General features: G+C 47.1%; 1 protein-coding gene and 1 long non-coding RNA gene across 2 annotated transcripts; one reads left to right on the top strand and one right to left on the bottom strand.

Moving 5' to 3' along the window:
* Positions 1-39,178: 39,178 nt before the first annotated feature.
* LOC119442912 (uncharacterized) lies at positions 39,179-39,898 on the top strand. Its single transcript, XM_037707979.1, has one exon. It carries the CDS (start codon positions 39,179-39,181, stop codon positions 39,896-39,898), a length of 720 nt encoding a protein of 239 aa, XP_037563907.1.
* Positions 39,899-43,768: 3,870 nt separating this feature from the next.
* On the bottom strand, positions 43,769-46,162 carry LOC125942281 (uncharacterized). The gene is made up of 3 exons (XR_007464958.1): positions 46,030-46,162; positions 44,775-44,919; positions 43,769-44,686 (listed from the first exon to the last, which is right to left on the bottom strand). It is a non-coding gene; the product is annotated as an uncharacterized LOC125942281 (long non-coding RNA).
* Positions 46,163-72,089: the final 25,927 nt, after the last annotated feature.

The raw sequence follows: 72,089 nt of genomic DNA, 5'->3' as shown, positions 1-72,089 counted from the left end.
ACAGCAAAGAACAAGCTTTATCCAATGTCAACTGTAGAAGGGCAGAGACACGCTGAAAAAAAGCCAATGTAAAGGCGAACGCTCAGCGTTCAGCTGCACTGTCGTGGCTTGCAACTACTGCCCACAGAAAAAAAAGTGCCAATGTAACGATGAACACTCAGCGTTCAGCTGCACTGTCGTGGTGGCTTGCAACTATACTGCACTGTGCGGATTGTTGTGATTTAGCAGTTTGCGTTACCACCTCAAATTTCTGTAAAATACAAAGGAGACAAGCTTCCTGCTTGAAGCCAACCTGCACTTCGGGTGCATATTGAACTTGTCACATTAAAAGGTTATTGGTTTGTTATATGCTTGAGGAATTACCTGCTCATACAGTGGCTAGGGATTCAGCAGCTACCTAATAAAGAAAATCTTGCTTTTTGTATGCTAATTTTAAGAGATTAAGTACGGTACACAATACATAAGTGTGACCGATTAGAGGGAACAATATAGGCGCACAGGCAATAGTGTGAGAAGTGAGCTTCACAATGCTGCATAATAAAATTGACAAAAAGATAAACATGTCGAGACCTCATGCTTCTCAACGATTATCTTAAAAAGGCAATCTGACTAGATTAATATGCAGTCTGTACAGAGTATATCATGCAGTTACTCAAGTCAGAGTTATATTTAACTCAGAGGAGGCTAGTTAAAGGTAAGTTCATTAAACTGAGGGCCCTCCAGATGACCAAAAGTGAAATGCAAGTGATTTGCCACTAGAAATCATGAAAATGGCACACACAGTAAAATGATTGCATATTACAGAAACATATCCTACAACACACAAGGCAATGACAGTTTGGTACGCACCTTTGTAAAAGCACGCAGATCAGGTGCTTTATAGTGGTGCTCTCCAGCTTGCAGCAGTGCTGCAGGTTCCTGTGGGATGCCTCCAGAATCCGCATAGCCTTCAACTGCAATGAATAATTTATTGCAATGTGAATCTGGAAACCTGTCATATCAGTGTAATACTGAATTGCAAAGCGCCTCACACTAGCAGCTACATTAATGTGCGTCTCGTACGAATCTCTCCATTATATCTCAGGAGGTTACACGGTTATGTTGTAACAAGTGCGATTCAATGTTGGAATGCAGCAAACATAAGACTACCAGGAAAATCACCGAAACTCAAATATTTAATAAAGAAAAAAGAGCATTGGATTATGAAAAAAAATATTGAGCACATGAAAAGTCTTTTGAACCCTAGGCCGTGTTTGTATAGCGATGGTATTCCTTCTCGCTCTTCGTCAGAGGTTTGACCGACGCGCCGCCCGTGTTATGAACTGGAATAGCCGGCCGTTCACGATGGGTGGTAAGAATGACGTAGGATACAGCGCAAAGTATCGCCATGAAATCGCAGCCCTTACTTTATTACTGCAAGGCACAGTCATTACCTATGACTGGAAGAGCTGGCATACTGTTCTTTAGATGAATATGTATAGTAAAAGCCAGCGTCTGATTGAGAGGTCTCGATTAAAAAGAAACCTCGTCATTGCAATATCGGCGTATATCTGCCTAGCAATATAGAACACGACAGGTTCTATAGTTCAATATAGAATACAGACAGGTTCTCGCGACGCGGGCCTTCAAAGTGAACTGTATACAAAAAAAAGCCTTCATACAAGCTAATATGTGCGCAAGCGTCAAACATAGCTGTCGTGTGCCAACGCGTGAAGCCCATGACACATCGACGTGTACACACCTGCAGTGCACTCGCGGAAATGCTTATATAAAGAATAATTTTCTGCCGGGAAACTACCCAACAAACAGTACCTTTCAGTGTTTCCATAATTGTGTTCCCATTCAGTCAGAGCAATCAGACGGGGTAGCATACTTCACAGGAAAATGCAAGTACGCGATAACATCAACAGAAGCTTTCGTAAAATTGCTTACTAAATGTGCACAGAAACATGGACAACTTACGCTCAGAATGCGCTCTGCTCTAGTTACACAAAGCTCATTACATGAACCATAAGCTACAACAACGCGCACAAGCGCCAAACTTGCTTACCTTTCAAGACGTCGTCAGCAAACACTCCTTCGTGCCACAGGTACCGTGGCTAGGGTGGCTAGAATTGGGAGGTGTGAAAAGCGGCCGCGGAAACCGGTCCCCAAAGCGCGCCGGTGCCGCAAGGGGCGCTGTAGGCGGGGGCGCGGGTGCACTGTACGCGGGGTCTATGGAAAACAGGGATGCAGGCGAAATCAGCACTGGGAACATACAGAACTTTCAAGCACGAAATTGCCAAAGAAAATATCTACAATAATTCTAGGGGAAGCTCTTTGTTGTTTGAAGCCAGGACGGGAGTATTGCGGACTAAGATGTGCCGAGTCAGGTACTAAGGTATCGACACGTTGTGCGGTGCATGTGGAGAGGAAGAGGAAACGGCTGGACACCTCATACTTTTCTGTAAAGGGCTTAACCCTACAGTGCAAAACAACTGGGCTGATTTTTTCAAAACATTGGGGTTTAGGGACAGTGGAGGGAAAATAGACTTTAAGCCGGTAGAAATACCCAAACGGAGGTTATCTGATTGGTGGCAAAAATCAAGGCAGGGGTGAAATTTCACCCTCCACAAAGTACAAAATATGTTAATAGTCAAGGCTAGGCGGCATGCGCCACCGCCAGATTTAAAGTTTTCAGCCTCATTCATCCATCCATCCATCCATCCGTAAAAGAGTGGAGCAGACGGCGTACTGCGTAACGCTGCTCGCGCCCGACGAATCTCGCTCGTGCTACTTTGTGCGCACGAGTTCTGAGTAGTAAGTGTTTATTTTTTTTTTCTGAGCTTCTGCACTAAGATATGGCACACTGTAATCGTGCAGCTTGTTCTTCTCGGATGCCCGTGAAAGCATGCGCGTCGAGAGGGGACGGAGTGAGACGTGGCGCGCACCAACGAGAAAGTGGATTTGATGACGCGGTTCGACACGGCACAAGAGCACCTGATTTAGAAGCGAAAACGTATCAGAGAGCTACACATTCATTCAGATCGTGTTAGGCTCCTCGTTTCAGGTGCAGAAATGTCAGGACACGGACATTTCTTTACATTCCGCAATGTAAACATTTAGCCAAGGGTTGAATGCACCACCTTTTTTTTTCTTTGCGGAAACATGTTCCGCTGAAAAAAAAAATAAGCTTATCAATAGTGCAAATGAAAGCATACATTAGCTTATGCATTATAGTTACAGCTATAGAGAAATCAACCAGACTTTAATGTCAGGAAAAAGCTTTATTCCAGAGTCTCTATTCAAACTTCTCCAGATAGCAACTTACCATTAATTTTAATTCCAATGTACTTTAGTGTCTTGCCGTTTTCCTCTTTACAATTATGAATCGCTGCAACTAATTCAAACCATATTTTTAATGTTTATTTCCATTGTTACATGCTTGCCTGCTCCTTTACAGAAACATGTATTTAGACCCGTTACATGCCACTGGTCTCAAAATTGTGCTTACATTTTCTCTGCACACAGGAAAATTGAATTAAAAGAAATCCAGAGTCCTTCCACTATTGTGAAGATGGAAGCCAGCGAAACTGTGACTATGGTGGGTCTGCTGTAGTGAATTCATTCTTTCTTTCTTGCTCTCTTTCTTTCTTTATTGTCCCTGGCTCACACCCGCATATCCAATGCGGGTATGAGCCACACGTAATTTTATTATCGTTAATCATGACGTAACTGACGAGCATGTGATGCTATTGATGTTATGACCTATCAGTCATAATACTCATCCGTTTTGACACCTGTGAGAGCAGCATTCTGCGCAAGTTGGTAATCCATTACTCAAGTATTACTTGAGAAATGGATGTAATGTAATGGAGTAAATGGAATACAAATATTACTTGTATCCATTACTCAATAGTTGAGTCTGTGTTAAGGCACAACTGGGGGGGAACCGCCGCGCACATGGAGCCGAAATGCTAATGATGCTAGTTTTCTTTTCTTTTTTACACGCGGACACGATCCTGGGGGTACTAGCCCTTAATAGCTTCGCTGTAAAACACATGCATGCAGGAACACGTTTATTTGAACTTTGCAGAACTTTCCAAGAGAAGTTAACTTTATTCTCTTTGAGTTGCCTGTCAGGTCTCGGTATTGCGCGAGCCCACTTTTAAAACACGTCTTTGCACGCCGGTGCTGGGAACAATGATACTTTTTCGGCGGACGACCGGTACCCAGAATTGCACTCAGGAACGAAGCACCAGCGTTAAGTTTTCTTCTGCGTTTTAGTGTGCATCTTTACTACAGCTCACAAATGCATGACCCATGTAAAATAAAAATCACGTAACCGATAAAAAAAAAACGACGCAACAGCAACTCCGTGACGCCGCCGCGTTATCCTACAGGGAATCTGCGACGGCGGTGGCGGCACGGCCCCGGATGGATGGATGGATGGATGAGGCTGAACCCTTTAAATCGGGCGGTGGCATACGCCACCTAGCCATGGCTATTAACATAATTTGTACTTTGTGGTGGGTGAAATTTCACCCCTGCCTTAATTTTATCCACCAATCAGATAACCTCTGTTTGGTTATTTCTACCCGCGCCCCCTGCAGCAGCGCCCCTAGCGGCAGCGGCGCACTGAGGGACCCTGTCAGGCAAGGGAAACGCGCCGCGCTTTTCACACCTCCCAATTCTAGCCACCCTACCGTGGCACCAACTCTCTTTCGGGCGCAAACACTGTAGAGCTGCCGATGAACTACAGCACCACGAACGCACAACCTACAACAAATTCTTCCATACACTGTGATGAAGCCCCAGTACCAGGCTTTTCACGAGAGCGCAGGCAGGCGGGAACAAAAGCAGCTCGGACGGGCGCTGTAAGACACTGTTGACACTAGCGTATCGCTCGAAACACACGGCGAACACACGGTGTTTCACGAGTCCAGAGGTTGTGCGATGGTTAATGCACACGATAAGAAGCACATTTTGCCAGGCACTTCTAATATAAAATTCAACTACCGCCTCACTGCAACAAGCACTCGCGCACAGCCAACGTGGTCCATAAACTACAGCAACTTGGATTGGATTGGATTTATTGAAAAAACACTGCAGCAGCGCCAAACTGCGGTTAACGAAAAGGATCCTGCCTCCCCGATTCGCATCGCTTCAGGAGCATAGCCTTCGAGATTCCCATTTGTCACTCACGGGAAGTCGTAGCTGAAGCATGAGCCAATCCACGCGCCGGCCGTGCGGCTCCGTCTGCTTGAAATGACGGACGGTCTACGGGCTAATGTGACACTTACCGAGCACATATCCGTGATCACCGCCCACATACACGTTAATTATGGCGCCAAGTGTAATGTTTTCGAGAATATGTGCCCTCATCTTGAATTGGTGAGACCATATTTCCTCTTAGCGTCAGGAATAAAGGTAACAAAACGTGGCGATGGCTGGCGTGCTACAGCAGCTGAAGCTTCGGCTGAAGTGCAACAGGCGTACTGCTTGCACGCACGTGTAAACAAACAGATACGGCCATGCCAGGTACACAACTGACTACTCAGTAAACTGACAATCGTAAATTATTCACTTGTGTGCCTTAGCAAGCATTTACGGAATCCTTGCTGCCGTACGAAGCCCGCCAATATATTGACACGTATACATGTTTATCTTTCACCGGTGGCCGCTTTCCACCGGCTAATAAGCGTTAAACGTTATCGCTCGGCGCAGGAGGCGTCTGCATCGGAAGCTTCTAGAACGTTATCGAGGCTTCTTTCCGTTGCCTGTTTCACCGACGCTTATGTTATCTGATTGTATAACCGACGCGAATTGTCTAGAACTTTCTGGAAGACCCGCGGGCATCAGGGATTAATCTGGAACCTTCGATAACTCAGGTATAAAAGCCGACGCGTTTCGCCGCTGATGAGATTTCGACGACCGCGGCGACTGGGTTCGTCGCTTTCGTTGTGCTTCGAGGGTAGCTTGCTTTTGTGGGCACAGGTTCGCCCAATAAAGAATTAGTTTCGTCATACACAGTTTTACGACTGTTGACTTCAGCGTCACTACTACGTGACAATATCAACACAACAATCCCCCGAAGTTTTGAAAAGAAAGGCTCTTTTAACAGTGACCGCAGGTACTGCATTTGCGAGAGTTTTTTGTATAGTTTGCATAAAATCGTAAAGGAAAGGTTTCTTAAGAAGCCGAATTCCGAAAAAAGGTAAGCGTCGTGAAAACAAATAAAGGGCCTTACGACATGTCAGAAAGTCTAGGCATTGTATAGTTCCTGCTAGTGCTACTGTAATATGGGAGTAGTGGTACCGTCTCTGCCTCACACGCAGAAGTCCCGGGTTCGAGTACCAGTCAGTGTAGAACAGCCTTTTTTTTTGAAGTAGGAAAGCGTTATATACAATTTCACTGGGACAGGCTAAGATATTTTACCTTAGCTTCTGCTAATTATATATGCACGCATAATAACAAAAATTATTCTGTCTCCTCGCTTTCTCTTAAACTGCAGGAAGCAATTGTCAGTATGACACTTAGTTTATTCGTACTAATTATTGTACTACCGATATTGCATGTTATGCTTCTTTATTGCGGTGTTAAATGAGCAACTGAATGAAACAAATACAGTTGTTATAATTTACACAAAAGTAAAGACAGAGCCTACCAACTTTCCTTAAACTTCCTTTAAACTTTCTTCAAACGAACTTGCTTCAAGTGAAAACAAGAACGGAGCCTATCAACTTTCTTTAATGTTGCTTTAAACAAGCTTTCTTCAAACGAAAATAAAAACAGAGCCTACCAACTTTTTTTAAACTTTGTTTGAACAAACTTCGTACAAACAATAGTTAAAACACAGCCTACCAACTTTTTTAAAACTTTCTTTAAAGAAACTTTCTTTCAACCGAAGTAAAAACAGAGCCTACCAACTTTCTTTGAAAAACTTCCTACAAACGAAAGTTAAAACAGAGCCTAACAATTTTCTTTAAACATTCTTTAAACAAACTTTGTTCAAACCGAAGTAAAGACAGATCCTACCAATTTTCTTGTAACATGTGTTAATAGAAAGTAAAAGTACCTAGAGTGTTACTAAAGTTGATAGAAAGTAGGTAAGAGTTCTAAAGAATGTAAGGAAGTATTTTTGTATGGGGTACCTCTTCCACCACGTCAACGGTGAACTGCCGGCCGCGATCATTTATCACCACACGGGGGGCCCCATGGCGGAGGATAATCGAATGCAGAAGAAACCACGAAACATCGGCTGCTGTAGCTGCGACAAGTGCCATTGTTTCAACATAACGTGTTAAATAATCCACGCACACGATGATCCAGCGGCAGCCGGTGGAAGACTTGGGGAATGGACCGAGTAAGTCTATACCCACTTTCTCAAAAGGTGAAGTCGGCGGTCTAACTGGTTGCAGCGTTCCTGCAGGAGCTGTAGTCGGTTGTTTGTGGCGTTGGCATAGATCACAGCTGGCGACATACTGCTTGGTTGTCTTCCACAATTGAGGCCAATAGAAACGTTGTCGGAGGCGATGGAGCGTTCTAGCGAATCCAAGGTGCCCGGATGTAAGGTCATCATGCATGGCCCGAAGTACAACAAGGCGCAGGCATTCTGGGACGACGAGGAGCAGTGGAGCACCATTGTTAGAATAATTCTTGTGGTAGAGCAGACCGTCCTGAACCACAAATGGTGTAGGCCGTTCGGATCGGTGAGTCGCATCAATAATCGGTTTTAGTGAAGGGTCGCGCTGTTGTTCGTTCTGGAAGACAGCAAAGTCAGGAAAGTCGGATGAGATGGCAGTTAGGTAATCGTCGAAATCGTCATCATCAGTGCCGTTGCTCTGAGAGGGTAGACAAGATAAGCAGTCGGCATCTGTGTGGCACCGACCACTCTTGTAAGCAACGGAAAAGTTGTATTCTTGGAGCCGCAAGGCCCACCGAGCCAACCGGCCAGCTGGGTCACGCAGTCCAACGAGCCAGCAGAGAGAATGACGGTCGGTGACAATCTTGAAATGGCGGTCGTATAAATATGGTCTGAACTTGTGGATGGCGAAAACAACAGCAAGACATTCCAGGTCCGTGACCGTATAATTTCTCTCTGCTTTCGTCACAGTACGACTTGCGTAGGCAACGACGTGTTGGCGAGCGTCGTGAAACTGGACGAGCACAGCACCAACGCCCACACCACTTGCATCAGTATGCAGTTCGGTGACCGCCTCCGGACCGAAATGGCGGAGAAGTGGCCCAGAGATGAGCAAAAACTTCAGCTGCTCGAAGGCAACCTCGCACTAAGTAGACCATACGTAGGGAGTGTCCTTGCGAAGCAAGTTATTCAGGGGACAAGCAAGCTGGGCGAAGGTTTTAATAAACCTGCGAAAATAGGAATAAAGGCCCAGGAAACTTCTGAGGTCTTTCACTGTCTTCGGCTGCATAAAGTTGCGAACAGCAGAAATCTTTTGGGGGTCTGGCCGTATACCATCCTTGTCGACGAGATATCCCAGCACAAGGGCTTGACGCTCACCAAAATGGCACTTCTTAGAGTTTAAAATAAGGCCAGCCTGTTGGATGCAGTCCAAAACAACGCCGAGCCGCTGGTTGTGCTCGTGGAATGCTCGGCCGAAAATAATCACATCGTCTAGATAACACATGCAGATCTCCCATTTGAGACCGCAGAGGATGGAGTCCATAAACCGCTAGAAGGTTCCTGGCGCATTACATAAGCCAAACGGCATGACGTTGAACTCAAAGAGTCCGTCAGGCGTACAAAAGCGGTCTTTTCTCTGTCATACAGGTGCATCGGCATCTGCGAGTATCCGGACCGGAGGTCAACCGACGAAAAGTACGAGGCGGAGTGAAGGCAGTCTACAGCATCGATTCGCGGTAAGGGATACACGTCTTTCTTTGTGACTGCATTCAGGCGGCGGTAATCGACACAAAATCTCCAGGAGTTTTCTTTCTTTTTCACTAGTATAACAGGAGCTGCCCAAGGACTGCAAGACTCCTGAATAACGCCTTTCTGCAGCATGTCTTCGACCTGTTCGGCGATCACTTTTCTTTCCGTTGGAAATACGTGATAGGGTTTCTGGCGTATCGGAGTCGCTTGCGCAGTGTTTATGCGTGCGGGATTCCGGCAGCATCCGAGAACGCTCGCCTTGAGCCAAATCAAAGACCGACGTGTGGCAGGCAAGCACTTGTAAGAGTACATCTTGCTCGGAAGACGGCAACGACTTGTTGATCATACGTCGCAAGTCATCCGAATAGTTCTGCAATTAACGACGGATGTCTGAAGACGCTGCAACTGTTCGTACATCAATTGTGACTTGCTCCTCAAATGTTCCCCATTTAAGTCCGGCAGGCAGGGCAACAGGCTCAATAGAAGCGTTGACTGTCCACAAGAAAGCACGCCCGTCGATGGCTTGAACAATAGATCGGGGAACCAACACATTCTTCTCAAGCGCGTTGTTGTGGTATTGCTCGACAAGACCGCTGCATGATCCCATCCGCACACGTGAAGAACACACGGTGACAAACATGGCTATGCGACCAGGCAGGAACACGTCTTGAGACAGCGAAAACACGTCGGCTTGATCAGTCTGCAAATCATCAAGTATGGCGCTTGGTAACGTGCTCCATAATAAAATCTCTCCAGTCCCGCCGTCAAGGGTAGCACTGCATCCAGATAGGAAATCTATGCCTAAAATAACATCATGAGTTTCGTGGAGCAACACAGTGAACTCGGCTCTAAAACTCTGCCCACCAATTGCAACCAAAACCGAACAAACACCAACAGGGCGCAACATTTCACCTCGAACTACACGAAAAGTTTCTTTGCGATCCCACGTGAACATAACTTTATGTCCTAAGCAATTTTTGAAGCGGAGGCTCATAACAGAAATAGCGGTACCAGTATCGACAAGAGCAGTAGTTTGTACACCGTCTATACATACACACACCTTGTTCTTCAGCATCACAACAGACGGAGGAATTGGCGAGTCTGACCGTCCCACGACCGTACCTCCATCGGCCGCACCAGCTAGTTTCTCAGCTGCTGCGGGGAAGGCGACCGACGACGGCGCGAGGATGGCGAACGGCGCAGTCGGGTCGGTGGCGGTGTAAGGCTACGCTCGGAGACAGGGGACTCATCGCGCGATTGGTATGACCGCTCTTGTCGGAGAGAATGGACTCTGAATTGCGCAGACGCGTCTTCGTGCTCATGTCTTCTCTGCCCCTTTCATTGTAAAAAATGTCACAGTTTCGCCCTAAGGGCGAAGCAATGAATGCGATAGCAACACAGCAATGTCATACGAAGTAAGGTGAGCGGCTTTGGTAGCAATATGAATTGTAGTAAACATGAGCTGATTAAGTAAGCAGGTGTGTTGCGGCGTAAGTAGACCGACATGAAGAGAGACTCGATGACCACGAGAAGGCGCGTGTGAAACGGTGGTGTTGATGAGAAGCGCTTCCCGTGGGCAGCGCGTGTGAAGGGACACACCTGTAGCGCTGCACTGCCGACCCGGGCAGCATTGCATGCGTAGCGTGCGTTGGAAAATGTGGCCCGACTATTACTAACTGATTGAACAAGCGTGGTGTGAGCGCGCACAAACAAGCATGAATAGATCACATTGAATGACTGCAGACAACGACTGTCAAAACGCTGGCAGCAAGCGCATATACGCCGCAGCGGGCGAAGGTACGTGCGGTCTATCGCTTCACGGAAACTGAGCGGCGAATGCACGGCGCATAAAGGTCAGAGCCGTGTGGAGATAAGCGACGGTGCGAGCGAGCGACGAGCGCGGTTGTTGGCAGAGGAGAAGTGCGCCCCCCCCCCCGCTACCTCCGGCACTGGCTTCCCGCCTCCTTGCTTGCGCGTGGGAGATTGAGTGCGTTCGCTCTCCGTGATAGCGCGCGTCCCCGCACGCTTCCGCTCGGGCATACGGCGCGCGGCGAAGATTTTATCTATAGGGAACCTCACGGCGACGGCGACGGCGATGGCAACGGCGACGCTGACGGCGGAAATCCGGTTGAAGTGTCCATATAATTGCTATCGCAATAATAAATCCATTCTACATCCGTCACAAGTGGTGGAGGTGCTGGGTTACGCCGAAAAACGTGGCACTGGCTGCGGGCGGTGGCGACAATAGCGCGCAATATGTCCTCGGGAACCGCAGGCGTAGCAGACAGGGAGGTCGCGGTTGGAACTGAATGGAGCAGGTACGTGTGGAGCCGGGTATGATTCCGCAAGAGCATGTCGTGGCATCGAGTATTCTACAGGAACACGTCGAGATGTTGGGTAGTACTCCGCAGTATCACGACGGATTGGTGACGACTGGCGGCGACTGAGATTCGCCGGGAGGGACCGAAAGCTCGTGTTGTTTAAGTGTGGTTCTTCCGATGGCGGTCGGCGCTCAACGCGACGTTCTCGCGACCAGGATGGCGGTGTATCGGGAAAGCAGTCGTCAAACGCGCACTGATAACCAGCGGCTACTCCCTGAAGTCGTGCTAGCTCATCTTGAACCACTCGACGCACGATCGAGGCGATGTCCTCGCAGGCAGCGACGTCCATACTTGCAACTGTGGTAACGTTGTCCAAGCGCCCTAACTTCGGTAAGATCCTGCGGGTCTTCAGAGCTTCGAACGCGCGACATTGCTGCCGGAATTCGGAAGGAGTGTTCAGGTTTGCTTTAGTGATTAGAAAATTGTACACGTCTTCGGCGATGCCTTTTAACAGGTGTCCCACTTTGTCTTCATCGGACATATTGGCGTTGACAATTCCGCATAACTTTAATATTTCTTCATTGTACGTTGTACACGTTTCGCCAGGCAATTGCGCTCTGCGCGAGAGCGTTTGTTCCGCTTTCTTCTTTCTGGAATTCGAGTCGCCAAAGCAGGTTTTCAGTTCCTGGACAAAAGTTTCCCAAGTAGTCAGCACATGTTCATGATTGTCAAAGCAAAGAAGAGCGGTACCGGCGAGAAAAAAATGCAACGTTCACAAGCTGCGCGGATGTGCTCCACCCGTTATGGCGGCTTACTCTTTCATAGTGCCTCAGCCAGTCATCCACGTCTTCATCTGTTTTACCGAAGAATATACGTGGTTCCCGCGTCCAGTAGCTCGGTTGCTTTGGTCTCAGGCTGACTTGATCGATGCCCTCTTCGGCGGTGTTCATTGACCGGCCTGCTTGGGCGTCGGCGATGCTTGTTCGCTCTGGTGGTAGTCCGGCCAGGCGTCTGCTTCTGCGAAGATCTGGTAGGACTGGGTGGTCCAGGGCGTCCAGTACTCCGCAACTCCACCACTTGTGACGGATGTAGAATGGATTTATTTACAATGAAAGGGGCAGAGAAGACATGGGACGGTCCGAAACAGCCGATGCCCGAAAAACCTCGCGCCACTTCTTCTATTGTCTTCCGGTGCGGCGTTACAATATTTTTCATTTATTTAACTCAAAAGAGTAATAAATGTATTACAAAAAATGTTCTCACGATCACGAAATCAGGCAATAGCTGCTGTCGGTCCAGCTGACGGTGCATGGGGACACTGGGTCCAACGATAGTAAGCGATTTTTCACTGCTGTGACACGAGATTGAAATTCCCTGCAGCCTGCAGTGTAATAATATTTCGCTCACATGTTCACAGAAGCATCGTTAACAGATAGGGAATGTTATCTTACTATGTTCGTAAAGTGTTTAAGGACCCCTTTAAGGCAACTCCTGCTGCATGGAACAGGGCCCTGTTAGCTACGAAACGTCAACAATGCTGGCTTGATGAAGGGCGTCGTCAGTGAGGTTGCACGCATCGCACATCGACGGTGAGGTGAGACCGACGGTAAACCGTTGGTGTTCAGAAAACACGCGAAGCGTCTCCACACGCTGACTTACGGGAAATTCATACGGATATATTATTATGCCTCGTCAGGCATGCCTCTGTGGCGTAATGATTAGAGTAATGGGCTTGGGAGCAGGCGGTACCAAAATCCAATCCCGCCTGTGGACATTTTTATTTGTGTTTATTTATTTCAACAAATATTTAAATACACACACACACACACACATATATATATATATATATATATATATAAGTGCAAACTATTTTTCACAGCTTCGCGTTAATCTTTTCTTTATTGCCCAACAGTTTCTGTTGGTCCACCGACCTTCATCATGGGTTGCCTGGAACCCCTGACGATATTCGGTCCACCAACCGAAATTGTTGGGCAATAAAGCAAACATTACCGCGAAGTTGTGAAAATTAGTTTCTCTCATTTATTGCGCGGCCTATTGAACAACCATATTGTAAATATTTATCCAGAATATCATGGCGACCAGTGGTCCCAGCGACACATCCCAGTAACACATATCAGCCGACATTTTTAGGCTTCATCAACTACGGGATCCGCCAACGAAGGAGCTATAAACACACCCGATACGGAAAAGTTGTCGTACCTCACTAAGAAAGAGTGTCTTTAAAAATGCGGCCGGAACTTCCTTAGGAGGAATTACGGTAGTGCTAAGCATGCAAGGAGATGTGCTTTATTTTTCAATTTTATAAGCAACTTTTGTACAGCAAGAGATACAATACACAAAATAATATTGCAGACCTGAGTATCTCACATCTACACTACAAACTGCTCATGTACATAAGACTTCTAACAATTTCTGAATAGCAAAAATCGTTTTCTTTTTTACTTTGCATGACATAATCTTACCAAGGCAAATCGTTTGTCGCAAACAGTTATCTGTGATTTCTTAAGCAAAACAAAAACATTCAGCGAGGCTGGCTGAACGGCTGAAGACCCAAGCACAGACGAGGTGGTGTTGTTCGTGCTGGCCGGAGCTGCAGTCTACAAAAAAACGGAAATAAGTTTTATGCTTACACACAACGCAATTGCAGAAAAAAATTCAGCTCTCTTTCCGCAAAACAGTCCTTTCAGTTCATGTACGTCAACTGTTATTATATTTTGTTGTGGGACTTACGTTGAAAATATGGCACAAAAGTTTAACAATCCAAATTGTTATTTTAACCGCTAGTATATTGAAGTAACAGGTTTGGTAATGCTTTCTTAACAGCTGTTGGAAAACACTGATCAGTTTCTTACAGATAAATTAACTCGATCCCTAAATTTCTTATTCACTTGACAATAAGGCACTGGCGGATATTTCAACGGAGCGCGTGGCTCGCTAAACTTCAAGGAAATTTCAAGGTGCCGGCGTAAGCACCTTCGTACGCATTGCGCGCCAGCGCGAATTTTTGGCACGAAGGTAAATTCGCTCATTCTGAAAAAAATTTCCTCGTCTGCTTTGTTCTTAGTTAACCGCGAACATCGCACATTGAAGATGAATATTCGATAAAGAACAGGCAAACAGGCGTTCTTTCTTTTTCTTTTTTTGGCGACAAACAACATTTCGCTGCGTAACGTGCAATGCACCCGGCGCTGTAGCAAAGAACGCGAAGATAACAGCGCTTTCAGTGCTTTCTAGCGCAGCGCCTCCTTCAGTTGGTTTCCGCACTTTGTGAAGCTCTGGGCGACTTGCAGTGTCTTACTAAGAACAGAGGCTCTATTCTGCACATTCTGCCCTTTTCTTCTAGGCCTGACGTAGGCGCGACGCTTAAAAAATGGCGCTGATGCTTCGTAATGCTTTCGTAATGTGACGCAAATTTGACGTTTCGCCTAAGAAACTGTAATGTGGGCATTGAACCTAGCGTTCTTGATAAAGCAAAACAGTTTTCCTCCCCAGTAAAAATAAAGCAGCTAGCTCAAAGCGTACGATTATTCCACCAAAATTGTTTCTCGCTTCCGTCGTCTGCATGCGCACAAGCTGTCGTCTGCTTCATTAGCTAGGATGCGTGTCCTCGGGGAATGGAATGAGTGATCGTATATTAGTGACCACGCGCTTGCTTTCTACCTTGAGACAACATAGGCGACCTGCCAGTAATGATCAGCGCACGATCTAGGCCACGTTATTGCTATCTCGTGAACCGTAAGTGTCTCGGCCCGACTCGTCCGGCTGAGAAGCGGCCGAATATCATCGATAGCATTGCGCGTGCCCCAGGTATCCGCTTGCGCGACGCAAGCGCCGGCACTTCCATTTCTTGTGCCCTTCGCTGCTTACTCGGACCACGAGAGGAAACTTCAAGGCGCCGTCTTTCGTACATTTCTTTTTATCAATTTAAAAGTCACCGTTTCATAGCCTTTTATGACGCAAAACGTCATTAATAATGATTACGATACAAACGCAGTAGAGAAAAGTGCTAAATGTCGCCGAAAGTTTGCTAGTTTCAGTCAATATTATTTCAAATAAACGTGTTTTTAATAGAAATGATGGTTCAAAACATAAATGCCAACACCACCCGATAGCGTTACAAATGCTATGTCATGCACGCGTTGTGAACAAAAGATTTTCATGGACCCAAATGACGGGGGAAATGCGGCGATACGCATGCCTTTCGACCGACATTGCATATGGCCACTCATTACCATAATTCGCGCGGCTCGTGGCACCACAAATTATGGCGGAAAATCTCTGCAATGGCGGCCCAGCACAACGTCAAATTGGCGTTAACGAAACGGCCTTTCCTGTGACGGTCTTCACGGGGTATTCCTTCAGCCAATCAACAAGCTGACATTCCGGCTATCTTGGAATGCCACCACATATTAGCGAAATTGCAGATGCATTTCACGGGCTTCAGCACGCTACCCTACATTTTCTTTTTAAAGCGCTAAAGTCGCAGTATAGGTGCCAAGGATCACAAAAAAGTATTAGTTGATAAAATTTGCAGCTGCACGTGATGTTTCGTCATTCTGATGAAAACGCAAAATTGCATTTTGCAACACTTTCGTTTCCCGGCACAAATTTTAAAAACACGTGACCTCTGGACAGCCAATGAGACAGTCAAGATGGCGGATAATGGCGGCCGTGCAGCCGCCATGCGTGTCGAGAATAGCACCTCAGGAAAGCACACTGTTCTCTAGCTTAACTCCCTCCTCCGAGCAGCAAGCATTCAAGCATCTTCAGCAAAGATAAGTTATCAGTTTGTTATTCCATAAAGCGAACAGCAGTCGCCGAGATATAACGAAACGCAATTTCCGTCAGTGGGTCAGCTAGCACTCGCTCGTAGGTGGTAGCTTCAATATATTTACACACCGCAGAGAAATTTACCGCGTAGGTAATATCCTTGCTTTCGTCTTGTAGTCGTTTAGATAAGGTTAGCGGCTATTCGCAACATAACCGCATACAAAGCGGGCTTACCTTTCATTCTCTTGGATGCGGAAAAAAGGGCCCTTGCTGTTCCTTCCCGTATTGGCCCGCCCCAGAGCCTTGCAGAACGTTGCCTTTCTTCTGTTTTTCATACATCGCTGGAGCACTGGCCGATGATGATGATCCATGGGTTTTAATGGCGCAAGCCCATCTTTGGCCAAAGAGCGCCAAGTCTATGGATACATTCAATGATTTATAATATTGTTACGTAAAACGGCACAAGGCGGGACTATTTACACTGTATTTACAGTATGAGAGAGACACAGTAGCCAAGATGGTGGACAGCCACTAGCACCAGAGAGAACCGTCTTCTTCGTCGTCTGCCCCAGGATGAATGTCTCTCGCGTAGCATTTAGCGTAGCATTACCCCGGCGGTGCAAGCGCCGTCTCGGCGCACTTCACACATTGTCGTTAGGAGGAAGGCGGTTGGCTTTCAGTCTGCTAACGTGAACTATGTCACTGGGAGCGATCGCCGGCGGTAAAGTCGGAGAGACGGGAACAATCTCGTAGGTGACGTCCGTGACCTGGCGGACGATTCGGTAAGGACCCGTGTATCGAGATAGCAACTTTTCGGATAAGCCAACACGGCGGAATGGACACCACAGGAGAACTAAGGCACCGGGTGAGAAGCGAACGTCGCGATGCCGGCTGTCATAGAAGCGCTTCTGGGTCGCTTGCGAGGCCAACAGCCTAGAGCGGGCGATCTGACGAGCGTGATCGGCACGAGCGATGGCATCACGTGCATATTCGCTAGGCGGCGCGGCAGCAGCCGGTAGTAGGGTGTCCATCAGTAACGTTGGTTCACGGCCAAAGAGCATATAAAAGGGTGAATAACCGGCGGTATCGTGACGCTAGGAATTGTACGCGAAAGTCACGTAAGGTAACGCCAGGTCCCAGTCACGGTGGTCAGATGAAACATACATTGAGAGCATGTCCGTGAGGGTGCGATTTAGTCTCTCGGTGAGGCCATTTGTTTGGGGATGGTAGGCAGTGGTCAACTTGTGCTGCGTTGAGGAGGAGCGCAAGAGATCGTCGATTACTCGTGATAAAAATGCGCGGCCTCGATCTGTGAGCAATTGGCTAGGGGCGCCATGGTGCAGAATAACATCGTGGAGCAAGAAATCGGCAACGTCAGTAGCAGTGCTGGTGGGGAGCGCTCGAGTGATTGCATACCTGGTCGCATGATCGATAGCAACGGCGACCCACTTGTTGCCGGATCGTGACTCAGGAAAAGGACCGAGAAGGTCCAAACCAACCCGGAAGAATGGTTCGGTCGGGATGGAGAGCGGCTGAAGCAGTCCAGCCGAGGGTGCGGCAGGACGTTTCCGACGTTGGCATTTGTCGCAGGAGGTCACGTAACGTCGAACAGACCGGGCGAGACCGCGCCAAAAGAAGCGGCGCCGGACACGGTCGTACGTGCGGGACACACCAAGGTGACCAGCAGTTGGTTCGTCGTGAAGGTCACGCAGTACCGTTGAACGCAGCTGTTTAGGCACAACGAGAAGCAGCTCAGGGCCATCTGATTGGACGTTACGACGGTAAAGTGTGCCATTCACGAGGGCGAACATGCGCAGTGAGGCGTCGTTAGGTGCGGATTCCAGCCGATCAATGAGCGATCGCAAAGCATCATCACGGCGTTGTTCGTCACCAATCTGGAGAAACTGAGACATAGACATAACGCAGGGGTTAGGTTCGATGTCCGGTCCCTCTGGTTGGTCAACAGGGTAGCGGGACAAGCAGTCCGCGTCCAAATGGAGGCGGCCAGACTTGTAGGTAACTGAGTAAGAGTACTCCTGAAGGCGCAGCGCCCAACGACCAAGTCGTCCAGTAGGGTCCTTCAGTGAAGAAAGCCAACAGAGAGCGTGATGATCGGTGACAACACGGAAAGGGCGGCCATACAAGTAAGGACGGAATTTCGAAACCGCCCAGACAAGGGCAAGACATTCCCGTTCCGTAATAGAGTAATTGCGTTCACATTTCGATAGGAGACGACTTGCGTACGCAATAACACGGTCAACGCCTTGTTGGTTTTGGACTAAAACTGCACCGATGCCGTGACCACTAGCATCTGTGCGCACTTCCGTGGGAGCAGCTGGGTCAAAATGGGCAAGAATAGGTGATGTCGTTAGGGCGGCGATGAGCTCAGAGAAGGCGTCAGCTTGTAGAGGACCCCAACAAAACGGGACGTCTTGCTTGAGAAGATCAGTGAGTGGACGTGCGAGCGCCGCAAAGTTTTTCACAAAACGGCGAAAGTAGGAACAAAGCCCCACGAAGCTACGGACGTCATGGACAGACCGTGGAACGGGGAAGTTCGTGACAGCGCTTATCTTTGCTGGGTCTGGTCGGACACCGGAAGCGTCAACGAGGTGGCCGAGGACAGTAATTTGACGAAGGGCGAAGTGGCACTTCGAGGAATTTAGCTGGAGGCCAGCTCGTCGGAAGATTGCTAGACTGGTCGAAAGCCGCTCAAGGTGTGTTGCGAAAGTGGGGGAGAAAATTATCACGTCGTCCAGGTAACATAAACACGTCGACCATTTAAATCCTTGAAGCAGTGTGTCCATCATTCTCTCAAACGTGGCTGGTGCGTTGCAGAGACCGAAAGGCATGACCTTGAATTGGTAAAGGCCGTCAGGGGTCACGAAGGCGGTCTTCTCGCGATCCAGGTTCTCTACAGTGATTTGCCAGTAGCCAGATCGAAGGTCCAGGGATGAAAAGAAGGTGGCACCATGGAGGCAGTCGAGGGCGTCGTCAATACGAGGAAGAGGGTACACGTCCTTCTTGGTGATTTTGTTGAGGTGCCGATAATCAATGCAGAAACGCCAGGAACCGTCTTTCTTCTTTACTAATACGACGGGAGAGGCCCAAGGACTAGAAGATGGTTCGATGATGTCCTTCGCAAGCATTTTAGCCACTTCTTTTTGAATCACTTCGCGCTCTGATGCGGACACACGGTAAGGTCGACGGCGAATCGGCAAAGAGTCGCCAGTGTTGATACGGTGGGCGACAATCTTAGTCTGGCTCAGGGGTCGATCACGAATGTCGAAAATGTCGCTGTATGAGGCCAAAACCCGGCAAAGAGCGTCGGCCTGGTCAGGCGAAAGGTCTGATCCAATCATGTTGCGAAAAATGCTGTCGTCGGAACTTGGTGACGGGGAAACTGCAGCTTCCGCAGGTGAAGTTATGGCGACAACCTCGACGTCATAGTCTGTTATCGCGGTGAGGTGGGCAAGCGACATCTTGTGGGGCAACACTTGGGGGGTCAGACCAAAGTTTAGTAGCGGGAGAAACACACAGTTATCAAATAATGTGGCGATGGTATGTGGCACAGTAACATTGCGCGTCAGGCGGACGTCTGTCATCGGAGAGACGATATAGTCGCCGTCAGGAACGGGAGGGGTCGATGACAAACACACGTACGTGACGGCTCGCGGTGGTAGGCGAACAAAATCGGTGGGGCTTAAGCGGCTGACGGGCGTATCGCAGGCATCTGATACAAGAGGAAGATCGAGGCAGAGCTTTTCAGAAGAACAATCAATTAAGGCCGAGTGTGCCGAAAGGAAGTCAAGGCCAAGGATAAGGTCATGGGGGCAGTGAGCAAGGACGGCAAAAAGGACAACAGTGTGACGACCGGCAATGCTGACACGGGCGGTGCACATTCCGATCACTTGAACAAGACCACCATCGGCAACACGTATTGTCTCTGTCGTAGACGGCGTCATAATCTTCTGCAGGCGGCGGCGTAAAGAGGCGCTCATAATAGACAAGTGTGCGCCAGTGTCGATGAGGGCGGTCACAGGAACATGTCGACTTTGACTTCAAGAAGGCTATGTTGAGTGGGGAGCGTCAGTAGAGGATTTGCAGGGGACGATGGCATTGCAGCTTCACCTCCATAAGCTGCACTATCTAGTTTTCCTGCGGCGATCGTCCAGAGAAGGACGGCGAGGAAAAGCGGCGAGGCTGCGGTGAGCGGGATTGGCGGCGTTGCGGCGACGGGGAGCGGGAGAAGCGGCGAACAGGAGCAGTGGCGTCAGATGGAAGAGGCTCGTGGGAGGACGACGAGTAGTAAGTAGGGGAACCAGCGGCTGGACGTCTGAAAGGAGTAGGGTACATGGAGGTCTGGCGAGATACGTAGGTCCAACGGCGACGGCAATAACGAGCAATGTGCCTGGCCTGATGGCAGGAGAAGCAGATGGGCTGATCGTCGGGCGTTCTCCATTCCGCAGGATTGCGGAAGGAGCCGGGAGAGGTGTAGGAGCGTCGAGTGCGTCCAGAGGAATAAGGCCGAGCGTCAGGACGAGTCAGTGGGCACGCTGATGGAAGGCCAAGATTAGCAAACTCCTGCCTGACGACAGCTTGGATGAGGGACACCGATGGCTGCGATGGGTCACTGGCGTGGGTTGTAAACACGGGGGGTTGAATCGGTGCAGGACAGGCGGCTTCAATCTCGCGACGAACAATGCGAGTAACGTGGTCACAGGTGGGCGGCTGGCGAACGGCATCACACGATGAAGTTGCAGCCGTATTGGGCAGCCGGGTGAATTTCTGGGTAATACGGCGGCTCTTCGCGTGTTCAAACCGCCAGCACTCTTTGATGATTGTGTCGACGGTATCAACGTTGGTATAGACGAGCAGGTTAAAAGCATCGTCGGCGATACCTTTGAGCACATGAGAAACCCTCTCGGACTCAGACATGTGCTCGTCAACCTGGCGGCAAAGAGCAATAACGTCCTGAATGTACGAGACGTATGACTCGGAGGATGTTTGTGCACGAGTTGCAAGTTCATTCCGCGCAGCAAGCTGCCGACCAGTGCTGTCACCGAAAAGGTCACGGATCTTCTCTTTGAAAGAGTCCCAGCTGGTAATTTCCGCCTCGTGCGTCTCGAACCACACCCGCGGTGGGCCATCGAGGTAAAAAAGCACGTTGGCGAGCATAAGGGTCGGGTCCCACCTGTAGCCGGCGCTGATCCGTTCGTAAAGGTTGAGCCATTTGTCGACGTCAACCCCATCCTGGCCGGAAAATACGCCAGGATCACGAGCAGGAGGCAGAACGATGTAGGTCGGAGCGACGGGAGGGGCAGGGGGTGAAGACGATGTGCCTGCACCGACTGACATGGTCGCAAGCGTGATGAGGCGGCCGTTGCGAAGCTCCGTGATCGAAGCAGGGAACTACCCCGCACCTCCACCAAAAAGATGTTACGTAAAACGGCACAAGGCGGGACTATTTACACTGTATTTACAGTATGAGAGAGACACAGTAGCCAAGATGGTGGACAGCCACCAGCACCAGAGAGAACCGTCTTCTTCGTCGTCTGCCCCAGGATGAATGTCTCTCGCGTAGCAATATAAATACAAAAATCGGACAATTAAGAATGGTAAGGATGTTGATGTGTGCTATAAAAAGGGTAAACATCTCATGATGACCAAGGCGTAAAAGGCCTAGTTAAACAATGGTCGATACAACAACTGGCCAATACAGCAACAAAAATGTTGCAGCGCACAGTAGAAGGCAAAGGTGTGCAGAGGTGCAGAGAACGGCAAGAGCAGACGAACGGAATGGCAGCCGAAGCAATAAGAGCGAAAGCGCCACGCGTTGGCGCAACAAGTGAAGCAACTAAATAAAGATATATTATACCGAAAAGAAAATACCAAGAACACATTTTATTTTTACACATAATTGCATCGCTTTACGTTATGGCTATGTAGGTGGAAAAGATGTAGCAACATATGAAACAGCTGCGGAATTTTCCTTTGGCTACCAGTGTCTAGTGACGCTTGATTGTCCATATCGAAACTATCCCCACTGTCCACCCCCTGCCCGGAACCGCTGTCGTACCACGCGACCGCGCAACCTGTAACGATGGCGGCAGCTGCCATGCCGAGAAAATGGCGCGAGCGGAGAAGCCGGAGGTCAGTGCGCGTGCGTAATGGGGACTAGACGAGCGGGAATGGTCCTTGCCTGGGCTACGCAAATAAAGTGACTGCTGATTTCCAAGTATTGTAAGTTTTATTGAAATAAAGAGCAACAACTGCACCATCAACAGCAGAAACAGTTTTAGCTATGTTAACGAATATTGCATACTGCCGCTTAAAGTTTGGTGAGGTCATGCAAAAATCTCATGAAAACACTTCACCCATCAAGATGTCAATGCCCTAAAGAATGTTCAAAATGCTTCCCTTCCACAGCAACGCAAAGCGTAAACCGCTCTCGCGTCGACTCGATAACTCTGCGCAGTACTTGTGGATGGATGCTATAATAGGCAGATATTATCCTATGCTTCATATCAGTGACATCACTGGGCTCTGTTGCATAAACTCGATCTTTAACGTAGCCGCAAAGGAAAAAGTCGAGCGGAGAATGGTCAGGGGATCTCGGCGGCCAAAACTTCGCTCCTGCATGCCCGATCCACTGTCGTGGAAAACGTGTGTCCAATCATCTCTTTGCCATGGTGGAGAAATGCCGTGGTGCTCCGTCGGGCTGGAACCACACTTGGCGCATGGTCATTCAGCGATAGATTTCAGACAAAGTCGTCGACAACACCCACTCTTTATTCCGTGTACATCTTTCCGTTCAAGTTGTCCTGAAAAAAAATTACTCTATCTCCCGCTAAAGGGAACCATGTGTGGATGCGAAGTGGGGAGAGGGTTAGCTTGAGCGAGAGATGGTTTCGCGGCAGCGGCCCGAGCGCTCATCGCGGCGCTGCTCAGGAGAGTGAGGCGCGCGCGCTCCGTCCTTTTCATACCGCGGAACTACCGTGGCGCCCCCAGCGGAGTATTCAGCTGTCGCACCACCTGTCGTGCGCGCGGCTTCGGATTCCTAGAGGAGAAAGGGGAGAGCGTAGGAGAGGAGAGAGAGGGGGAGGGGACGCGCATGCGCTGTGGGGGTGTGGGACGCGGGCGCCGCTCCATAGAGCATTCCTGGAGGAGAGAAAGGGGGAGCGTAGGAGAGGAGAGAGAGGGGGTGGAGATGCGCATGAGCTGTGGGGGTGTGGGACGCCGCGGGACGGAGGGACGGACAAAGCCCCGCCATAAGCTACTTCGCATCTAAAAAGTAACGTGCAATGATCCTGTCCCCGAGTATGCCACACCACACATTCACACTCCAACTAACTTGATGCTTTTGCTACCGCAGCCAGTGTGGATTTTCTTGTGACCAATAATGCGCGTTGTGAATATTCACAGTGCCATTGCGGCCAAACCGAGCTTCATCTGTCCAAATTATTCTGTGTAAGAAGTCCTTTTCACCATCAATTTTGATCAGGCACCAATTGCAGAAGTAAACCCGCCTTTCAAAGTCCGCCTCACTTAGGTCCTTGTGAATGTAAACATGATAAGGATGGAACTTAAGCTTTCTTAGCATATTTGCGACTGTTCCAACGTTGCGACCGCACTGATCGGCAATCTGTGGGATACTGAGCTCCGGCATCGACGTTACGCACGCGACAACGGCGATTTCAAAGTCTTCATCGACGATTGACTTCCTGGTCTGTCTCGGACGATGGATTGACCCTGTGGTTCGAAAGCGCCGAAACATATTTATGAAGGTAGGCCTAGTTGGAAGGGGACGGTGTGGGTGGCGAGCCGCGTACAGCCGCTTGCCAATGAAGCGTTGCCATTCATCTCAGCCATTGCAAGTACCACATCTATTTTATTCCAATAATATTGCTACACGCGTGTTGTATTTGCTTGTTTGAACGAGGCGCGCGGGCACCATCACTCGAGAAAAGAGGAGGAAGAACGAACTGGGCTCGCGCTGTGAATCCGACCTGTCAGCGCTCAACAACAACAGCACTGCAACCGCTGTTGTAAATATATTCTGTAAATAGTTACTCGTCTAATTGACTCGCCCTTCGCGTAACAATATGGACACTACGCGAAATGCCGCCGCCGTCGTCGTCGCCGTGAGCTTCCCTATAAAGTCCATGGGTGTTAAAATTGTCGCCGCGCGCCATACGCTGTTTGTGCGAGTGAAAGCATGCGACGGTGAGCTGGCAATCGCGGCTCGCGCACACAAAGGCAGGAAGCGGGAAGGAAGCGCAGTCTTCCAGTCGCGCAAAGCGCTCCGGAGGGACACGTAGGGAGGTGGAGAGGCCGCCCCTTACTGCGGCCGCGCGCTCCCGCCGCGCCGGAAGTCTCCGGAATGAGGGGGGGGGGGGGGGGGGAGAGGCTATGCGCCACGACCGCCTGCCCGCGCGGCTGTATCTTGCAAGCCATCTGCGGCGAGGCAAAGTCCGGCCTCCCTGTGTTATCGCGGCTAAGATCGCGTTGATGCGAGCGCCTGCACGAAGCTCAATTCGCTCGCTGCCGCTGCTGCGCTGACTCACTTCAGTGTTTTGACAGCCAGTTTTGCGGTCATCGAGGGAGATGCGTACATGCTTGCTCGTGCGCGCGAGACACCATGCTTGTTATTTAGTTAGTATGCCTATGTTTACGTGCTTATACGGTTGATAAAACTACCATCATTGCTTTGTATAGCTGTCCACTAATTTGCTATCGCAATCCATGCTTCGCCTTTCGGGCGAAATGCGACTTTTTTTCTTCGGTAGAATACCTCGTCCCGCCAGAAGCAGCCATATTAGCCCGAAGGGACTCCACGTGGATATGCTTGTTATCCTTCCCTACAGAGGCGCAGCTATTCCAGAAGCACCCTATTAGATGACAGTGAAGCTAACGCGTTCACAAGATGATATCCCGGTGCGATCTCAAGTAATACAAAAACGTGCCGGAAAAGTATCTGCTGTTATCGCGTCTAACAGGAGCATGCGTACTGCGTACTGCACACCGCGCTGTGATATCTTGATTTCGCCAGCCGAGAGGTGAAGGGGGACAGTTAGCATCTTTGCCTATGCCTCCACCCCATTGTCAGACTAAACGCTGCACTCAACAGCCGCGTCATATCAGGGAGGAGCTTTGCGCCGATCCTCACTCTCTTACATGCGTAATCATGCGAACGAAAATTAAAATTTGTTGTCAGATATCTCGGATAACAGACACGCTAGAGTTCTTCCAAGTGTATAAACTGTGTAGAAACACGACTGCCTCTAACTTTTGAATACAAACATACACACTTACTTTAGTTACACACTTACAGTTAAACACACAATTTTAGTTAATTCGGCTGCTCACAGCGATAATTATCATCTCACTTTGTGTTCCTCTGGCCACATCACTTATTTGCACAGGTGGTTTTCGCGTGACTCCCAGTGCCTAATTTTAAGAAAACCATAATGCTTAATTTCGAACACCCGGTATAGTGACATCTTACTTTCTCGTTAGCGAGCTAAACATTCTTCCTTCAATTCTGTTAGATTAGGGTAGCGTTGCCTACCCCTGGCTGTTCAGGCGAATGACATAGAAGCAACTCTCACACCCTCTGGTCGAGGCATATTTGCAGTCCTCGCGATAGCAGAGGCAGCTGTAAATAAAGCCCCTCTATTCTGGAATACATTGACGCTCTCCTCCTCGAGCGCGCTTTGCTTCTCAATTCTCCTCGAATTTAACTCTCCCACGGGCCGGCGCGCTGCTCGCGGCAGCGCGCCGTGAGCATGAACTATGGTAAAGATTAGTGAGCAGGACTGTGGTAAAGTTCCTATAGGTCGCGATGACGAATATTTTCGAAAAAAAGACTCCGAGGTAAACTAGCGGGAGCACTCTAAAAAATGCCTATCGTTAGCGGCTTGATCTCCATGGCCGCGCCGCTTTGGCCATCCATGTTTCGGCGGAGTACGGTGTGCGGAAAATTTAAGCAGTACAGACAATTAATGCGTGGATTTCCGTTTGCGAGGATTAAAAAAAAGTTCCGTAAAATAAGCAAGAATATACATGATTGTTTTTTTGCATTAAAGCACTTGGGTCAATGCCACTACGCGAGATGCATTCTGGTAAAAGAGAGGCCTGGTGGACAGTGCTACCTTTCAGTCGGCATTCTTGTTGTAGTGCTCTTGTCTGTGTGTATGCACGCCTAACTGTGTCTATGTAACATCAACCCCTACCAAGTAGGTGAACTTTCAGTCCTCCTTAACTTCCCAAGCAGTTCTTGCTTTCATTAACTTGAGGTCGAGCGGTCTACTGACGATAAAGCAGTCGGCTCCTGTGTCGAGTAGAGCAGTGACGCTGTAGCCACCGATAAACACATCGAGGTTTGTGGTTCTCCGTCTTGCGTTGCAGTGACGTTGTGGCATCGGATCACGGCTGCGTCGAGTTGTACCGCTACCGCTGCGTCGTGTTTGTCAGCTGTCCTTTAGGCGGCGTATCTGTGGATTCTAGGCCTAGTCTGGTAGTCGGCGTTTCGTTGCTACGTCGTCGGCATGTTTCTTGGGGCATGTTGGTCGGAGGTCGATGATATTCGGCATTTAGACGAGCATCAACTGCACCTCCATCGGTTGCTGCTTTCAGACTTTCGGATACGGGCTTGTAGACCAGCCACGGTTTGGCCAGTGTGCGGTCGGCGCTGCGGTGAGAGGTGCGACCTGGTGACGCCGAACCTGAAGTTCATCGGTGTTTCCCCTGAGTCACCTCCAGACAGTCGGCAATGTCACGGGGTCTTCCGCCTTGCTGTGGACGCGGCCCGTTGACGGCGAAGCCTCGTAGTCCCATCTCGCGGTGTGGGTATCGGCGGTAGACGTGGCCCACTTCTCCGCAGTGATAGCAGAGGGGGCGATGGTCGGGTGCGCACAAAATGACCATAATCCATGGAGCGTTGCGCTGACCGGCGGGCGGGAGGAATAATGGCGGCCGCGGCGGCAGCTGGCCATGGAGTTGCGGTGTTACGGGGACCAGACGTGGGCGCTGATGGGGAAGTGGGCGCTGATGATAACGGCGGGCGACGGTGACGTATGTCATCGCTTCCGGCTGGGAATGCGGCAGTACTAACTGGAATACTAACTGGACTTCAGGGACTAGTAATGACCACGATATTTCTCTCCGGGTGATGTCAGAAATTGAAACCAGTTGAGCCTACGACGAAGTAAAGATCTTACGCACTGCATCAGGTTCAACGACCGTAATGCTTTCTCGCAGCTGGTCGGAACCTAGTGTCATACCGCCTTCGTCGTTCCATCGACGTCAACCTTTCTTCGCCATTGTATTGTAATCATACTGTCGTCATTTCATCGTCATTCAGCCGCCCTTGTCATGCCGTCATCGTCTCTCGCTATCATGCCTCCATAGTCAGATCCTCGTCGTAATGCCGTCGTGAATCGTGCGATCGTCTTCCCACCAGCTTCGTCATCCGACTCTCATAATGCCATCGTCGTCACGCCATCGTCGCCATGCAGGTTTCGTGATAAAGTCATCCTCATGCCATTGTCGTCATACCCTCGTCATAATCCCAATGTCCCCATGCTGTTGTAATTAATGTCATCGTCGTCATACCGTCGTCGGGATGCCGTTGCGGTCGTTCCATATCCATCATTGTAACTCCATAGCCATCAATGACAACATGCGATCGTAGTCACACCATTGACTTCATGCCTTCGTCGTCACGCTACCATTTCACCGTAGTCATTACTGCAGTATCGTCATCTTATTCTCGTCATGCCGTCGTTGTCATACCACCTTCGTCCATTTGTCGACATCATTCGTTGTTCATCATTCTATCGTAATCATGCTGTCATCATTCAATCGTAATTATGCCACCGTAGTCATGCCATCGTCCTCATGGCGTCGTAGTCACACAGACACTATCGTGCATCTGTTGCCTACCATCGTCGTCATTCCTGCTTCTTCATTTCCGTTGTCGTCATACCATGGTCATCAGGGCATCGTCTTCAAACAATCGTCATCATTTTAATTTCATCGTATCGTCGACTTCACGTTTTCGTAGCTATGTCATCGTCATAATTTAGGAATAGGCATCTCCTTGTCATCATGCCTTCGACGTTATACGCTTTGTTCGTTCCATTGATATCATTTCTTCTTCATTTCATCGTTACTGCGTCGATGTCAAACAGTCGTTGCCATGCCTCCGTTCTGATGGGCCACCTTGGCGGGCGAGTGCAATAGCAAAGTGGGATGATATCGGAGTATGTTGTATATAGCCGAAGCGACGAACGTCTTACCCCCGTAGTCTTAAACACGCCTTCTCCCAACGCTTCTCCTCGACTCAGCCAAGTCGAGGCAATAGGCCTTCGTTCACTCCAGGCGCCGTTGCGTTTCGCGAACGCTACTCCACTTTTCCTCGGCCAAGGAACGCCTTCAAATGCGCCCTCGTCTTGAGTGAAGTGCACCGACCGAGAAAAGCGTCTGATATCGGGACTATTCTTAAATGTGCTGAGAAAAACCCTAAATATTTAAGACAGTTATGTGTTTCCGTTAATTTGCCTTCCTTATCAAAGGACAACATGACGCATCGCACAACTTTAGCTCGGTAACGCTGCCACTGTGAGCGTTCGACTGATAGATCAAGCGAGAGCTATGTTTCGGGTCTGGCAACGATCGCACCCAAACAGCTGAGAGTATGGCTACGCATGGCTGAGAAAGAGCAAAATTTGCGGCCGCGTTTGTCTACTGCTCTTTGTTTCTATGTGCTTAAGTGGTGGATCACGTTGCGGTTGTAAATTGTGGTTGTTCTGGGTGATATTGTCCGTGCGTGTACCGTGACTGACCCGGATTGACTTCGAATGCGACAACGGATGGAACGGCCGATGGGCAGCTTGGTTTACGTTCAAGATTGAGTGTTGCTGAAAGCTTTGTAAAAAATTTAATTATTGGGTTTTACGTGCCAAAACCACGATCTGATTAGGAGGCATGCCGTAGTGGAGGACTCCGGACCACCTGCGGTTCACAATAAAGTGTACCTAAATCTAAGTACACGGGTGTTTTCGCATTTCGCCCCATCGAAATGCGGCCGCCGTGGCCGGGATTTTATCCCACGACCTCGTTCTCAGCCGCTCAACACCATACCCACTGAGTAACCACGGCGGGTAGCTTTCTGAAAGCAACAGGACATATAATATGGGTGAGTGAGCCACTTTTGCATCTAAGTTTGTTAGTTAGTGGCAGAGAGAGAGAGAGATAAATGAAATGCGAAAGGCAGGGAGGTTAACCGGAAGGTAAATATCCAGTTTGCTACCCTACACTGGGGAAGGGGTAAGGGGAGACAGAAAGATAAAGAAAAATGCACACACTTGAAGAGGGAGATAAAACACACACACACACACACACACACACACACACAAAAGAACTCAGGAGCGCCACAGTCGTTCAAACAGGTCGCTTGACCGGAGGAACTTCAGTAGCGCCCTCGTCGCCTTCTGCTGTGAAGACCGTATCAGTCGGCATTCTAAAATCGTCTGCTCAGAAAGCGGCCGGTCGTCGAGGCGTGCCAACTCCCTTACGAGCGACTGTCTCTGGGAGCTGTAGCGGGTGGTGCAAGGGAAACTGTGCCCAAAGAGCGCCAAACACAAGGTTGATGGTCGACTCAGGTTAGCAAGCAGTAAAAGAGAAGGATAAGAAACAGTGGTGTATAGGGCCTAAAATAATTGAGCAATGATTACATTTAATGATTATGGGCAAAGCGTATGACATTTACAAGGTCACGCCGCCTCAGCAAGTCCTTGTCAGGGCAAGGAGTGCGGAGCGCCTGACATGTGAGATAAAAAATCTCAGCCATTTCCTCGGGAATGAGACCAGGCTGAGTTCAATGGTAATATGAAATTGTACGTAGGAAGCCTACACTCGCTAAAAACTTAAAAACTCTTTTTAGTGAAAACATTTCGTAGTCGCAGGGAATGAAAGAAGCTGACGTCGTCAGACTTATATATTCCTTCGCCATAAGTCACATTATATACGTGGCGGCATACCTCAATTGGTATTGAGCCGAAAAAGCTAAGATCGACGCACTCATACGAAAGGCGTACAAGCAAGCTCTAGGCCTTCCAGATAGCACCAGCACCGAGCGACTACTTCAACGTTGCCGACGTTCTTCAAGAAAAGCTTCTGCGTCGGTGATGCGTATGTCATGCCCACAGTCACCTCCTCCACTGCCACCCAGGCCATTGACATCAGAAAGGCCTACAAAGGACAAGGGCACCGGGAAGAATACGGACACCGAAGCTTGGCCTGCGTTGCCAAAGCGGAAACCACCAGCAGAATCGCTGCACGCCGATGGAAGTCGACCATCCCGGGCATCTCCTGCCGGTGAATTGACTGAACAGGATCGGCAAGTGGTTATAATGGTGCGATCACTAATGAATACGATTCGCATGCTACTGAAAAAGCTGCAGACACCAACAGCTGAAAGCGCATTGCAAATACTGGATGCACTGAATCCAGTACTTGCAAGCCTCCTATAAGCACCATGGCTCACCCAGTACTTTCTTTTCGCCCTGAAATTAGAAGTGCGACGATTTTTCAATGGAATGCCAGAGGCTTGAAGTCCCGCATCTCGGATTTGCGCCAATTTGTCTTGAAGAATCGGTTCCCTATACTTGTTATTTGTGAACCGAACGTATCAAAGCCCTACAGACTATCTGGTTACGAAGCGTTTGCTTCTTCCACGTGCGAGGAACGGAGCAACGTTCTCATTTACATCCGCACGGACTTGAACTATGTTTCGCATGCCGTTCAGCCTCATGACTACAACCAATACGTATGCCTCCGCGTCAAAAAGAACAAAATGGCGTTTACTCCTATTGGTTGTTACATCACCCCATCAAGGCGGTTTGACCCTGAAAGACTGAAATGCATATTAAAGGAAACTGATGGCTCCTGGGTCATCACTGGGGACTTCAATGCGCACCACTTGCTTTGGGGAAGCACCAAGATAAACTCCACGGGAAGGAATGTTGCGTCGTTTGCCTCTGATTATGACCTCTGCATCATAAACGATAGTAGCCCAACGTATCTGCGGGGTCCTACGTATAGCAGCTGCCTGGACTTGACTTTGGTGTCACGGAACTTCACATCACATGTTAAATGGTTTTGCGACATCGAGACTCATGGGAGTGATCACATTCCCACCTACCTAACGATTAATGGACTCACTCAGTCTTTCTCTCGGGGTATGTTGAAGAGCACTGACTGGACTATGTTTACGTCGCTTATGGAAGAAGCATGTGGGGGAGATTTCGCCGGCGACATCGCCGACACCATCGCAGAAGCACTTAAGGTTTCCAAGTGTTCATCATCATTGTCATCAAGCCGAACGGATTTCGACATTGAACTTGAAAGACTTCGTGCGATTCGACGGCGTGCAGAACGACGATACAGCCGCACTAAATCAATTTATGATCTGAGAGACGCACGTCGCATTCAGAAGAAAATTCAGCGTCGCATAGACAAACTAGAGAGAGAACGATGGAAGACATTCTGCGAGTCACTTGACCCTCGCAAGCCGCTTTCACATATCTTGAGGACAGTACGCGGTCTTCGTTCATCCCCACAACAACGACACCCATTTGCAGCTTTGGCCCTCTATCTTGGCCAAACAGAGCTTGGTGGGGCGGAGGAATTCTGTGCGAGAGTCACTGGCGAGCCTGTCAACATCAACGTTGATGTAAGTGACCTCCCAGCGGCTAAGGTACCGGAAATGGACGTGTCATTTACCATGGAAGAACTCGAGGCTGCCCTGGCAGTCTCTAAACGATCATCCTCTCCAGGTCCTGACGGCGTCACCTATTCCGCCCTTGGACACCTTGGACAAGAGGCAAGAAGAGCGCTTCTGAACAGCTTTAACATCTCATGGCATAGAGGTACAGTTCCCCGGCAATGGAAGTTAAGTCGGCTGGTACCATTACTAAAGCCTGGAAGATCTCCGTTGGACCTGGCGGCATATCGCCCAATTGCTCTTGCCAGCTGCATCGGCAAGGTTATGGAAAGGATGGTCCTTGCACGTCTAGCATGGTATCTCGAGCGTTACAATATCTACCCCGCTTCCATGGCAGGCTTTCGTAGGGGTCGTTCTTCAATGGACAGCGTCATTGACCTCACGACATTTGTGCAGCAGGAGAAAAGCCGTAAGCGCATATCAGTTGCGCTCTTTCTCGACGTGAAAGGCGCGTGTGACAACGTTGCACATGATGCCATCGTCACCTCCCTGGAGACTATTGGAATCGGCGGCCGCATGCTTCGTTGGTTATCCGACTACATAACTCGCAGGACGTTTTTTGTGCAAACAGAAGACGGCACCACAGCTGAACATTACACGTACTGCGGCGTGCCTCAGGGAGGAGTATCGAGTCCGATGTTGTTCAATGTGACACTCATTGGACTAGCTGACGTTTTACCTAAGACAATCTGCCTCTCGATATACGCAGATGACATCTGCCTTTGGACTTCTGCAGTTACTCGGCCTGAGGTGCGTGCGCGTTTGCAGCGGGCAGCAACCTTGACATCAGCATATCTTCAAGCACAAGGCTTGACTGTATCAACCGAGAAATGTGCATTGGTGGCATTCACTCGAAAACTTATGACGCCGTACCCAGTTTCTATTAATGGACACACTATTGCCTACGGAAAAACCCATCGATTTTTAGGTGTAATAATCGACCGCAATCTTTGCTGGAGCCCTCATTGCACGTACCTGAAGAAAAAACTGTCGTCGATTGCCCAGGTACTGAGATTCATGTGCGGGAAAACATGGGGCACATCTGTACGGTCCATGCTTCAGTTGTACAGAGCTCTATTTCTAGGATACCTACGCTACAGCCTTCCAGTGTTGTCCAATACGTGCAAGTCAAATGTTCGCTCGTTGGAGAGCTTACAGGGCCAAGCATTGCGCACTTGCTTAGGACTTCCTCGCGGTGCGTCAACACCTGCAACAATCGTCCTCGCCAAAGATCATCCGATCCAAACATACGTTGCAGTGAATTGTCTCAGGGCGCATATCCGTCATCTTTCCCGCGTCCCCAATCATCACTTGGCGTTTTTGCCTTCGCAGGGACCTCGTTCCACGTTTTCTGAAGTTATCGTCACCAATCAAGATTGCCTTCTATCAGGATACACCCCAGCAGCATGGCCTTCATTCCCCTTGTGGTGCCTGCAACAGCCTCAGGTGCGCCTAAGTATTCCGGGCGTAAAGAAGGCCAATCATCCAAGAATAGCTCTGCAACAGATGAAGCTGCTAATAATGAATGAGACCTACTGGGACCGAATACACATCTATACCGATGGTTCCGTCTCATCTACCAGTTCTTCAGGTGCCGTTGCCATTCCGGCTACGAAAACCACACTCAAGTTCAAACTGTCACACGTCACAACATCAACGACGGCAGAGCTTGCTGCCCTGCGTGCTGCTGTACAATACCTCCTGCAAGAGACACCTCAGAAATGGGTCATATTTTGTGATTCTAAGGCAGCACTTCAGTGTCTGCATTTTGCCATTTATCACAGGACTCATGAGCAGCTGGTATATGAGATAATAGAAGACCACCATCAAGCTATCGCTAGAGGGCATGAAATTATATTTCAGTGGCTACCGGGACATACCAGCATTGCTGGTAATGACCTCGCCGACGAAGCCACCCGGTCTGCTCATCTAGAAGGCCGACCAGTCCCAATCCCCTTATCCAGGACCGACGCTGCAGGAAAACTTCTTTTCGTGGCTAAAGCTATGACACACAAATATTGGTCTTCTCTTAACCCGAAGTGTCATCTCCATAAAATTGACCCATCCTTGAAGCTTCAAATGCCATCAAACATTTCCCGCTCTGAGGCGACAGTATTGTGCCGCCTCTGGTTCGGGGTGGCATTTACAAAGGCCTACTCGTTCCGCATTGGAATGGGGGATACGCCCATGTGTGACTCTTGTGGAACCAGAGAAACAATTGAACATGTCCTATGTCTCTGTCCCCAGTTCGACGTCGAGCGTGAAGCTCTCCGGACAGCATTGAACCGGCTGGATTCTCGACCATTTTCGGAAATGAAGATCCTTGGACCATGGCCGTATGCGTCAATGGCACAGAAAGCCACGAAAGCCTTGTTGCACTACCTCAAGTCGACAGGTCTTGGCGACCGTCTGTAGACTTCGTGCGAGCTTCAGATGTGCGCGAAACTGTGCTATGTCTATTTCCTTTCTCTCTCTTTTCATCCCTATACCCCCTTTCCCCAGTGCAGGGTAGCAAACCGGACGTCCGTCTTGTTAACCTCCCTGCCTTTCCTCTCCTCTATTTCTCTCTCTCTCTCTGGGAAGTGACGTCTCCTGTCTGGTTCTAGCCTCTTGCACATGATTAGAACATGAATGATGGACAGTCGATCACCACATTTGGACAGTGCGGTGCTGGAGAACTGTTTAACAGATGTGAATGTGTTGCATGTGTGTGTCCTATTCTAAGCCTGCATAGTGCAACCTCTTTATATCTGTCACGTTTCTCGGTAGCATATCTTCCTATTATGGGCTTTATGGTGTGCAGTGTGTTTTCAATTGCTGCATCCCATTATTCTCGCCAATGCCTACGGATTCTGTTTCTAATGTGTGCCCTGAGGTCGTCGTAGCGTACATTATCTATGTCAATAGAATCACGGAGAGCAGCTGACTGCGCAAGTCTGTCAGCTACCTCATTGCCAGCTATGTTGCAGTGCCCCGGTACCCAGCATAGTGTGATAAGTTTGGATTTGTCTGCCTACATGAGACATATTAGAAGGAAATTAGTCACTGGATTTATATGCTTTTTACCGGATGGCAACGCAGTCACCGCACTGAGGAAGTCTGTATACGTATATGATGGAGGCTGGTTTCTTCTGTAGGATGTGCTTTACGGCCAGGAGGATGCCACATCATTCTGCAGTGAATATGCTTGTATTGTCGTTCATTGTTTTCGATTCGGAGAATTGTGGGCCATGTGAGGCACATGCGACAGCTGAGGACTTAGAGGCATCAGTGTAATATTCGGCACACCTGTATTTTGCCTGCAAGTACATAAAGTGCTGATTTATTGCGAGTGGATGCCCATGTTTGCCCACCTCAAGAAATTACATATCACAGTTAGCAGTGTGTATTTCCCACGGCGCAATGGCGTCTTTATGGGACACCACCTGGAGGTTGGAGACCGGTATGTGCAGGCTTTCGATGGGTGACGCGACTCTGATGGGATATGGTGGCGTTGCTGATGGTCGCCTCAAGAACAACTGGGTGTTGGTTGTGTCCCGCAAGAGTTCGCCAGATGGATGCTCTGCATGAGAGAGCACCTTAGTGGCATACACTAAGCTTGTGCACTGCCTTCGCCGTTCCAGTGACTATCTGTTTGCCTCAACATACAGGCTGGCTAATGGGCTAGTTCTGAAAGCACCAGTGGCCAGATGGAGCCCAAGGTGGTACACTGGGTCAAGCATCTTTAGCGCAGACTTTGACGCTGATTCGTACACTACCGACCCATAGTCAATACGTGACAGGACAACGCTATTCAGAAGGTTCAGTAGACAGTAACGGTCTGTACCCCATGACTGATGGGGAAAGGATCTTTAATAGGTTCATTGCTTTCAAGCATTTCAATCGCAACTGCTTGATATGAGCAACAAAGGTGAGCTTTTTATCGACCACAACACCTAGGAATTTGTGATCTTGTTTACCGGCTATAGTCTGCCCGTTCAGTGTGATGTTGGGGTCCGGCCTAACGCCACGCTGTTGAGAAAAATGTGAAGAGACGGTTATTCCACAGTTGAATTTAAACCCATTTTTATCTGGCCAGCTTCAGAATTTATTTACCCCCAACAGAATTTGCCGTTCACAGACGGCCAAGTTGCAGAATTTGAAGCTGATCTGGACATCGTCTACGTAAACAGAGTAAGATAGTTTTGGGCGACACACTGCTTTGGGAGTTCATTTTAACTATGAAAACCGTGCAGCTGAGAACGCCACCTTGGGGAACGCCATTCTCCTGTATGAACCGCTTCGATAGAGAATTTCCAAGACGAACCACGAAGGTGCGTTCGGAGAGGTAACTTTCTTTAATATTAAGCATGTTTCCCGAGACTCCAAGAGAATGCAGATCACGGAGTATGCCATAAGGCCAGGTCGTGTCATAAGCTTTTTCCTGGTCAAAGAATACAGAAAGACAATGTTGTTTGTGGATAAAGGCATCTCTGACATAAGATTCAAATGCTACAAGCTGGTCAGTTGTTGACCGACCAGACCTGAATCCAGCTTGACGTTGGTCAAGAAGTCCGTTATATGAAAAAAATACACGAGGCGGCGATTTATCATTTTCTAAACACGTTGCACAAGCAACTAGTCAAGGCAATGGGCCTGTAGCTAGCTGCAAGTGTGTCTTCCTTTCCTTGTTTAAGAATGGGCATGATAACAGCCTCTTTCCAGGCTTTGGGTAGGCACCCAAAGGACCATATCTTCTTAAACAGAAAGAGGATGGTTATAAGGGTGTGTTCATGTATGTGCTTAAGCATGCCATATGTAATCCTGCCTTCAGTTCCTCCATAGTGAAAGGGCTATTGTACCCTCCTGTGGATGGCCTTTTATCACGGATAGTTTCCGTTCCTCCGCTAGCTTGTGTAGCATGAAGGAGTCTGTATAATGTGCTGAGCTGAAAATATATTCAAAATGTGCAGCTATTGCATCTGCTTGGTGTTCCAGTGTATCACCAGCAGTGCTGACCAGAGGCACTGGGAGAGCACTGCGCCCTTGAAGTGCTCTAAGTCTGTTGTACACTTTATGTGTATCTGTGTACGAGTTTACAGATGAGAGGAATGACTGCCAACTTTCCCGTTTGGATGCACGTCGGATACGCCTGCCATTTGCTTTAGCACGCTTGAAGTGTATTAAATTCTTAACTGTAGGATACCTGCGGAATTTTGACCATGCTTTGTTTTGATTCTCACAGGCATTCTTGCACTCCGCATTCCACCATGGCCTACGTTTGTATTGTGTCTTATTTGATGTCTGTGGGATTGATTTCTGTGCGGCTTCTATATTATGCAGAGTAATCATGGATTGTAATTAGTCTATACCTAGGTCTACGATTGGAGAACTGGGCAGTTTAGAGAGTTCTCGGAACTTCTTCCCATCAGCAGCCTGTTCTTTAAATTTGCTGGGATAATTTAATCTCATATTTATGTTTTCTGTCTGTTTTAAGCAAACAGGAATGTGGTCGCTTCCATATAGATTATTGATTACAGCCGACTCAGTGGTTGCCAAGAGCGCCGGAGAGCCAATAGCAAGGTCTATTGCTGTGTATGATTGTGTGCTGTATTAAAGTATGTTGGGTCATTTTTATTAAATATACAGGAAATGAAGGACAATAGAAATTTTTCGATTAGCGCACCTCGGGAATCAACTCTTGAACATCCCCATAGTGGGTGGTGTGCATTGAAATCTCCATCCAACAAGAATGGACCCGGGAGCTGGTCAATAAGTTTTTCAAATTCTTCGACGGAGAGGTCATGGACCGGATTAATATATAGGGAACATACAGTTATTATTCTCCCAAAAGTTAGGGCCCGTATTGCCACTGCCTCTAAATCGGCAACTAGAGTGATACTCTGACAGGGAATAGTGGTCTGCACAATAGCGACGCCACCCGATGAGCGGGCAGTGCCTTGCCTGTCTTTCCGGTATACTGCATATTCTATTAGAAAGATTGTGCGTGTGATGTTTAAGTGTGTTTCCTGTAGGCAAAGTATGTTAGAATGGTATTGTGCAAGTACTTCATATATGTCATCCAGATTTCTGAGTAGCCCTCGGCAGTTCCAGTGTATTATGCTCTCAGCAGCCATTTTTGGGAGTGATAAGGGGACGGGTTATTCAAATGTCACCGCCTTTATTAGACGGCTTGACTGGCGGATGTTTTTTCTGTTTGAGGCAGTCTAGAAGACTCCGCCTCTCTTTGGGGGATTCTCTCAGCGTCTGAGACACTGAGGATCCCGGGGTCACTTCCATTGCTTCCGGCGAAGACTCTGAAGCGGGTGAGGTTTTGTCAAGAGGGGTTGACTCCCTCTCAGTTGACTGTGTTGTTCCAGAGGTGTGTGCGAAGTTGACCTCTGGGACTTGAAAGGTTGGTGCAGCCGATGGCTGCTTGCTGGGGGGCTGAGAAAGGCGCGCATCAGCAAAGCTGTACTGCGTGCCCACCGTAACTAGACGCCGCCCGGCCCGCCGGCGCGCTGCGTCAACGTAGGATCTTCCGGAGAGAAGCGAGACCTTCTTCCGGGCTTCAGGGAATGTGATGTTTTCCATTACTTTGATATGAATGATCTTTTTCTCGTTCTGGAACATTTCACAAGTTCACGAGTACGCAGCGTGCGGCCCGTGACAGTTGGGACATTCTGTTTGAGTGGCACTGCAGCTTTCGGTTGGATGCTCGTGAGCACCACACTTTGCACAGGTGAGTTTTCCGCGACATGTGTTGGATCCGTGTCCGTACTTTTGGTACTTAAAGCATCTTCTCGGGTTTGGGAGATAGCAGCCGACTTTGCAGTGGATTAACTCTGCTTTCACAGCATCTGGTAGACGGGAACGATTGAAGGTCAAGACGATATGGGGTGTCACTACATCTTCACCGTTTCGCCTTATGGTGATGCGGCGTAGGGCAGTGACACCTTGATCTCAGAAGCCATCAAAGAGGTCTGAGTCTGTTGCGCGGATCAGATCACGTTCTGATATAATGCCTTGAACTGTGTTCAGATTACGGTGGGGGGTAATGGACACCTGTAAATGAGCAAACTGCTTTTGCTTGAGGAGGATGTCAGAATGATCTTATACCCCTGTCACACGACAGATGTATTGTCATTTCGAACGAATGACATTTGTTGGGGTTTAATGTCATTTTCACCGCGCGCTGTCACACGGCGAGAATTAATGTCATTTGAAAATGATGACAATGACGATAGTAAAAAAAAGAGACGCAATAATAGCGTCATACCTAATTTTGTGCAATGATTATTTTGCAATATGCTAAAATCCGTTGCAATGAGTGACCCTCCCTTTCGCACCGTGTTTTTGGATCACTAACTCGTCGACACTGGCAACTGAGTCGAGTCAAGCCAAGCCGAAGATCAGGCAAACAACATGGCGGAAAGCACGACGGGCGCTACCGGTATGTCTGCTGAAGAAGCACGAGAACGGCAGTTACGTGTAATCGCTGCTCTGAATTGCATGCGGGCCAGACATCGCAACGACGAAAGGCAGCTGAACCTCGAGTTGGAAGCGCAAGAAGCGATTTCGAGGGAGTACGAAGAGCGGCTGTGCGCGAACTCATTCACAATAGCTGCCATTGTGGCTGCCTCATCTCCCATAAACCGGGAGCGATGGGCTTTTCACCGCAACGAGAGGTGGTTTGAAAAGACGCTACCACACTTGGGCGAGGCGAACTTCAGGCAGTCGTTCCGCATGACACCTGCCACGTTCAGATACCTTGTGGACTCGCTGCGGGGTGAACTGGAACGCCAGGACACGAATATGCGGCTGGCTGTGGCTGTGGACAAACGGGTCGCCATCGGACTGTACCGGCTTCGCTCGACAGCAGAAGACGCTACCATCGCGCACCTGTTTGGCGTCGGGCGTTCGACGGTAAACGTCGCCTATCGAGAATTCTTTGCGGCGGTCATCAAGGTGCTGGAGCCTCGCTGGCTTCGCATGGTCCGTCGCGAAGAAATGCCAGAGCATATCCGGAAGTTCTACGCAGTGAGCGGCTTTCCACAAGCCATCGGTGCCTTGGATGGCTGCCATATTGCCATATCGCCACCAGCGGAGCACGCCACCGACTATTACAACTACAAAGGGTGGTAAGCTTTCTTCATATGTTTCGCCCACTTTGCGCGTTGCATGTTTCAAAGATAACTATTTGGTGTTTTCAACAGTCTTGATAATGAGCATTCATCAATACTTATGATGAATAAATACTTTTCTGGGCAAAATGACAAATTCACATTTCTGCATTCAAGGTGGCTACAGATTGTATGTGAAGGTTTATTTTTTGTTTCTCTTTTACGCAGGCACAGCATCATATTATTGGCACTGGTGGACCACCAGTACCTATTCAAGTACATAAATGTTGGAAGCCCGGGCAGGTGCCATGATGCCTACGTTTACGGCCGCTCCGAGCTCCACAACTTGGTAGCAAGCGATTTTTTTAAGTCGCCCGCATCAGAAATCGAGGGCACAAGAGTGGGCCCTATAATACTGTGCGACCAGGCATTCCCCCTAACCCCTAACCTCCTCAAGCCATTTGCAAATGCTGTCGCAGGAACGCGTGAAGGCATTTTCAATTATCAGTTGTCAAAAACAAGGAGGATAGTTGAAAATGCGTTCGGACGACTGAAAGCTCGTTTCAGATTTACTTCAAAGAGGATGGAGTGCAAGCTGAGGACTGCGAAACAAGCCATCCGAGCTGCTTGTGTGCTCCACAACATCTGTGAAGCTTTGAAAGACGCCATTGAACAACAGTGGGAGCAAGAGCTCCATGACTTCAACCAGCATTATCCGCAGCCAGTGCACAGCACTGAAACTGTCAGTGGCGAAGGCCGTGAAGTGAGGGTCGCACTAGCGAAGTATTTTTTGAAGCTGGCTCACTAGAATGGTCGTCACAGTGATTGGGTTGTAGTAGTTGTTCCATTTGATAATGAACAGCACTTTGTGAAGCAGATGGAGCCACGTGTATAGAAAATGTCATTTTTACATGTTGTGATTAATCCACTGTCCGTGTCTAGATCTGCAATGTTGGATTTGCCGTTAATAGTTGATTTGTCCCCACAATACCAGTTTGTGGGATCTGCAGAATTTTTTGTAACAAGTAGAATACATTTATTATGTCTAGGCTTGGCAAGTGCCAGCACCAAATGCTTTGTAGTGGCAAATACGGGCGCCAGCAGAAGACGAAGAAGAAGACGCTTCTGGTTGTTGGTGCTTGCACTCGCTGCGCTTGGCCGTTGCCTGTTTTTGACATTCATAAAGACGCCAAGCGCATCTAACCTTGAATGCGTCCTATCAATTGGTGGAGCGTGCTGGTTCCCTTTTCATCCTGGAACTCCGTACCCGGACTCTACCCCCCGCCTTGGCAATGCCTGATGACGCGCCACAGCAAGGTGCTCCCGCACCACCGGTGGTCGCCTGCTCCGGCATACCACGACAGCGAGACCCTGTCATTTTCAACGGCACCGACGAGCACGACGTTGAGGACTGGCTCACTTCGTATGAGCGGGTAAGCGCCCACCATAAATGGGATGACGGCGACAAGCTCAGCAACGTCAGCTTCTACCTGGCAGACGTAGCACAGCTGTGGTTCCACAACCACGAAGCTGATATTGCCAACTGGTCCTCCTTTGCAACGAGCTTCGCGGAAGTCTTCGGCCGACCCGCTGTTCGCAAGCTCTGCGCAGAACATCGCTTACGCGGTCGCGCTTAGAAATCCGGCGAGAACTTCACGTCCTACATCGAGGATATTTTGGACCTCTGCCGTCGCATCAACCCTGTTATGTCCGAAGCCGATAAAATGAGACACATCATGAAGGGGATCGAGCACGACGCCTTCCACATGCTCATTGCCCAAAACACCCAAACCGTCACGGACGTGGTCCAGTACTGTCAGAGCTACGACGTGACTACGGCCCACATCGGTCTCCCTCACCACGCCGCCGTTCACTTTCCCCATGGTTCGTCGCCCCCCCACCTGTCCAAGCGGAACACTAGCCCTCGCAGATCCGGAGGCAAGAACTGCGCTCGTGTCGACAACTTTAATGCCCCGATTTCTACCTGCGAACGAAATAACCGTGAATATTGAAGGTGTTCCTGTGCAAGCACTTGTTCTTAGTGGAGAACTGTGCCGCGAGCTCAAAAAATTACGATGCCGCTTTCCGACGTCTCCCTGCGTACCGCACACCACATTCAACCTTCAGTGGCATGCACAGCTCGCCTTGTAATTCAGGACATTTTGTATGTAGTCGAATTTGTCGTTTTTACACCGTGTTTACACGACGTTATTTTGAGTTGGGACTTTTTTGCTGCTAACCATGCCGTTGTTGACTGTGTGCGTGCCAAACTTGAGTTGTCGCCGACCTGTGACGCTGCATCTGACAAGCCGCCTTCTCAAGTGGTCATCGCCGCGGACACTGATATTCCTCCTTTGTCTTGTGTTCTTGTGCCACTCTCTTGCGACTATGCTCCCTCTTCCACCGCCCTGTTTGCGCCCTCTGAAGCCTTCACCTCTCGCAAAGACTTTCTCCTCCCTTTTGCAGTTCTCACAGGCGAAAACTCATGCAGCGCCATTTATGTCACGAATCGGTCCTCTTCCCCAACCACCTTATTCCGTGGTGAATGTATAGGTTGGTTTGACGACGTTGATTCCACCTACTCTACTCAACTGCCTGACGACAGGATAAGTCTTCTCGTCGACAGCATTACTCCTGTTACCACCGCCGATTCGTCCTCCTTAGAAGCCTTCCTTCTGTCAATTGATTCCGAACTCCCACCTGCCCAGCATACTGAACTCGTAGAACTGCTCAACCGCTTTCGGATGTCGTTCGATCATAAGCAATCTTCCTTGGGCCGCACCTCCTCCATCGTTCACCACATTGAGACCGGCACCCATGCACCCCTACGCCAGCGTCCATACCGAGTTTCTCATGCTGAACGCCGTGTCATTGATGAACAGGTCAACGACATGCTTCATCGTGGCGTAATACAACCCTCGCACAGCCCTTGGGCCTCCCCACTTGTGCTGGTGAAGAAAAAGGACGGTAGCATTCGATTTTGCGTTGATTATAGGCGCCTTAACAAGATCACACGAAAAGATGTTTATCCGCTGCCCCTAATCGACGACGCTCTTGACTGCTTGCAAGGAGCAGAATCCTTTTCCTCTGTGGACCTTCGATCTGGGCATTGGCAGGTCCCTATGAATGACACTGACCGTCCGAAGACTGCGTTTGTAACTCCAGATGGGTTACGAGTTTAACGTGATGCCATTCGGCCTTTGTAATGCGCCTGCCACCTTCGAACGCCTCATGGATAACATTCTTAGAGGCCTCAAATGGCACAGGTGTCTGTGCTACCTGGATGACGACGTAGTCTTTTCGAAGGACTTTGACACCTATATGAACCGCCTCGCAAGCGACCCGACTAGCCTTTCGGATGCTGGACTGCAGCTCAACCTGAAGTGCCACTTTGCCGCCCGCCGGCTTACCATCGTAGGCCATGTTGTCAGCAAGGACCTTCCCGACCCTGCAAAGCTTCGTGCCGTCGCCGAGTTCCCCAGGCCGCCTACGCTGAAGGAGCTCCGTAGCTTTATAAGCCTCTGTTCGTACTTTCGCCAAATCGTGCGTAATTTGCGTCCATAATCGCCCCCTTAACGCAGCTGCTTGCCAACAGCCAAGGCATCTCGGCATGGTCTACAGCTTGCGAAGACGCGTTTGCTACCTTGCAGGGCCATCTTGATATCCCCACCTATTCTACGCCACTTTACCCAGACGCTCCAACAGAATTCCACACGGACGCTAGTGGAGTCGGCCTCGGCGCTATTCTAGCCCAGCGCAAGTCTGGCTTTCCACAAAGTTCAGCTCCAAGTATGACGGCCCTTACCGGGTTCTACGACAAGACATCCCCGGTCAACTACGTTGTTGAGCCTGTTCAGCCATCTACGGACCAAAGACGTCGCGGACACGAAACTGTTCATGTCGACCGACTGAAGCCGCACTACGACCCACCAGTACTGCCTGTCCCATAGGTCGCCAGGATTGCTCCTTTTTCGCCGAGGAGTGATTGTAGTGACAGATACGGGCGCCAGCAGAAGACGAAGATGCTTCTGGTTGTTGGTGCTCGCACTCGCTCCGCTTGGCCGTTGCCTGTTTCTGACATTCATAAAGACGCCAAGCGCATCTAACCTTGAATGTGTCCTATCAGTTTAATTTTTTTCAGTGTTTCCTGTGTCTGGGGCCATCCATAGCAAAGCAGTTTTTAACTTGCAATTGTCACAATCATGCTGTCTGTATGGCTGTTGTATGTTATGGTGGGCCACTGGGTCTACAGGCTATATCAGTGACATTAAAGCTAAAAGTTTGCAGGACGGGCAAGCTGCAGCAGAGAGTGCAAACAGTTGACGAACATATAGCATGTTGAGATCTGCTGCATGAAATACAGCTAGTTTTGTGCTGTAATTACATGTTTCCTGCAAAAGAATAACACAAGAAAGTGGTGTGGCTGAGAATGTGTTTATTTTTTTCCCAAGTCTGCCAAGACCGCAATTAATCTTTCCTCGCGCTCAGCAGCCTTCTCGTGAAGCACGAACATTCGTTCCCGATAGGAATTTTCTTTTTCTTTTGATTTCTCATAAGAAATTCTTATTTTTCGTTGTTCTTCAACCATCTGTGCAAGCAGGGATTCCCTCTGCGTTTTTTTGCCCACTGGCATTCTCCTGCCAATGCCAGATGCAGCTGGCGAAGCCGACACATCTGGTTCGGCTGTCGGAACAACAGCGTCGTCGCCGTGTTCCGATGTGTGTGGCGATGGTGGACGGCTAGTGACATCTTGGTCCAGCACAGCGTCTTCACAGTGGGAATCTGTGCCATGCACCATCTCGTGAACGAGCTGAAACACATACAGAGACATTAACACAAGAAGAAATAAACATTGTACGGGAAATGTTCACAAGCAAAAGAGTAGGTATGGCAGTTACGTCTTCAACAGTTGCACTGCTGCAGCCAATGTCATCCGTCAGTGACTTGTCATTCACTGGGAGTGCAGCAAGGAACTCGTGCAGCTCCCAAAAATACTTCCAGGAGATGGCACCCTGTCCTGTACACCTCTTCTTGCACAGGTCTCTGCAGTAAAAATAAGAGTGTCATTGTATAAACTTTTTATGAAATGTTTTCCACATCACTTGGTCTTACTTCACACTTGTCTGCCAGAAAAAATAATTGCACTGGCACCAGTTGTGTCTGAAAATGCATGTCAATCACTTGGTGACCTGGTCATTTCTGTGCAACTAGTTAATAAAAAGACTTCACATAAGTCTGTGCGTTGTGTGGTTTTGCTTGATTTTGAAACTACACCGATTTTACTATTGCAAGCATCAAAAACGACCCTTGCACTAACTAAAGACACTCAACACCAGCTTTGAAGGACAAAACACGGTGCTAGGGTTCTTATTGCCATATCAGCTACGTATTAACGCTTGAGTTGTTTTTAAGATTTCGAGAATGCGCTTTATTTTCAATGTTTACTGCATATATTTATCCATAACTTTATCTCTGCGTGTCAAGCATTTAGCAGCTAGCATATCTTCAGCTAGTATTTTATTCTTCTTTCTGGGGTTTTACGTGCCAAAACCAGTTCTGATTATGAGGCACGCCGTAGTGGAGGGCTCCGGATAAATTTTGACCACCTGGGGTTCTTTAACGTGCACTACAACGCAAGCACACGGGCGTTTTTGCATTTCGCCTCCATCGAAATGCGGCCGCCGCGGCCGGGATTCGATCCCGCGATCTCGTGCTCAGGAAGCTAGTATTTTCCACATTCTCTGTTGGCTCCTTTCATCACTTCAACAATCTGCAAAGCGGCGTCTGGCGCGCTCGGTAACTGCGACAGAAGCGGTACGTTTCACATAGCGTCTGCGGAACGGTGTGGCCGCTTCAAAGGTCCTGCCCGAAGCGCGTCTCCCACATGTGCTAGAGCGTACAGGCGTATAATGCAGCGTCACACGTTACGTTGTCTGGTTTCCGCGCCAATTTCTCGCGACAGAAAAATAAAACGCAGAGTTCGGCGGTAACAAACGCTAACGACGTCTCGAAATGTGAGCAATCGTCGCCGACAGGCTGCAAACATGCAACCGCACCATCCACGCATGCAATTTGGTGTTGAATAACAGGCACTGTGCTACGGCGATAAAGAAATACAAAATGCTATCGATCACGTTGTTGACACGATGTTACCTGTATTTGTTGCCCAAGTTCTCTATCTTCGACTTTATAGTCTTTAGGGGTTTGTCTATGCCTTCCGCGCGCAGCTCCTCTTGAATGGCTGCGTACACTTTCGCGTTTCTTTTCGTACGCCGCAGATCTCCCAGGTGATCCTGCCACACTCTTATGAGTGTGTGGGTTTCCCCTTCGGACCACTGCGCGCGGCTCCTCATGCCCATATCGCAGTCTTCTTGGTTTGCTGTCATCTCAAAACACGCACGTGTTTAACCAAGCGGCTCCTGCGAAGTGCGCGCTACTGGCTACGGCTGGCGCGAACAAACACGACTGCCACAGTGCCACAGCCAAAGCCAAAGACGGCCGCCTAGTCACTGGATTGAGAGTAGCTTTCGGCAATTATGCACTGCGGTGTACTTAAGGGCCATGAAGTAAAACTTTACGCAATAAAAATTGACAAAACAAGAGTTATTTTTGTTAAACAATAAAAAAACGTGCACTGTTTGCGAAGCTGATTGGTAGGCTCCTGGTGTTGAGACTACACATTTGGTTCCAAAACGAATGCGAATGAGTTCGGCGAACTCATTCGTTTGCAAATGTCATTTTCAACGAATGTCATTACATTTTCCCGTGTGACAGCAAACAAATGACATTACGAGCGAATGTCATTCGTTGGAAATGACATTAGATCTGCCGTGTGACAGGGGTATTACTTTGACACTTCAACAAGAAGATCAGCCGGTGACAGTTTCTTTGCTTCATAGTTTCTTCCTATCATTTTCTTAAGGGTCCTAGCCATAAGAAAAACGGACATTGCAGCAACTGAGTCGTCTACAAGAGAGTGGATTATCAGGAAGCGTGGGAAGTGATCACATTCAGTTCGAGTTTTGTCTAAGATTTCTTCGGTGCGGCCCCTTTTCAGGGACCGGTCGGGTTTTTTGGAAGAAGTACTCATGCGATATGGGTATGCTGACGGTTCCTAGAATGTCACCAGTGTTTCACGGTCTTATTCACAGGAAGGTCCCGGGGCTCGCCGCTTGATAAACAGATGAAGAGCCCGTCGGCCGGAGCTTGACCATGGCCCCGACCGCCGCCGTTCATGGTTTCTACCCTTCACCCCAAAACCTTTCGCCACGGTGCGGATGACAGCTTCGGTATGGGGGCTAAGGGTCCGTGGTGGCGCCAAGCACCTCCACCTTGATACTCAAGGTGCCCTTGCGGGACTTTTGCATCTAAGCACATTACGTTGATGCCGTTTTCGTGAAGTTGCTGCCGCGCTGTCGATAAAACGTTTCCAATGTGTCCAAGTAAGACTGGCTCCAGATGCTCATGCTTCGGGAATCATAGCACCGGTAGCATATTATTTGAGGGAGCATAGGCTTGCACAAAACGTTTTTTTTTGTAGGTTTTTTTACGAATTCGAGATTGTCGGAGATGTGGCACCACAATCTGTTATTGGTGCCACTTTTTACACACAAATGCATAAGGTACCGGCTTGGCACCTGTGTTCAATGATCATTCCAGTATAGCGTAAGAAATTGTTCAGTAAAGGAGAAGCAGTTGTACTATACGTGTGACAGGGTGCATATGATTGAGGGCGTAGCTCCGGCAGTTTTAAGAAAACAAGCGTTTACTTTGGTTTACAAGCCATGGCGGTTAGTCGGTTTGTTCAAATTGTAGCACATTTGGTCAATGAACCAGCACTGGTGCCTGCATTTCCAGTGCTTCCTCAATTAACATTTACGCTGCGCAATGTTTTAGTCTTCCGTAAATTCACTTGCCAGTAGTTGATTACCAGCATTACTATTTGTCGTCTTACCTTTTTCATTGTGCTATATAGTAGCATTCCATGCGCTTCCCTTAAACTGCGCTTCAAGTTCACGCAAAGGCCACATTTTTAAAAGTAGTGCTATGTCTATTCATTTCAGTTGCTTAGCTGCACTAAACTTAGCGCGTGAACCTCCAGTGTACATAAAATTTTTGCATTCTGCTGCAGGATGTGGACCTTGCAAAGAATAGATTATGAAAAAATCAACGTATATGCTCCACAGTCAAGTTTGTGGCAAAGCTGAAGACATCGTTTAATACTGTGCCTGCCTATTGGATTGTACCATCTCGCTTCCCTGAAAGAACGTAGGTGCTGCAGAAGTACTTTACTAATCGGCACGGTAATTAGTATGTGCTTATTTTCATAAACTGTTTAATAATATTGATGTTACGCCTCGCCACGTACATTGACAAAATGGCTATATGGACACCGTGTTGTTCAGAACCACAAACATGAAACAGGTATGCCATTATGAAATCAAATTCATATTTTAGTCCTCTTCAAAAGTCACATATTCTTGTTTTGAAGAGCATAGTCATGATTATGGAGTGTGAAGTAATCAGTTGCGCATAATGTGTTACGGTTGAGACGTCTGTTGTTTTACTACCCACAATTTGTAATGCAGCCATTTGGTAGCATTTGTAGCCAGCACATTAGTATTTATTGGTATGCTGAAGCTACTTTAGTGTGAGCCAAGTATACATCAATAAATATAACATAATTTTGATGCTTGATCTCAGCTACTTTGTACTAATGGTAGTAATGCGCTCTATACTGTATTTTTCAGCATCGCCATAGTGACAGTCTGCGTCACCATTTCGCCTGTTCTGGCATCCCACAAGACATGCTGCTACCCTTCGTTTTGTTCCTCGGTCCATTGCTGAACTTCTGCAAGCCCCATGGAAGTCAACTGTCGTCGCATCCAATGAAAGAAATTCGTTGTTCCGGCCTTCATAACTCATCTGAAGCTGAAGCTAGACCCAGAGCAGAAACAGCGCATATTCTACAAATATTTAACACTGCACAATGTCGGGTTCCTACACCCGACGGTCTATTGTATAGAACAACTATGGTGTTTTATTCTAGAGAGAGACAAGTGACTATTTGCACCGGTCAAATAGATAATGCGGTAGAGGCTTCAGCCTAAACCTACACTCATCCTCCCTAACCATCGGCCGGGATACCTTGGGATGCCATGGCGGTCAGGGTGAGACCGTTGAGCTTGATGACTTGTCGTTGAGCATTTTCTTCTTCGTTGAATAACTTTGTCAGTAGTACCACTGCTTGTGTTTGTAGAATCAGAGGCCACGCTGTTCTTACACTCCAGTCATAATCCAAAAAGACGAGGATAATGTTTATTTATTCATTCAGAAATTGGCACTTGGATTGACCAGAAATAATTTAGGGGTACATACTGTTTTATTAAATATAGCTTAAGGAAGGAAACCTGGCTGAAGAATACAGACTTCAGCTGCAAGGTGTCTATGAAGGCAGACGCATGCAGTCAAAATGCCTTCAGTGGTGATGTTTAAGCTGGTAAGATGTCAGAAAGAGATAGAGGTCTTAGCCAGAATAGTGCACAATGATTGCAGGGCAGCAGGACACATTAATTGTAGCTCTTCTCCACTTGCACACCAATGCAAGCGCAGGAAAAGCAACTCGCTCTGCCGAAACAATCTCTACGTGCTTGTTTCGACAGCTTGGGTCCTGCATAAGAGAAAGGGTTGGTGATAAGCATGCAATGATGATGTTAAGGAATATCAAAACTAGTTTAGGTACTGTAATCGTTTTCTTTGGTTTACTATCCGTACTAAATACATTCGTTAAAAATTTGTTTTGTGTTCTAGAACACATAATGTCTTTTTTACATTAATGTGTTCAGACTGTTTTAATTTATATTTGCAAAGAAACATCTTTAAGCTGGTCGGGACTTTGCGCAGCGAGACTGACATGTGGCGATCTAACACTTACTTAAATCACCCACTAATAGCTGGAATATTCGCAACAAAGATATGTGACATTTCGATCTTCTACCATTTGCTAGCATTTTCTGTATTAGGAGCTGTGTCACTGCTACAGGCATTTTTTTTACAATATAAATGCGATGTACAAAAACTTTGCTCTGTTGTATTGTTATTCTGTGTTTTCTATTGAAATAAAACATTCCATTCACATGTGTATTCATGCAGGAATAATTATGAAAGCCATTTCATAGTGGGTCACTTCCTCGTTGGGCTTGGATGTTCATAGGCACGGATAGCTAATTAAACTGAATATCTTGAAGCAAAGATAACGTAATTATTGCTTATGACTCTAAATACCACCAACTGCGCACTTCCCACGCAAAATTACAGTACACTCTGTGTTTTCTCTCGAGGAACTAGCTGCGTGAATGTTAGGAAATTTAGAAAAATACAGCAAACGCACCTGGTCGTTCATAAAGAAGCTCGCCTTGCTGCGGTACGTTTCGCCGCCCTTGGAATAGCGCAGTCAGTGATGCACCCGAGTACAAACCGCTCAGGGGGGGCAAATGCCGGTGCTCGCGCAATCACAACCGCATCCAGCAATCGAACACACAGGCAACGCACACTAATGGCAGGTCTCTTCGCAGTTGTTTTCTTTTCATAGGTTCGAAGTTTGCCGCAGTTGTGTATTGCGCCGCGCTTGAACTGAGGCTGCTTTGGGTGATCAGCCACGACAAACACGTGAATTCACTGGCGCCGATAATAGTTTTTGGAGCACTCGCCCGAAGATTATCCGTATGCAGGTCATCAACTGGCTGGTGCACGGAATAAGACGACAGATCACTGCACTAGCTAGTTTTCACAGGACGGCTGATCTGTCTCGGCGCCGCAACAGAATTACTCGGTTGCCGAAGCGCTCCAGAGGACTGCAGGGGTCCCTAAAACGATGCCCTTGAAAATGCGCAGCACCCTCAACGAAAGAGAAGCTACGGAGGCAACTGGCGTCCATCGGAAAAAGTTGACGAGGCTTGCGACTGATCACAATACAGCCATGTTTACGCACTAACTGCACTCAAGGAGCGATTTAAGGTAGCTGCGGTGCTACCTTGACATTCTCGAGTAAAGCGCTCGAGTTTTCCTTCACTGAAGGTGCATTTCGAGTGGAGGGGGATTTGGGAAATGAAAAACCGCCCTCAAGGCGCATTTTGAGCGAATGGTCCAGTAGAGGTGCTTTTGTGAATACGAGGGGTACAATTACCGCTACACGTGTTAAATAAACGTGACTTCATGAAAAAAATCACCGGGACTGCACCCCGTAGAGATGGTAAACCAGCGAAGCTGAAATTTGCGGCCCCGCTATGAGCCACACGTGATTTCTTTCTTTCTTTCTTTCTTTCTTTCTTTCTTTTTTCCTTTCTTTCTTTTTTTTCTTTCTTTCTTGTCCCTGGCTCATAGCCGCATATCTCCGGCTCATATCCGCATATATCATGCGGGCATGCGCCACACGTTATTTTGTTATCATTAATCGTGGTGTAATTGACGAGCATGTGCTGTTATTGATGCCATGACCTATCAGTCATGTTAGTGATACATTCGTACCCTTCCATACCAATTTCGGTATATATACCAAGCGAACGAGCCGCATGTTTTTGATAGGTTTTTGATAGGTTTATTTCCGCCGGAGGATTTCTGTGGGCACACCACGAGTGTTTCAACCTAGGCATATACAGCTTCGCTCTAATATGGTCTTTCGATACATTGCTCGATTGCTTTTCGCATTTACGACGACAGTCTGGGGTTTAACGTGCCAGAAACACAATAGAGTAGTGAGGCACGCCGTAGTGGGGGACTCCGGAGTCATTTTGACCACCTGGGGTTCTTTAACGTGCACCGAATGCATGGTACACGGGTGTTTTTGCATTTCGCTCCCATCGGAATGCGACCTCCGTGCACGGGATTTTATCCTGCGCCATCAGACTTAGCAGCGTTTGTATGACATTGGTGAAGGTCTTAGGAACGTGCTGCGAGACGTATCCCATGTCTTTCGCGAGGACTCTCGATTTTCGAACGAAGTCATAGCGGCGTCTTCCAATGAAAAGTATACATGTCACAGCTTGCCCTCACAGTTACATCCGTAGGTTGACACTCTTTTGAAGGTGTCATCCTGGTATTCATGGAAGGTTGGTGGCTCCCTCGGTTGTTGCAGTACCGTCGCTATAGGCGGTGCTTGGTCTGTCATTGTGGCTGCTCTCTGGGCCTTGGTCTTTCTGGTCGCCCCCAGCAGAAGTCCGTGCACCGGGGGCAAGCACCAGGGGCAAGGCCTTTCGCCACACTCTCCTGCTCCGCTTGCCTCATCATACTTGCACAGTACCGGCCTCCTCCACGTTCCTCCTCGCGCTCTCTTCACTCTCACCGTCTTTCAACCCCACTGCGCTCCGTGTTCGCTCTTTCTTACTGTCCTCGTTCGCTCGGTTACCCCGATGACGCCGAGGGATGCCGATGCTCAACGCAGAAACGGGCGCCTAAGACCTGCGCTCTAAAATATCTGCGCGGACATAGAAGGGTTCAAATGAAGTTCATGAAATGTGCGCGTGGAAGATGGCTTGAGGAAGGATAAGAAAGCTGTGTTCGAAAAGCCATAAGACATATTTATTATGTTGTGCAAAATTTTTTATTGTACCACGTAAAACGTACTGCCAAGGGGCACGGACGAGGGCGAAAAGTAACGGTCACACCAAAAAAAAAAAAAAAATAAGACGGATGGCTTTCTTCTGCACCTTTTCCACTTTGATAATGTTTGATAATGTTAAATCATGGTTTGGCATTTAAAAACCCCAGAATTAATCCATTCAGCTTGATAATGTTAAACTCTCTATGAGGTTGCGATAGTAAAGCGGCACAATAGAGAATTGGGGGAGCAAGTGTTTTATACATCGAGAGTTTTGTTTCCTCTAGAGCTCTTTGTAGTGTGCATCGCAAGTATTCAATTTGTTTTGAGGCCATAGCACATGTCGGATCATTTGGTGTAGACCATGAGAGGTTGTGAGTAAATCTCTCGCCAATTTATTTATATTTGATAAATTTAGTTTAGAGCGGATTCAATGAAAGAATATGTTGCACTTGCAGACGTTGATATTTTCGTGAATGAAGAACGAACCATTTTCATCGAATGATTGTTAATTCCCAAGGCTTGAACCAGGCACAAAAAGATGCAAATTAATTGCTTAATCTCTTATGATCAACAGGAGAAGGATGTACGTCATATAAAACACAATCAGCTGCGTAAAGACAAATGCTAGTAGAAATTATAATTGGCCAGATTATTCACGTAAATCAAAATCAATAAAGGGCAAGGACTGTTCGGTGAGGACCCCAGAACCTACTTTTAGAACTGATGACTTAGCGGAATTGAAGTCGACATACTGTATTCGATTATGAAGGAAATTAACAATACAGTGTACAAAGTGGTAATATTTCTGGATCACATTACTTTTGCAAAAGATAAAAATGAATTACTGTATCGAAAGCTTTAGGTACATCGATGAAAACCTAGTCAATTTATTTACCTAGGTCTAATTGATAAGGAATGTCATGTGCGAACTCAGGTAATTGTGTTATAGTACCGAAACCACGTCAACATTTGTTAAAATATTGTTGGACTCAAGAAAATTCATCATATGTTTCAATATTACATGCTCCGGCATCTTACATGAATTTGGGTTTAAAGAAATTGCCTACAATCACATAAGCTTGTCTTGTCGCGTGTTTTATACAAATAAATCGCACTTGCAAGTTTCCAGGATGAAGGAACGATGCCTGTTACTAAAGACATGTTGAACACAATTTTGACGTAGCCTGAAGTCCATTGGAAATAGCGAAATTAAAAAGACGTAGGAATGCCATCGGGAGCCACTAGACGGTTTGCGAGTATGCTTCAATTAAATTAGGGATGCCATTAACAAGAACTGTAATCTCGGAAATGGAACAAACTGAATCATTATCAAAAGCGGGACTTATGTCAGAATCATTAGCGCAGACCGACTTAAATTTTTGTTGAATGCTTTACGGATGCGTACCAGGTCATTTACAGTTTCGTCAGTAACCGGGAAGATAGAAAGCCAAAATTTGCGGGGAGGATTTCTTAGTAATCACGGTACCTCTACCTCTACACGAAAGAACAAAATTTCCCCTCATTGTATTTTTATGAATAAGTGCCTCCTTAGAATATGTAAATCCAGCGATAGCTTCAGGATCGTTACAGCGCTTTAAAAGTCCTCAGAATATGCAAATCTAGCGACAGCTTCAGGTTCGTTACGGCGCTCTAAACGTCTCAGTTGTATGCTGTTTAACACGGTACACAACTGCAACATTCTCTATTCATCGGAGAGGACATAGCATGGTTTTCTTTTTGTTATTCAGCAGAATTAGCTGGTGAATGCAAAATTTTACAATGTTTTCAAATTCACGAACAAGTTTATTCACATAAGAGCTTTTTCACTGAGTGTGCAAAAGGGCTAAAACTTTTCGGATAAATCTAGAACAGATGTGTCGTCACAGCGATTGAAGTCGAGAAACGTTTTAATTAGTTAGGCGTATTATAGACCGGATAAGCGTGCGAGAAAAATACAGCCTTAGGGCAAGAAAATTTAATCAATTACTTCGCTATCATATATCCTATCTACAAAGTCTTCAGTAATAAACACCCGATCAAGGAGCACGTTATGCTTTGTAGCGCATTGGACTACAAGTGTGAGCCCAAACAAACCAGAAAAAATATCCAGTTCGCTACCGTAAGAGCTGTGACATGAAATTGAGGACCAATGAATACCTACAGCATTGAAGTCTCGCATGAAAATTAAGCTAGATATATGAACGTTTTGCGTGCTCATATAATCAACGATAAGAAATACGTTTTTGAGTAAAGAAGCAGACGGATGGTAGAAAACCAAAAATAAATTTCTTTGTTTTTATGCCCAGGAACAGTTTTCACCAAACGATTTAATGTCTGCAGGAGGAGAAATAATAGAAAACTGCAGATTATACTAATAAAAAGGGCGGCGCCGCCTCCCTCGCCAATTTTATGGTCTGAGCAGACAGCGACATCACCGGGTGGAGTGAATTTCGAGTCGTATGCACCATCATGCAGCCAGGTTTCAGTAACACCAACAAAACGAAGGGAGTAGGATGCTATCAATGAAAGAACCGACTGACTAGGCTTCTTGCAATAAGGCTAAAGAAATTAAGGTTTATAGGAGTCACGGGTCAGTCAAGCTGAAGACAGCGTAGATGGTAGAGTGCTTGATGCATCGACAGGTTGACCTGAATCGTTCACTACGGCGTTTACTGTGTCACCCCAGTTATAGCGAACACCATCTTTGAAAGAATGGTCGTAGCGTAATCTTACCATGTGATCAGCATGGTAAGATGCAAAGTTCCACCTGTGCCGCTGTTTAATCCGGCCGTAATGTGTGCCGCCTGCCATACGTTGCCTAGCAGCCACCTCGCGGAGCGTCGCCAGCTATGCTCGGGGGAGAGAAACACAAAATGAGAGCAAGAGAGAGTGCGCGCATCGCGCGCTATGCTCGGGAGAAAGAGAAAATGAGAGCGAGAGATACAGAAACAAATTGTAGCAGCACCAACGAGGCAATGCGCAGAGGGGCTGCCGACGCCATCCGGGCTTCTATTTTTCCCCGCATTAGCGCCGAACGCTCGATGTGTCCGTGACTGCATCAGGCGTCTCTGGCGGCGGCTCGGCCGAGCTCACACCAGCTCCGCGCAACTGCACTTGCGCCATGACGTCATCCCGGCATGTCGTCTGCTGCGCGCCACCCGTACACTGTGCATAGCTTTCGCCCCACTTCCCCTACGTGCACTCGGACTGCAAGTACTTCGCGCGGCGTTCCCCCATGCCACAGACCACGACGAAGTGCTTATATACTTCGTTTACCATAGCATCACTTGGCATTACTTCGTATAAGTTAGGATCACTTCGTATAGCCATCACCAGCTAGGAACCGATCAGATCCGCGGAGTGTCTAGCATTGCGCCACTAGTGCAAGCTACCCCGACTTTTTACGAATGACACGTAGCCCAGCTGATAAGGCTTCAGTTATGTAAAATTTTGTTCGTTCAGGTTTTGAAACGAAGTTCGTTACTTCTCTCTTCTTCTAGTACTCATAATATAACTAAAGTCCACACAACTAAGGTTGAGGGCCTCTAAATGACGATGATCATGATGATTATGATTGAATGGCCTCCTCTTTGAAACGGGGCTTTGACATATGGTCACCTAGCCTGCGTGACTTAATCAGGTATGCTTTACCTGTTTCTTTATCTAACATTTTTGTATACATTTCATTACTCGTTTTTTCCTCAATATCTATCATGCACCTCTGCCTATGGCTAAGAGATCAAATCAGGTCGTAGCAATCTCTTCTCTGCTTTTATTCTACCAATACAAAACGTGTGGTGGCGTGGAGCAGAGGTAGAACACCCGGCCTCTAATCGTAAGGTCGCAAGTTCGAATCCTCCTCTAGTCCACTACATTTTCAGGCATGGAGTGGCGCCTGACTCCAGCAAAAAAATATTGGCAAGAGCGAGTGGGGCTATACTAGCCCAGGTGAAACCAAATTAGGAAGGTCAACTAAGCTTCAACAAAGTCGCTCCCTCACGAGAACAGGAATTAGCCTCCCTGGTGCAGCATTCGGCCAAAACCTCCCTCATGACTCCCACAATGAACCCATGGTCCTCAGTCCCCAACGGCTGCGGAGCACCTTACCAAGGCCGTGGTCAGACGTGCAATGCGGCAGAGGGTGCAAGAATCTCCGAGTCCGGACAGGCCGCCACCGGAATCTGAAGCTGGCAACATTCAACACGCCCACTCTTTCGAGTGAGGCTGGCTTAGCAGGGCTATTTGAGGAATTATCAGGCATTGCCTGGGATAGTGGCCTTAGAAGAACTCGTGAGGCTTATGCAGTGCTGACTAACGGCCACGTCCTCTGCTACAGAGGTGTTCCAGGTAAGAGAGCATTCGGGGTAGGATTTCTAATCCATAAGTACATAGTGGGCACCATTGATGAATTATAGAGAGGGTAGCAGTCGTCATAACAAAGCTAAATAGGAGGTATAGAAGGAAGGATCCTTCCTTCTATACCTGTACTGGAGGTTGGGACGTAGGCTTGTACTTCGAAGTACAAGCCTACGTCCCAACCTCCAGTCACGATAATGAAGAAATAGAACAGTTTTATGAAGATGCTGATGTAGCAATGAGAACGGTGCAAACTCAGTATACTGTAGTCATGGGCGACTTCAATGCAAAAAGGCGGGGGGGGGGGGGAGCAGGCCGGTGAGCAAGCAATTGGCAACTACGGCATCGATTCTAGAAATGCGAGAGGAGAGAGATGTTAGCAAAATTGGCGGAATGGAATAGGCTCCGAATAATGAATACCTTCTTCAGGAAGCGCAGCAACAGGAAGTAGACCTGGAAAAGCCGTAATGGAGAAACAAGGAATTAAATATATTTCATACTCTCTGTCGATCCAAGCATAGTGCAGGATGTAGAAGTGGTAGGTAAGGTAAAGTGCAGTGAACATAGGTTAGTGAGCTCTAGGATTTCTCTCAATTTGAAGAGAGAAAGAGTGAAATTAGCCAAGAGGAAACAGGCCAACCTAGAGGCAGTAAGGGTAAAAGCTGACCAATTCCGGCTGGTGATCGCAAACAAATATGCACCTTTAGAACAGGAAGATGACGACAACATACAGGTAATGAATGAAACCGTAACTAGGCTGATCTCAGAAGCAGCAACTGAAGTGGGAGGTAAGGCACCAAGGCAACTAGCAGGCAAGCTCTCCCAAGTAACCAAGTACCTAATAAATGAAAGACAAAACATGGAAGTACCAAACGCGAGAGATCAGATAGAATTCGCTGAACTGTCAAAACTGATCAATAAGAAGAAAGTAAGGCATACTCGAAATTATAACCTGGAAAAGATTGAGGATCCCCAGTCAAAAATTCCATCAAGCTACCGGCTTACATGTCTGTTGGCTATACGTAATTTCGGACCTTGAAGGTCAACAAGTCTACATGTCTACCGGTCTACACGTCTACAAGTCTACTTGTCTACTTGTCTACAAGTCTACCGGCCTACAAGTCTACCGGTCTACCAGTTTGGCGGTTAATGTCCCACTAAGGCATAATTGATTTGATCAATTGTAATATGTATTTGCATGGCTGCTATGCAGGCTGAACTAGCATTTTTATTCTGAACGTCTCAACCAGTTGGTACAGCAGTCAATGGGCAGGCATGTGCACATTCCACCATTCAATTCAAGCTTTATTTGCAGTGGACGAGAGCAGTTCGGTCATTGAAGAATGCAGTAGTTGGAAAGACCAACTTTCTTGAGGCAAATTCTGGAGCAGCTGCCTTCCCTTTTGAAGCAGATGGCAAAATAAAAAAAAACATTTAAGGCAGAATATACGGTTTTAATTTAAAAAGTACACCATTTATGTTGTTACATAAAGGGCAATTAAAGAGAACTGCAGGAAAAAAAACACATTATTAAATGTGGGCAAGAATGCTGGCTTACAGATTAGAGACATTCAAATGAGAAAATAATTGTACTAAATGCTTCATTAATGAGTAGTAATCTTTCAATAACAACGAGTCAATATGAAAGACAGCCGCACTAAGCTTCCTGTACTAACTGAAAACTTTTAATGATAACAATAGCCAAGGAAAGATAACACGAAGCGAATTAGTGTGGCGGAACAGTCATTTTACATTTTGGCGTAGATCTCAGCAAGGCAAAAAACTGATCTGGCGCAGCGATAGGCACGTTTGCATACCTGCCAGCTTAATATCACGAGGACGGTACAGGTTAAATGGCATGCATTTTCATATTTTCCCTCAGTACACACTTTTGCAAAATGCATATGGACTGACAATAAATGAATGCAGAGCACATGCAGTGGCAAATGACTGATAAACAGTGCGTTTTCATGACAAACTGACTCTCTTTTTCACCGAGTTTGCTTTCGCTGACCTCAACTGTTTCGGGAACTGTACTGAATAAACTTGCTTAGCTAAGCAAATATACCTTTGTTTTATGGCATCTTGCGCCGCCCTACTTTTCAACACGTTTATAATTATTTCACAACCTCATTTTGCGTAAAACACCACAAATTCGTAAAATCATAGAAAGATCTAAAAATCTTGAACTTTCCAAAAAATCAAAGAGGGATGGAAGGGTATGCTTCTTGTGCAGCATCGAGCATATCTCATACACAGCAATATTAGCCGAAATACAAGATGATAATAGACTTAGTTTTGTTTAAGCTTTACTGGTCAGACAGCATGAATGGAATAAAACTTTCATTCTTCCACTTTCTTTGGCAAAGGCTAAGTGTAATGTACCACTAAAATGCCATATTGTAGCAAGGTGGCAACACAGAATGCTCTTGCCGCAGCTGTTCCACCACTGACATTATTATACAAGTACTTTGTTGTTATAGCAAGATTTAATGAATGCCACAGCATGCACAAAACAAAAAATAAAAACTGACTAGAATATATAAATACTGGCTGAACTTTACAGGTAACACAGAAGCCAGAATATAGATTTAAAAAAACTCTATAACCTAGCCGCTGTCACATAACAAATACGGCTATACTATATATACACTAGCCGACTTAAGCACAGGTGTGACAGAGATAACAGAAGCATAGTCAGGTAGTCTGCAAAAAAATCACTCTCGTAACAGGCCAATTTGTTATTTCCCACCTGGTCGCCCAAAAGTAGGTCCACCTATCGAAACGTAGGCCAGCCTTTCTGAGGCACTTTAGAGGAACTTTTATACCACAATCAATTGCGACTAGTTAGAAGAGATGCAACAATATCCTTGGGTAATAAATAAGTTAAAAAATCCTCCCGGTACCTGCATTGACCACAGCTCTGGTTGCTGCAGCTTTAGCACACTCTGTCTTATTTGTAGCACGCATGTAACGTTTACAACTAAAAGGCACAGGCAGAAGAGTAAAAGGGCAAAGACAAGACAAGGACACAATGGGCAACACACTTGTGCTTGAGCTTGTCCCATCCTATGTCATCTCGTTAGTGCCCTATTACTCTTTCTTTGCGAGCTGCAACAAGAGGGTCGAAAAGGCAACAAAGTTGGAGGACATCACAGCTTATGTTCGGCATAGCATGGGAGTAGGCATTTATGCGACATGTGGAACCTGAAGGCTCAAGCTAGTTTATTTCAACATGCATTCGCAGAGTTCACCACCTCTGCATATCGCCGAGCTTCTGCGACAAGTGTTTTCGGCCGCCTTCACTCTTGTCTGACACCTCCTTTGGCATGTCACCCATGTAAATGGCGAACAATGCTGCATAGGAAGTGAATTATTAGCTTCAAAAAAGATGCAGAATTAAGCACAGTTCTTTATTACTCCATGGGTAATATGTGGGCAAAGTCAAATTTAGTTTACAAGGAAGTTGCTATTGGTCGGGAATGCATGAACTGATTTCCTGTTTGAAAAAATATGTGTTCTATGAATTGTTCTGCACGACGCTGCTGTTCCCATACATGGTCATGTGTAACAGTATTGTGCTTGAATACTCTACATTTACTATGAAGCATCGATGTAACATAGCTATTACACCTACTGCCAGTGATGTACTATGTTTAGCTCAATATGACTTGGAATGCATGAGCACTGTTAACACCTGATTAAATGAGCATCTTAGTATACCTACATTGATGAGAAATAAAGATATGACTAACTATCCGAGTGCAGCATGCTGCTGCACTACCTTCGGTGATGCACCTGTGATGGCAACTTGCGTTGTGAAAAATTGTGGTGAGAAATTTAGTATTAGCAAAATATGGCAAACAATTGTCAGACAAGTACTATCTGCTGAAAGATCATCGTAGCAATAATGCTATTACAGCAACCTTCAGCTTTCTTTTTACTGAAAAAATACTGAATCCAGTATCACATGTCCAAATAACAGCTAAAATTTGTTTCCATCATTCAATGCTGGAACTTAAAAGGCGATTAAGCAAAATTAACCTGCCAACATTTTCACTAAAATAGAACCCCATGATAAAAAAAGGAAAACATGCAGAATATCATTATGTAACCTTTCTAAAGGCCACAGGAGAAAGATACATACCCTTTAGAGAAGATACTTTCTCTGGTGCCAGCGCTGGCTTTGCCTCAGTGTAGCCAAGATGCCGTGCCTTGTTCGAAAGTGTTCCAGTGACACTCTTGGTTTTCAGTTGTTCGGGGGTCCAAAATACAGTAGCAGCACTTCTACAGAACATAGAGTCTGTAGAAGCGCTGAACAAACATCCCCAGGCTTTTTCATTAACCCAGGAGCCACAGCCTGCATACACCTGCATTACACAAAGAAATCATCACTTGCAAATTAGAGACAGTGACAGGTCTATCCCACTTTTTTTGCTTTATCAGGCAGCTAGTTGTCAACCGCGTCACTACAGTGTCATGCCAGATTTCCTTGAATGCACAAAAGGATCACTTTTGTACCCAAAATGAAGACTGGCTTCTTAGAGATAGAGTTTGTTTACAAGTTCTCACGAAAATTGACTCACAAACCACTGATACATGTGCTGGTCTTGGTGACCAGCACGTTGGTTGGCCTGTGATAGTACACACCTTTATTGATTTCTTTCTAAATTAAGACCTAAATGTTATGTCAGTAAACAGAACAAAGAATGATACTGGTGCTTGACATGTACGGCTGTCAAACATATGCGTGCGAGCTGTCACAGAAACAATTAAGCTCGTTCAAGCTGCAGCTCAATATGTGGCTTTGTGACCACATTCAGGCAATATCTAAAGCCAATAACTTTGGTGCGATTATCTTTCCGTCATCCCTTCTGGAGCCTATGACAAACTCTTCCGAGGCATTGTCCTCTAAACAAAGTTCAACCCCGGCCTCCCTATAAAAAAGAGGTTTTCAACAGACCAGTTAGAAACACTGCAAAGAAGAATAAATAAATTGTTTCAAAAGACAATGTCATAATATAATTCCTAGAACTAAATAATATAATGCATAGAACAAATAACTAACACTCTATTAAAGTAACAGAAAGAATGGTAAGAAAATGGAAACAGTTGAAGTCAGCAGAGTATTTAACCTACCAAGTCAGCAATTTTTTTATAAACAATAAATGAACAAACAGAAGTTAAACATTTTTCATACAATAAGAAAATGGAAATCACACATCCTCAGGGCCTAACGAATAAATAAATTCATGAAGCTTGCCCTTTAGAAGCCCAAGGATGCTCAAGTAGATAAATTTCCTGTCCTTTGTGCCCTGTTCTTTACGACCGCTGGGGCGACCAATGTTCAGTGTTCGAATGAAAATTATACAGATCTCACACACTGCAGGGATCAATGTTATGCAAAGCATTACGCAGTTGACTAGCCATACAGCAAATTAAGGACACTAAAGTAGTGCAAATAAAACAAAGAACACACAGGACAGCATAGCTGCCGCCTGCAATTGGTTTATCACAGCCCCTAAAGACCAGAAAAAGAACATGCCTGCATAGACTAATAAATCAGTAGCAAGTGTATTGCCCGTGCTACCCCACCTTCTGTTGTTTGCGTCTTATTTGCCGTGCAATGTCATGCCACCGTCAAGCATGAAACAAAATTAAATTGTAGGGTTTTTTACATGCCAAAACCACGATTTGATTGTGAGGCATGCTGTAGTGCCCCGGGGACTCTGGGTTAGTTTTGACCACCTTGGGTTCTTAAATGTGCACACAATGCTTGGTACATGGGTGTTCTTGCATTTCACCCTCATTGAAATGTAGACACTGCCGCTGGGATTTTATTCCAGAACCTCGGGACTTAGCAGCACAACACCAAAACCACTATGCTATCATGGCGCGCTTCAAGTATCAACCAACTTGTCCAACAACTTTAGAGCTGCATAGCATCATTTGGGGTTCCATGAAGTTGGTGCAACATGTCTGTGTAGGGCTAGCAATTACGTGATGTGTGTTTGTGGCAACAGCAAGGGATGGCATGACAACTGATTTCTTGTTCTCCAGTGATGAAACATTCAACTTCAGGTATGGCCAAGGCTAACCTCGCAGATGGATAAACTGAGCCAATCATCAGAGCCGTGCAATATCACAGCACGCACTAGCTTCCACAAGGGAAGGACCACGTGGTACATTCTTTCATGATGGAAAGAAACTTGCTATGCAATGCGACATATGCCAAGCATTTTAAAGCAATAGCTTGCACATGTGAAGAAGTGTCGTAGGTTGCTATGCTGTCATGTCATGGACGCGCCTGTAGCATAATGCATATACCATCAGGCTGTTGCCCTGTATGACCTTGGTTCAAGTACCACCACTAGACAACTTGCGAAAAAGGCTCCAAACAAGGCAAGACAGGAACTTACCTGCAGGAATGTACCTTGTAAAAGTCACGGAATGGTTTGTGTTAAAATGTGCTTTAAGTACGATTTGATGGCGACATATAGGGTAATGTGGCCATTCCCTTATTGGCGGTGCGGTGTCCGGATCAATGCTACAGCCGCGTCATTTTTCATTCTCCCGAGTGCCATGGATTGGAATAATGAGATTGGGAAATATTCAAGCATAGAATGGATTTGGCTGAGGAGGGACCAGTGCGAACTGGGCATTAATACGAGAGGATGTCCAGGCATCCAAACTGAAAGGCTTATTATGATGATGACTAACATCTATTTCCTACTCGCACGAGGAACACAAAGCTTTCAAATTTTTTGCACTGAGCTAGGTTCCACACAAGATAAAACTGAACAATGCTGCTTCACAACATTAGCAGTAGCACAGCATTTCTTACCTATATATCCCACTATTGAGGTGGCCGAGGTTTCCAGAGACTCTGCAGAACAAACACAAATTTATCACATAGTTTGAGTGAGCTAAGCAGTTTCAGACATTAAGGCTTCAAGGAACTCGACCAGGCTCTAAACGTACCACAAATTTTCATCTCACTTCACTCCACAGGCTGCATGTGTAACAAAAGTTCGATGCATACCCTAATTAATGACTGCCTACCTTCAATCAATCATTCAAACAGATTTAAAAAGTGCAGGCATTGCTGTGGTGGTTGTATCTTCAGAATAATGAGTGCATGACCCGGTGACAATATGATCTCTATCAAGCCAGCTGCTATTTCAATCTGCTTCCAGTGTTATTTTTCTTGCCAAGGCTGGAACTTGAAACACCTACTCACAAGCACCTGTGACAGAAGGATGCGGCAGGTTCACTTGTACTGAGGGTAAGAGCTCGGTAAACTACAGGGGATGTACATGGAAATTACTCCAATTACACCCCAGAAAAAAAAATTGTTCCAACGAACCATGCTTAAAAATCAGTTCTCACTGGGGTTTTACGTGCCCAAACCAGTTTTGTTTATGAGACACACTGTAGAGGTACAGGAGGGCTCCGGATTAATTTGGACCACCTGGGGTTTTTTTAATGTGCACTACAACGCAAGCACACGGGCATTCTTGCATGTCGCCTCCATCGAAACGCGGTTTCCGCGGTCGCGACTCGATCCCGCAACCTCGTGCTCAACAGTGCAACGTTTTAGCTAGCGTATTTATTCGAATCTAGACCGATAGTTTTTTTCAAATAATCATATACGAAACTGTAGGGTTGGCTTAGATTCGAGGATTAAAAAAAACACGCCAGTTTTTAACTGAGACTGATAAATATGCTGCACAGTTAGTGCCATCTAAAAAAGTCAGTATCACAACCGCTACTAGCCGCGCCAGTAGCCAACTGAAGTACACGAGGGACGTCGCCATTTTGACCTGTGTCGTATCGGTAGTGTGTAGTACCGGCGCGCGGTTTGGCGTTAATGGCACCAAACAGGCGATGCCACTATAGTGCCGCTTTCTAACGTTCACATTCTCTGCATCTGCTCTATCAGCATGAAGTACCGAGTTCATCATGATGCCGCATTTAAAAGGAAAGTGATCATGTGTGCGGAGACGGACGGAAATCGGGCCGCATCACGGGTGTTCGGAGAATCCGAAACTTTCAAGCGGGACTGGCGCAAACAGGAGGAGCCGATTTTCGCCAGCAAAGCAATGCGAAACGGTTTCAGTGGACCGAAGCAGGACGTAATCTGCAACGATCCACTTCAGCGATACGATCGCCTTGGCCCTATCCTGAAAGCAATCTGCGATGGGGAAAGTCTGCCGCGCGCTGTGTTTTCGCCGTCGCGTTGAACAGAGGCATGCTAGTATGAAGGTCAATTCGCTCACCGCACTTCGTCACTTCAGCGTTTTGACAGTTCATTTCTGCGGTCAACAAGCGAGATGTGTTCATGCTTGCTTGTGCGCGCGTAACACCGTGCTTGTTACGTTACACCGTGATTTGCTTGTTACGTCGTGCGCGTGACACCGTGAAGCGAATGTTTGCAACTTCATAGGGCCGATAAAACTGCTATCCTTACTTCGTATTGCGGTCTACTAATTTGCTATCGCATTTGATGTATCGCCTTTCGGGCGAACTTGCGACTTTTTTTATCTATCGCAACTTGAGTGCATCGGGAGGAAATCTGTTTTCCCAAATGACAGTTCCATTTCTGTTTGAAGGCATGAGGTGAGCGGTACTGTAAAGGACATTTTTTTTCGTCACAGGAACCGGGTGCACGTTACAATCGAGGGCGCGTGAGAATCGAGTAAATACGGTAGTTGTGCTAGCCGTAGGGAGGCATTGTGGAACGTTCAAGCCGGGCGGAACTCGTTGGAGGGGCCAAAGGAGATGCTTTTTGTGTGCGCCGCAACGAGGATGACAATTGATCGTGCGCTCCTTCAAAAAGTGCAACATCTCTAATGCGCTGGATGATACTGAATATAGTGCACTGTTTGAAGATGTCAGCAGTGAGATAGCGACGAGGCTAGCAGCGATGGTGACAGAATGAGCTCGGCATGTTCATATGTAATAAATGATGTTTCATTTTGCGAATGCTGCCCTCGCGTTTTCGTTAAGCCTACATTCGAGGCAAGTTTATTTTTTTGGGGGGGGGGGGTCTTCGAACTTTATGGGGGTCGGCTTAGAATCAGTCGGCCTAGATTCGAGTAAATACGGTAACTGACCCACTGCGCCGAGTTTCAACACCAGTGGCTGCTTTATTTCAGACTGGCTAAAAATCAAATGATTCATTCGAGGGCCATTTGCCAACTGCTTATGCACAAGCATCTCTGTAACATTGTAAAGCTAAGCAAACATTGTAAAGCTACGCCAAACCCAAGACGAATGCATAACAGCACAGACTAATGTCGCTAGCACCTGACTGACAATTGGCTTAGATGAGTATGCTATTGGAAGCATGAAACATACACGAAAGCTGCTTAGAACCTTTTTTTTTCAAAAAGCCAGCACTTGAACGGGTGCTGTTTTGGTGTAGCGCAACTTACACGGACGCAGATTAATAAAAGTATCGACAGACAGTCTTGTTCTTCCTCTATATCCATGTACTAGCTGCGCTACACCAAAAAGCCTCCATGATCACATACCAATAAGCCCATATCTCAACACTATTAAACTTAAACGATTGTAATACCCAAAAAACATAAAGAACTTGGATTCCAGCTTTCTGGGGGAAATAAATGAATTATAAAATTTGACTTAGTACCCTTATCCTTTGCATCCCTGTCTGAAGTTCCTAAGCCACCCAATGCACAATCAACATCTTGCAACTCGCTTCTAGGAGTTTAGTTTGTAAAATATTGCTGCACTTACAAGTATGTCGACAATGCCACATACACCACCAAAAGATATACATACACCAGAAGACAGATCAAGTACAAGCAAATCAACATACAAATATTCCTTACCAAAGCCTTCTAATCTAAAACTCGATGCTGCAGCAGTATTACTCTGAGGAGTTGAAGACTGCAACGATTCAGTGGCACCACGGCCCTCGACAGTTGCAGATTGTAAATCAGCAGCACCAGGATTCCCGACACTTGCAGGATCTGAGGAAGAAACATATTCACACAATCACTGCACTTAATCAACTAGACACACCTGCCATTTACCTTTTGACGGTTGCCTATATTCTTTAGTTTCTCTGCTCACCCGAGATTAAATGTATCCCCGAATTTCTTGGTGGCTTTTAATTGCTTAGTGACACTAAACTACCTGCAATATATTTACTGGGAAAGTTAGGCACTGAATTATTATGGGAAATTTCAAGCACTTTCTTGGTGTACCTCACAGATGTTTGAATTTCAAAGCTATTTACTATACTAGGTGTATTCAATGTGATCATTTATGGTGTGACTTAGCAAACTGAAAGAGTGCAGCATAAGCAAAAATGCTGCACTTCAAACTAGCACCCCTTACAAACATCAAGCACGCAAAACATCTGCCGGTCTGCCGTGTTCTTTGGTCTGCCGTGTTGTCCTACCACTTCAGCATTGCATAATGCAACATAAGCTCCGAGCTACAACATGAACATTACTTACCTCTCTGGCCCAACTCCCTTGGCATGGTGGCCTTCTCTACTGGGAGTTTTGCATGTCCTGCAAGAAAGCAATACTTGTGAGCTGCGTCAAAGAACTAGACGCCCATGTGAAAAAAACTTCCTCTACAATATCTTAGGTCCCGTCAGTGTACAGGGCATGCATGACTTGAGTGAACACAGCATAACGGGATCAGTACTGCATAATGCAAAGCGTCTGTATTGTTAGACAATGACTTGCCTGTCTGACAATGTGCCCTTGGTGCAGGCACAACGCAGGTTGTGGACCCTAGAATATCAAAATAACAGTGTTGAAAGACCATATGGAAACAAACATTGTTATTGCAAATATATATTCTTGTAAAGCGAAAAACCTTACTAAAGTGATCACAAAGCAAGTGCCTCTAGTGCATTTAATATTACAGTGCTTTCGATGTTACGTGCAGTTTAATAAATACCTTATGCTAGCTACACAAATGTTTGCAGAGGTGGTTTATGTGATTCACAGCAGGCACAATTTCAGCAAAACAAATACATAGTTATTGAAAGTTTGTAAACTTTTTTTTTATTTTTATTTTGCAGTTATACATTTGTGTTAGAAACTTCAAGACAATTTTATGTGTAGGCAACTTCCCTTTAATCCTACTAAAGCACTTGTGTTCCGAGATACATTTTATACTCAGTATGCCCAATCTTTCTTCCAGGGTCAAAGATAGGAAAATGACCACGCATGCTGCAGCTTGATGCAGAAGCCTCTTGTATTCCGGGAGCAGGAGCACAGCTGTTGTCAGCTTTCCCTGGCTTTTACACTGGCATGCTAACCACAATGTGCTATGTCACATGGTGGGTTTGCCTTGTGTCGACGCCTCCCTGTCCTTTGAATGCGAAATTAGCTCATAGTGAGGCAAATTTATGAATATAATGAAACACAAGTAATTTATAAGAACGAAACAAAATATAGCCTAGGCGCTCGAAGGATCTCAGCAAAGGTGCTTGAAGTGCCTGTGAAAGAACAATTTGTATAGCTAGCATAGTGTTAAGATTACTGACACTTGGAACGCAATATATGTGGACACAAGGCTGCACACTATGCAGGATGGATATTGTCAGATTCAATAAGAGGTGCTTCAGTAAGTTGCAAGTACAGCCTTAATGTGAATCCTTCATACCAGCAATGTCTGTAATGCAACGTTTCTTTCATGATAAAAATAAACTTTTTGCAGGGGTCCTCGACCACCCATTGGTCTTGGTAAAAAAACACAGTCCTCCAGATCGCATACGCTGCTGTGAATGTCTGTCAAATTTCGCAGTTGTACACATGGAGCTCACAAGCAGAGCATGAATTCACCTTTTTTTGAAACACTCTTTCCAACAGAAGCCTTCTCTCTCTTTGCGGGTGCTACATTTCGTCATATAGCATATTCTAATAGAGGGCTGCTTATGGCCAATAGCTGACATCAATCGAGAAGGATGTTTGGATCAGTGTAATTCTTTCTATTGTTACTGTGTATATTTATTAATACTGTTCAATAAACAGGCTGAAGTTAGCCAAAATATGCTTTCGAATTTACGTATTTCAGGAAGCCTACTATTGTTTGTTCTTGTGCAGCGTAGAAATTAAACTGACCACACTTCTTATCGCTGTTGTAGCCATTCGGTCTCATTATTTCAATTTGTTTTGAACATTCAACTAGCCTTGAACTATGTGAAACTTAAGGTCAGACCCCACGCACATTTGCCAGCACGTGCTCACTCCTGGTCAGATGCCTTGGCAGACATCACTTCATACTGAGCTATCGATATTGCCTCAAAATGCGCAAATTGGATGTGGTACTATCCTTCGGTCAAGCTGGTTCAGGCCAAAGCTGGTCCACACAGCGTAACTTAGGCAGATTGGAGCACATGAGCCCAAGCATGCACTCAAGCCCTATTGCGCACAGACAAATGCTGTGCAGATGCATTACCACTACAAGTGGCAGCATCTGCTACACATAAAAAATACCACAGTTGCCCTTGGGAGCCGCAATGAGCCCACTCGCTCAGCTCACTGCGCCTCACTGAGGACAAGCGTGCTTGGCATAGCCTTTACAGTGCACTGCATTGAAGGAGCCTGAGCACCACGAAGGGGATCAAAGGCGATTTTTGGCTGCTGATAACTTCGCTTCTGCTGAATGCATTGAAGCACGTTTTGCTGCAAAGTATTTATGATATAGTCTATTGTGACTTCAAGCGCATTTCTCGATTTCGATAAAAAGTTTTCAGGGCTCCTTTAACACTACATATGTATCGGGTATAAAATAAGGATGACTGATGCTTCTAAACGGCAATCATTGCATGCTATACAAGCACTCCTGTTGGAATGTCAGTCCAATATAACACATAACAGTCCTTACTGTACATCAAATACAGAAAAGATAGTTTTTTTAGTCATCCTTTGTTCTATTTCGAAACACCTTACTGAACAAACTGCACAAAACAAGATAGTGCTATAGTCGGGTACAACTTTAGAAGACAGGAGGAGGCCCCGCCCAGTTGACCGAAGCGCAGCAGCCAATTCCTCCGCGACTAAAGAAATAGTCCCACTCAAAAAATTGTGACTGCTTCTAAAACACGTATTTGTCGGTATAAATAAGATTTGTGTATCTTGACGAGTGGTTTGGTAAAACTGTCATGATGGAAATGCTACCGCACATGCCGGATCGCGAGAGAAAAATAACTCCGTGCCTTCTACAACGCTGTGCGTCGTCTGCTACGGAGCAAGATCGACGGCACCGGGCGTAGCAGTCGCATAAGATTCATATATACTTTTTGTGTGTTTGCACAACCTTATTTTTTTAATGCGTTGGGCTTATTTTTAATTAATATTTCTTTCTTTTTTTTCGCGGTTGCGAACCTGCAATCTCGTGAGTTCGGGCACGATCGCGCGCGGCATTCCGTGCCAGTTTTCCGCCATGGAGCCCAGCGAGGTGACATCGGAACGCGATCCTTTGTTGCCGAACGATCCTTGTGTCGCCTCGATGACCACACCACCAAGGAGCCTCGGCAAGAACAAGAGCGGCCACATCCTGAACAGCGATTCACGCAACATGATCTTCCACTGCTACACGTTTTGGCGCAACAGGCAGCCTGAATGCAGCGTGGAGGACACGAGCAAGTTTGTCGCCGACATGCTTGGTGTAAGCGAAAGGACTGTGTTCAGAGTGAGGGAGGAAGTTAAAGCTTCGCATTTTTCGGGTGGCAAACTGACGACGCCCTCGCGAAAGCGCCCACGCAATGCGGAGAAGAGGAGACGCAGCGCGAAGTTTGACAGCTTCACGTTGTGCGCGCTGAGATCATGTGTGCACGATTTCTTTCGCCGCAACGAGATACCGACGGTCGAGAAGGTAACTACCGAGTTCTCGGAGCGTATGGAACTACCATCACTAAGGCGGTGTACTGTGCGTCGCCTGCTTGCCGAGATCGGCTGCAAGCACGAAAAGAGAAGCCGCAACTCGCTGCTTTTTGACCGGGATGACATCACCGATCGGCGGAATCGCTACCTCCGTGACGTGGAGCGCTACCGGGCGGAAGGCCGAAAGATCTTCTACCTGGACGAGACATGGGTGACGGCTGGACACACTCGGTCGATCGTGTGGACAGACACCGTGGTGCAGAAGCGCGGACGCCTGTTCGCTCGAGCAAATGGCCTGACGACGGGTCTAAAACAACCTTCTGGGAAAGGTCAGCGCCTGATCGTGACGCACATCGGCAGCGAGGATGGTTTCGTCGACGGCTGCTTGGATATATTCCGAGGCCAAAAGACAGGCGACTACCACGAGGAAATGGACGGCAATCGCTTTGAGGGCTGGTTCAATGACGTTCTGCAGAAGTTGCCAGCTGGTAGCGTCATTGTTTTAGACAATGCACCTTACCATAGCCGGCGAGAAGAGAAATTGCCGACGACAGCCTGGAAGAAGGAAAAGATACAGGAGTGGCTCACAAGCAAGAACATCACCTACGGTGAAAGGATGATAAACAAGCAGCTGCTTGAGCTGGTGGCATCTGTAAAGTCACGCTTTCTGAGCTACATCGTAGACAACACAGCTGTAAAGGCCGGTTGCATTGTACTCAGGCTCCCGCCGTACCACTGCGAATTTAATCCCATTGAGCTTGTGTGGGCCAAGGTCAAAAATGGCATCGCTGCGGACAACAGAGACTTCAAGCTGTCCACGGTCGACGTCATCTTGAAGGAGAAAATCAAGCTGGTAACGGCGGAAGACTGGAGGAAGAGCATTCAGCATGTGATGGACTTGGAGGCAAAGTTCAGACTTGACACGTCTGGGAGTGAGCACATTCAACCCATCATCATCCAGCTGGGTGAAGATGACACTGAAGAAAGCGACTCCGACTGCGAGCTGTCTGGCATTGAGCCACTCGACGAAGCATAAACGCTTCTTATTAACAAAAGAACAGCCCTTATTAGGGCTACCAAAATTTTGCCGGTGGGTTCGCAACAGCCAACCATCCATTCCGTGACCTCTCAAATAAATAAGCAGTTCCATTTATGGCATATTCCTTATAATAGAAGCTCAATTCTGATAAGCAACGTCCTGCACACATTGTGCTGGATTTAAGAAGTGGCATAGAAACACATTTAAATGCTGGCATATCTGAATGAAACACTATTGTTAACCCTGATTATCGTTGGCGGGCTCAAAATGCTCATTGGGGCAGCCATTCATGTGGTTGCATTGTTTATTTTATTATCTGGCTCACACAAGTAATGCGATTAAG

Source organism: Dermacentor silvarum, chromosome 1 (genome assembly GCF_013339745.2).
Source record: "Dermacentor silvarum isolate Dsil-2018 chromosome 1, BIME_Dsil_1.4, whole genome shotgun sequence".
Taxonomy (NCBI): Eukaryota; Metazoa; Arthropoda; class Arachnida; order Ixodida; family Ixodidae; genus Dermacentor; species Dermacentor silvarum.
This window is presented reverse-complemented; position numbering and strand designations above follow the sequence as displayed.

Bases quoted from the DNA above. Each gene is read 5' to 3' on its own strand.
- LOC119442912 (XM_037707979.1), top strand. From the start codon at position 39,179: ATGGCGGAAAGCACGACGGGCGCTACCGGTATGTCTGCTGAAGAAGCA.